This window comes from Anastrepha obliqua, chromosome 3, assembly GCF_027943255.1.
Source record: "Anastrepha obliqua isolate idAnaObli1 chromosome 3, idAnaObli1_1.0, whole genome shotgun sequence".
NCBI classification, from domain to species: domain Eukaryota; kingdom Metazoa; phylum Arthropoda; class Insecta; order Diptera; family Tephritidae; genus Anastrepha; species Anastrepha obliqua.
The window spans coordinates 16,233,804-16,305,892 of NC_072894.1; the positions used below are offsets into that span (position 1 = coordinate 16,233,804).

Sequence of the window (72,089 nt, forward strand, 5' to 3'; positions counted from 1 at the left end):
GTGGTCCGAGCAATGCCCAACTGCTGAGAACGGCGATTTTGGGATGTCCTTGGCAACGTCTCAACACTGTCCCGTACAAGAGCGTTGGTCGGTTTTGATTTGGCCTCTTTGGAATAGAAAGAGCATCACCAGTCGAAAACTTTTCGTACAAACGTTTAATGGTGTTCTTAGAAGGCGCACTTTTCACATTATTTAATTTTTTATACGCACGTTGAGTTTTTACAATTGACTTCTTTTGTTAAATGTAAATTTCAACAATTTGGGAGCGCTCGCGTGGCATGTACTGTTCCATGATAAAAATCTACTTGGACTGACGCTCCAACGCGGTATGTCATTAAGCGATCTGACGTCTCTGTCAAAAGATACAGGGTTGCCAGATGGGTCCATCGAATATTAACAACCCTGTAAATTCGTAGCGTTTTCATATTATCTTTCATTTTACCACGATTTGTTTGCTGTTTGGCAAAGGATAAGTATTCATTCGATAGAACGGTTTCTACTCTACAAAACTATGTTAGTTATATTTTCGAGTTATTTAATTTTTTATTAGTTTTGAGACTTAGAAATAGAATACCCGGGAGGCAAAAATCAACATTTTCCACACCTATGTACTCTTCTTTGATTCTCTGCTTTTCATTGAAGTCAAAAAGCTGCCGAAGCAATCCGGAACATTTGCGACATGTATGGAGAAGGAGCCATAGTCGAGTCTACAGTACGGAAATGCTTTGCAAAGTTTAAAAATGGCGACTTTGATGGACGTCACGTCCCGCAGTGAAAGCTCTTCTGAATCCGTTGAAGAACGTCTCAAATTAGTTTTGAAGGAGGACGGTCGCCAAACCAGTCATGAATTGGCGAAAAAATGAACTGCGATAATAAAACGATTTTCAATTACCTTCATTCAATGGGTTTTATTCAAAAAATGGGAGCAAGTATACCTCACGAGCTCAACAAGAAGAACACATAAAGTCGACTTCAAATTGCTTCTCAGCATCTCACCCATCATCGAGAAATACGCGGTCGATTTGTACCGATTCGTCACGGGAGATGAAAAATGGTGCCAATACATCAATATGAACCAAAGAATGGAGTGGGTGGCTCCAGAAGATATGCCAAAGCTGAGCATCCATCCGGCTATGTGTTTGGAGGGACTCGCAGAATGTTCGAAAAGAATGCCACGATCAACAACACTGCCCAGCTACACCGCGTGTATGAGGCTATCCGACTGGATTGATCTGATCGACATGGTGAAACCATACTCCTTCACAACAACGCCAAGCCCCATGTTGCACAAGTCGTCAAAGCCACAAGTGCCAAGAGCTCGAATGGGAAGTCCTTCAGCATCTACCGTATTCTCCGGACCTTGCTCCAACCGATAACCATCTTTTCCACTCCCTGTCAAGCCATATGAAGGTTGTTAGATTCAATAGCAAAGAGGTCTTTGAAGGCTAGCTCAACAAATTCTTTGATCCCAGACCAGGCGAGTTTTGTTGGAACGGCAACAAAAAATCGGACGAGAGGTAGGAAGAGGTCCCTGCTACGACTCCCGATTCCATCTTGAAACCGTCAGTGAAAACAGAGGTGAAAGCTTCGGTGCAGATTTTCCACTCGATCTAATCCAGCCTATTTGGAAAGATTGCCCTCAAACTACAGTTTGCGGATAGAGAGATCTGTACGAAGTTCGGGGAGAAATACGGTGTTAACCGCCCAAAAATATTGCCTCGTCCCTTTAGAGATTACCTCCAGAGGCCAGCATCCTTTAATCTGATTGCACTTTGAGCTGCGATAGAATTGACGTAAACTTCGATGGGAAGTAAGTGCAAAAGAAGATTCGGAGCAGCACTGGGGCACGTTCTGCATGCTACGGTAACGCCAATTCATGCAGTCCTATGCAACGTCCCCAAATTAGTGTTATTATAGCTGTTCCGAAGAGCTTCCCACCAAAACCATGCATCCATACATTAAAATTGCCGGCGAATTGGTCACGATCTGTGAATTAAGTCTCCATTTTTGCCGAACAAAGATTGCAGAAGTAAAAAGCTATACTGGAGTTTGGAGTCAAGTATCACTCCAAGATACCTTACTTCCGATGAATCTGAAGAACATGGTTGTTTAATTGAGAATTTTTAAATGCGGATATTTTTATTTTCTGGTAAATAGCACCAGCTCCGTTTTATTCGAGTTGACTCGGAGGCCGCAACTGGCAGGGACCCATATGTACTAAATGGTTTTTTTTTCGGGAACTAGCAAGTACAGCACTCAGACAACATTAAGTCCATTGAACTCGAGTTCCTTTTTTAATTTTCTTGAAATCTACCCGACCTCCGAAGAAATATGAGTAGATCTTGTGGAGCCAAAGAGCCAAGGTGGTCGCTTCTTAACACATCAATGCCAAAGACTGCAAACCTGATTCGAGTGAAGGCCGACCAGACGCACTGAAAATGATCCGCCGTCTCATTCTCCTCTCCACATGTCTGAGGTGCCTACCTTTTCCATGTGCTTCGCCCATAGAAAGTGGCCCATCATCAGTCCAACCAGCTGCCTACAGTCCCTTCTGCTTAATAACAGGAGGATCTGTGACAGTCGGTCGGACAAGACAAGTAGCATCAGTTTTGTTTATCTACAGACTCTCTCAGTCAAGCTCGCTTGTGGGTTAGAGTAACCCGTTTGTTAACCGTAGCTTTGCTAGCTGCAGAAGGGAGTGACAGAATAGTTAGAGCTCCGAAACCCATGTTAGCATCAGGATATTATGTCTAATTGATCTTAAACTGAGTGATCATTGCTTAGCGAAACCTGGAAAGCTCTAATGCACTAAGATGCCGCCGAATTGCAATAAGAACTCTTCCGCCACGAGTAAGACCCACTCTGTTAGCATCTTTGCGGAATACGTTAAGCAATAGCAGATCAAAATATTCACTGAGACTGCACTACAGAAACATATATCGTCCGACTTGGTGCGTACACCGCCCATGATTTGGAAGTAAGCCGTGCGATTCCTGTAAGTTGATATATCTGCCAAATATGTACCTATTTTGTTGTTGTCAAAAGCTCTTACGTAAACCAATTGGTAAATATCCGAAACACCACTTGTTTATATGCATTTATACATATCAAGTCATCTCCCTCTGTTCCGTCCCACCCTAATCATATACATATGCATTTTTCTAAGTTTCCTACAAATCGGTGCATTCCCATGACGCACTAAAATCGGCATGAAGGGCTTGTCGCTTCAGCTGGCAAATGCGGGAAAAAGCCATTTAAATGGTGAGAAAATATGCTGGCGTAATAACTAACCAAGTGTATGAGGCAAACGCTCGCGTACTTACAAGTATATTCAAATGTTCAAAAACGCAGGTCAGCTGGTCTAGAAGCCAAGCCATCACTCACTTGGCCATTCAACTGCTACCCAGCCATTCGGTGCCTTCCATTGTTGTTTCGGTATGTGATTTTCTAAGGTAAATGCAAGACAGACATAATAATTATAGGTAACAAAGAAGACGAAAGCAAAAGAGGTTTGAAGTATTGTTGAAGAAGGCGGGTAAGCGGGAATGATGATGTAGCGAAATTTTCACTGATCGTCACGCCGATAGAAGAAAGATACAAGTGAATGAATTTTATGGTGGTTGAAGGGTTGATGGCGCTGACCGGTGACCGCTGTTAACTGCTGCCTGCTGGCTGGTGGCTGGGAATGTTTGTTAGCTGCCAGAATTCAAAATTCAAAAAGCCATAATTCAGCTCAACGCAAACTTTTGTTATGCTTTTGATTTCTTTTACTTTTCGGACGCTTTTTCGAATTGCTATAGCATCGCCAACACCTGAGGAGCTATTGGTAAGAGTATAAAGAAGAAGAAGAAGAAGAAGTAATTACCCGTGGGCAAAAAATGGCGCAAACACCCACACAGATTCATGAGCCGTGGAGCGCATACAAATAGAGGCTTGCGTGCCAACACAAACTCGCCTAAAATTGTTATTCGTGATGTCAGTTTTATTACGTTTGCGTACATATAAATATATTTAGAGATCCCGAATACATACAATACGTAAATGTACCCTCAGGTCAACAGCGTTGTAATTTAAGACGCAGTCATCAAACTCATCAACCAAGCGGGCAAACGTGCAAGTGGGTGATGGCGCAGCAAAAGAATGATTCGGCACAACTACTCGTATATGTATGCAGAGGCAGGAGCCACGAAGAGCCAGTACAACAGCCAATTTACTAGTGACTAGTGCCACCGACATCGGCGCAACGACGAACGGTCGAATAGTTGAGCGACCGATATCGAAAACCACAATTCGAGAGCACAAGCGACAAAACAAAAACAAACAGTGGCCGTTTACAGCTGCGGAAGTTCGTACGAAAAGCTCGTCACATGAAATGTTCAACGATCGTGGGTCACGACTCTGCCATAACGACGTCGTCGCTGTCGAAGCCGTTGATGTTGACTAAATACACAAGCGACGGACAACGCCGCTGATTGCCACGCTGATGCACTATTCAAATTGTTCCACATTGACGCTGTGTTTCGCTGTGTTTGGAGTGGTCTGAAGTGACGTTGAGTGAAATTCAATGTCCCTGAATGCAATACTTAGTGGGTAGGCGCATACCTACAGTATCTGACGAACTGATTGACTGCGGCGCTGACTGGCTGTGTATGCCTATGCCACATAAGATATTTGCACAGCTGTGCCCCCAAAATAGTGAACAGTACTCTGCACTGTAGCGCGATGGCTACTCCCAAAAATAAAAGCTATCAACTACAAAGTGGGAGCTAAAAGAAATGAATGCATCAACGAACACAGACAGACACGCCAACGAACGATTGGCTTGGCCGCATGTCAGCGATAAATCCATCCGAAAACAAAAACAAAACGTGCAAATGCTCTGCTTCATTGCAGTTGCATTACACGTCTGCGCGATGGTGTATGGATGTAGTCCATATAAATATTTAGTTGTAATATCATCGCGTGGATTCTGCATACAAGTTGCCCCAGACTGTGTAGCATTCGATGACGGCAGCTTTACAATACTCGTACACTCAGAGTTCAGTGCAGCGTAAAATATGCTCCCGATTCATTAATCGAACGATCAACCAATCGTTTGAATGATCGCCGATCGCCCTCTGCCAAAAGTCTCTGTTTCATGGTGTCTATCGTAGTGAAAACGTTCGATTGTCTGTTCGAAGCGGCAACAATTTGACTATCCAATGTGGTCGAGCAACAATTTTCATTTGATCAATGAAGCTGATAATTTAGCGCACACCGGCAACGAGCGTTCAACGCGATCACAGCGCTTGCATGCCCGTGCAACTGTGTATGTGTGTGTGTGTCATTCTCTCAGGCACTCTTGAAGGTTCAATAGAACTGCTCCGTCTTCAAGTGACGAGTTGATTGACGTTTTGAGACTGGAATAGTGCGAACAAGCGTTCTAGTAGACGTGCGGTTCTTCGAATGCATACACATTCCTGCATACAAACATACATACATACATGCACACATACGTACATACATACATATACATATAACTGCCAATGACTTTGACTTTTGCGGCTAACTTTGGCGTAGTACACAAGCCCACGTGTTCCTCAAAGTGTAACTGAGTTTTTCTGTTTTCTAATCTGTCTTAAATGTCAGTAACTTTCCTAAGCGCCTCACTCGGGTCAGAAGATCAGTGTTTAACCTTCCTCAAGAAAGCTTTGGCTTCATTGAACACGTGCAGCTATGAAAAGACTTCACCTACTCTACATGCATGCATACATAAATGCATACGTAGAAGCATAGTTACAGCCGGGCTATGTATGAAAAACACTTCGAAGGCTCGCCGCCAGTCGGGTGTTAATTACCGTTGAATGCTGTCAACTTACTGACTTACTTAAAGCCAGCCTCATCTCCATATAGACACATACACATATAAACAACCCTCGTTAGGTGTTTGGCCAAACTTCTCCTCTAATTTGTGGCCTGTGCCTTGCAGTTGTTCTGCTAATGTACGGCTCTTCAATTTTAAATAGTCTTTTTTCACTACAGAGATGCACTAAAAGGTTTTCCATTGCCTGCCGAAGGAGATAGGTTTTACAAAAAACGTCTTTGGTAATAATCCGCTTTTGTGTACCAGATCCGAACCTGGACTAAACGAATGGCAGTCATACACAAAGCGGCACCAGATTTTTTCTTAATAACTTACTACAGAGAAGAGAGATTTGTAAATGCATATATACAGGGTGATTCGACTAGCATTTAGAATGTATTAGGTGCGCAACTAAGTTCCCGCTGTTGGTCAATAGATGCCGCCAGCAGTGTGTGCTAGTCGATTATAACATAATCTAAATGTCATAAACCAAGATTAGACATATGGTAAACAAACTGATTCGACACATTAGTGATTTTATTTTGGTATCATATACTTTTGGTGTTGTGAAAATGTCTGATTTTGTGCCGAATAATCGTCATTTGCGGGAAGTGTTGACTTTCCTCTTTGAATTGAAAAAAACGGCGGATGAAGAGCATCAACAGTTACAAAAAGTTTATGAAGATGCTGCTTTAAGTGAAACAACGTACCGAGATTGGTCCGTCGCTTCAAAGACGGTGATTTTAATGTTGACGACCGTCCGCGTGAAGGAAGGCCAAAAACCTTCGAAGACGCTAAATTGGAGGCATTGCTCAATGAGGATCCATGTCAAACGCAAAAAGAGCTTGCTTCAGTATTAGGAGCTACCCGCCAATCCATTTCGAAGCGATTGCATGTTTTGGGAAGGATTCAGAAACAAGGGACTTGGGTTCCTTATGAGTTAAAACCAAAGGATGTTGAAAGTCGTTTTTTCGCCTGTGAACAATTGCTCTAGCGGCAAAAAATGAAGGGTTTTCTTCATCGCATCGTGACGGATGATAAAAATCGACTCATTACAGCAATCCAAAGAAAAGAAAGTCATGGGGACTGCCCGGTCATGCTTCTACGTCGTCGCCTCGGCCGAATATTCACGCTGCGAAGGTTCTACTATGTATTTGGTGGGACCAAGTTAGTGTTATTTATTATGAGCTGTTAAAACCAAGCGAAACCATCACTGAGGATCGGTATCGAGTTCAATTGATGCGATTGAGCCGAGCACTGCACGAGAAGCTACCGCAATACGCGGAGAGGCATGAAAAAGTGATTCTACAGCATGACAATGCTCGGCCTCACGTTGCCAAATCCGTTAAAACCTACCTGGAAATACTGAAATGGGAAATCCTACCCCACCCGCTATATTCTTCAGATATTGTGCCGTCCGATTATCACCTGTTCCGATCAATGGCACATGGCCTAGCTGACCAGCAGCTCCATTCATTTGAAGACATCAAAAAATGGCTTGATCCGCGACGTTATACGAGACCTACCAGAAAGATGGGAAAAAGTAGTAGCCAGCGACGGGCAATACTTTCACAATTTTTTCAGATAAAGTTGTATTTTCATAAAAAAAACAGCGAGAACTTAGTTGCGCATCTAATATTTTAATTCTCTTGTATGCTTTAATGCATTTTCCTTATTGGCTGGCTTTGGCGTAGCATCAACCAAGTTTGTCCGAGTTTCTCGGCTCTTATCTCATCTATAGCAATTTCCATTTTTGTTCCTTCTTTAAGTGTCTCTGGATAGTTGAATGCCAAGGCAGATTCATATAAAATGAAGTCAGCTGCGCCACATTTGTTTTGTTTTTTGCGTTGTGGGGAATTCAGTGTCGAAGTGATCTGCTGTTTATTGTTGCCTTGTTTGTTTGTTTTCATTCCGATTGAAAATTTGGCATTCAAACCACCAAATTGTAAATACAAAATAAAACTAAGTTTTTTTGGGTTGCCCTAGCAACTTTACTTTGTTTGAATTCGACTTAATATTATGCACCCTTAACGGATATCCATGAAAAATAATCAAATGGAGTCAAATCGACTATTTTTAAGCCACGATTTTAATATTTATTTCACAACTTTAAAATACAAAAAATGGCACTTTTGTCTAGTGTTCGGTCGAGCTCCTCCTCCTACTTGTGGCGTGTGTCTTGATGTTGTTCCACAAATGGAGGAGTCTACAGTTTAAGCTGGCTCCCAACGCAAAATGGTTTTTTATGAGGAGTTTTTTCATGGCAGAAATACACTCGGAGGTTTGCCATTGCCTGCCGAGGGGCGACCGCTATGAGAAAAACGTTGTCTACTATTTGATGTTCGGAGATTCGAATCTACATACTCCGAATTCCGAATGGTAGTCACGCACTAACGCATTCGGCTACAGCGGCCGCATCTCTCCACTTTACTCAAGAAAAATGTGACCTCTTTTTGCAAATGCCTAAGCACAAACTAAATTTATGACACATCACGTTTGTGAGTCAGTTTAGCCGTCAAAATAAAAAAAAATCGATAGTTCAAATTTTAGACGTTAGATTGACCACCTTGTACTTGAGTATATATGTGCATGTACTTATATATGTACGAGTATGTAAAACTAAACGCTGCGCCAGACATGAAATACTTAAAAGCCAGCCGATCTTGTCGGCACTTTGAGCTCCGCTCGTTTGCTTACGTGTGGACTCGATTGCTTACGGCTTACTACGAGTATTTAGCGGCTATTTCGGTGCTTACTAAGCCTGTTTTTATAGCATGTCGGGAATTTGTTGCTTTGACTTCTTTAATATGGTAGTTAATTAGCGCTTCATGAGCTTGGTGCAGCACTTGTGGTATACTAAGAATGTTGCACTCAGAAGTGGTATGCCGAGGTGTTCTGAATAAATGTAAAATAAATTTTTTTTTTGAATTATGAATTTGTACTTTCATATAAAGCGTGTTTTTTGATATTCAAAGAAAAATGCTATGTTTTAATATAAATGATCGGATGTTTATTTCATTATAAAGAGAAAGATGTGCCGTTAATAGTGGAAAATAACATCGGGCAAATGATCACCACGCCCGCGCTTACAGGGCAATATCCTTTTTAGGAAAATTTTCCATAGCCGAATTATAAAGTGGCTACCCTATGTCCTCGATAGCCTCACGAATTCCAGCTTTGAGGTCTTGAATCGAACCTGGGCTGTTGGCGTAGACCTCCTCTTTCACGTGGTCCCAAAAGAAAAAGTCACAAGGTGTTAAATCACAAGATCTCGGTGGCCAATTGTGATCACCTCTTCGAGAGATAACACGTTCCGGAAAATTTTCCCGTAAAAGATCAATGGTTTCGTTGCTTGTGTGGCACGTAGCGCCGTCTTGTTGAAAATAAACGTTGTCCACATCAATACCACCCAATTCCGGCCATAAAAAATCGTTAATCATCTCTCGACAGCGCAATCCATTCACCTGTAACACCTGTTATTGGAATAGAAACTACAAAGTGGGGAATTTGGAACTATGATTACTTAGCATTCCTTGTATTTCCCATAGAATCATTTGGGGATGACCAAAGAAGTGCTTATTGTTCTCTTCTGCGTTATTTTTTCATTTGCTTTGGGGCTCGAGGCTCAATTGATGAATTATTATTACTACTATTTGACTACCATTCGGCAGGGCATGGGTTTAAAACCCAGTGAGGGCATGAAACAATATAATGACGAAGTTACATACCATGGTATGTTGCTTAGAGAAACAAGAATATTTCCACATTTTCACTAGAAACTGCTTCTTCAATCTTCTTCTACTAAATTGGCGCGATAACTGCTTACGCGATTTTGCCCGAGTTTAACAAAGCGCGGTCTTCCTCTTCCTCTGCTACCACCGGCTGATGCGAGTCGATGTTGCGTCCTCAGATTGTACGTACATCTAAAACACATAGCCACGTAGCTTGGGGTATCTTCTGGTGCTTCACACTGCCATGTTTCGCGCCCCGGCGAAGTCGATCAGCCTCTGTCCGTTACCGGATGTTTCGTTGTGCAGACCCCCTCCTTGTCCACCCTGGCTTTGAAGTCGCCAAGCACGATTTTTATGTCGTGACGAGGGCAGCGCTCATAGGAACGCTCCAGACGCTCATATAAGGAATCTTTGGTCGCATCGTTTTTCCATCTTCCGTGGGGCGTGGGCGCGAATGAGTAAGATGTTAAAAAATCGCGTTTTGATGCGGATTATTGCGAGACGCTCGTCCACCGGAGTGAACGACGGTACTTGGTGACGAGGTCTCTTTCTCCCACAACGAATCCGACACCGAATTTGCGCTTCTTTACATGGCAGCTGTAGTAGGCAGCTCTTCTTGCCTTGCCCCGTCCATCGCATCTCTTGAATGGCAGCCTTTATGCTCACGAGGACATTAACCAGCCGGACAGAGGCGCCTTAGCTATTAAGAGACCGGACATTCCAGATGCATCAAATCCCAGAACTTAGTTCGTTTGCAGTGGTCATCACTAGTATACGAAGTTCTCATCTGAGGTTTCCTTCGGGTTTTCGTTGGGGGTTTTTTTACGTGGCGGATCCCAAACCCAACGCACAACCAGCTATGCTCAGCCTTCTCACGTTAGCTTGCTCTCGAATGGGTGTACGCAAACTACCCAGAGGATGCTTGGATCAATCCCGGCAGTTATGAGCTGCTTGGACCATTTGTAGAAGAATCGTCCTGGCCACTCCCAAGTGAATGGCGTGGGCTTTTACATATGAAACCATCCTCCCTTCAAACACTACCCTCAGAAAAATAAAGTTTATGAGTCGGATAACAAATAAGGTAAGGAGGTTTATTAAAGTTCCAATAGAACTCTGTGCCAATAAAAAATTATACATTTTCGTAATTTATGTTCTTATACGAGGCATTATACGAGCTATGGCTCTTTAAATGTGTAAGGTGGGAATGAGCATTCTTGCGATGATCGCTTTGCTAAGCCTCTGTTAAGAGTAGGGACTTGCTGTGAATTTTATTAAAGGTAGTAACACGTGAATAAACATACGTAGTATATTCATATGTAAGTATTATATTATATTATATAAATACGTATGTAATTAAAAATACCTGATAGCAAGTAATTGTCCGTCAGGACATATTTTCCCCCCTCAAAAACATATATCACTCATCATATGGGAGCAGCAGTGCCTGTATAAAACGCGAACCCGGGAAATGCAATCGATTTTAGTTGTTTAACTGTGGTGAAAAAAACATTCCCGACAGCTGAATGTGCTTTTAACCACCAAACCTCTTCCGCGTATGAGAATAAACTTAAATATTTCCTTCTCGTTCCCATTTATTTGCTAACATCTGTAAGTGAATCCATACGAGTATGTATGTGTGCATGTACAAGTATTTGCTCAAAATCATCTGATCAAATATAGTTTTGGTCAATGTTTCTTTTTTGGGTGATAAGGTTTTTGACTGAAATTATATCAAAGAAGGCATTATATTGGGTAACGTAAATATGTATGTATATGCTCGTACGCAACATACCCCAGGTGCTTCTCAGATTTGCATATTCAAAACAAAAAATATCAATACGCGTTCGCTTGTGTGTGTTTGAATGTTGAGTAATTGTAGTTCCTTGAGAAATGCAGTCAAAAAGAACGAACGCTGCGCGGAGAAATTCTTCTAAGCAAAAAGGGATATTTGCATGTGTGAAGAGTAATGCAGAGAACATTAACATTCTCTGAGTACTCGTATAACAATAACAAAGGCAACGCATAGGTGATGACACCAAACGAAGCCATTCCCAACAATGCAAGCAAACATTTTCTTCTATTTCTGTAACTGTGCGAAATAATTTAAATTTGAGTTGTTGAACTATTCTTCCCAGCGCTGGAAGGAATCACGCTAGAATGATTGCTGACCGGTCGAGCAGTCAGTAGTCATCAGCTGCCAGTAAAGTCATGAGAAGACCCTGCATGAAATGTCTTGCACTTCGACGGCAAATATAGTATTTTTGTATTTGCATACTACACACATGCATATACATAAATGTGTCCATCACAAATACATACATACGAGTACATGTACTATATCCCTCAAGTATGTACGAGTATGTCCCTTTTAATTGCCACCAATTCTGCGGCTGTGTAAAAGTTAGCTGATTGTGAGTAAAAGTAAGAGCAATTCTGCGATCACCACTTTTGCAGCATTTCATGACCATTCAAACAATTGTATGCGTATATTACATGTGTGTATGTGTGTGTGCGTGTGCACATATTATCACTCGAGGTACATTACATTTGCGCAGCTGTGCGCTATTTACAAATTCAAACCCGCTGCTGGCCGTTCCACATTGTTTGTTTTGTGGGTATTTTTGATATGTCAGCCAGTAATTATCAGCAGCTCAGTTATTGCGTCAACTTCTGCTGAATTTTGAATCCGGAACTTGGCTTTTCAACAAAATACACGACACATTTGGGGCCAATGGCGATACTTTTCTTATATGCCCGCTGTGAGCGTCAAAATAATGTATTGAAGATTGATTGAAATTTACGGAAATTAAAAGAGCTTTTGATTGTCGTTCACTTGGAGCTGAGCTGGAATAATTTTTTGTTATTTGATATCAAAATTTCTCGTTCCAACAAGGGCTACTTTGAACTTTGCCTACTCAAGAATGATAGATTTACCAGATTTGGCCATTAAGCTGCAATTAGAGGTGCCGCACCATAACGCCATAGCCATAACAGTAGATGTATGTATCTATTGAATTTTGGTTTTCCCCGTGGAAAAGTCGTCATGGAGTCATATAGCGTTTGCTTTTTGAACAACCTATTTTTTTGAGAATGGTAACACAAATGACATGTCAAATGTGTTCATAATTTACTTAAAGGTTTGACATTTACGAAATGGGACGCTATACGCTTGAGTCTTCTTCTTTCCTGATTTTCACATCGGTGGATACGTCAATAAGCAAAATTGTCGGATGGGGCTCAGAAAATCCACACGTTACTGTAGAGAAGCAAATGCATCCACAACGAGTCACTGTTTGGTGGGGTTTTTGGTCTGGCGACATCATCGGGCCATTTTTTTTTTTTCGAAAATGAGCGTGGAGCCGCGGTTACAGTAAATGGCGAGCATTACCGTGACATGCTCAACGAGTTGTTTCCAAAAATTGAAGAGGATGGCATGGACGACATTTGGTTTCAACAGGACGGTGCAACTTGTCACAGTGCCAAAGTTACACTCGAACTTTTGGCTACCGTTTTTGAAAACTGAATAATCAGCCGAAATTCCGATATCAATTGGCCCGTTGGACTATTTTTTGTGGGGAGCCGTTAAGGACAAATGCTATGCGAACCATCCAGAGACGATTGATGCTTTAAAACACGAAGTCGAAGTTGCTATTCATGAAATTGGAGCCCAAACAATCGAAAATGTGCTTAAAAATTGGGTTGATCGAATGGCCTACTGTAAAGCCAAGCGTGGCAGTCAGGTTAAAAGATTATCTATTATTGAGTATTCTCTCCGAAAACCTGCTTGAAATTCAATAATTTTTTGTTCACATTCGCCCAACATTGATGCATGTTAAAAGAATACCAGTAAAGGTTTTGTATGTACAAAGTATCAAGCAGGGAGAGGCCCTTATAAGTTGAGTTGAGACACGTATCCCCTCTTTTGAATAGAGAAACATGGTTGAATAGCCAATAGATGGCCGACATATGTACTTACACTGTTTTATTTTTTGTTCGTGAATTTATTTGTTTCAGATGTCTAATGTGAAAAAATTAATTTTCCTTCTAACAGATACCCTATGATCGAAAAGTACCGGGAATGTTTAATTTAAACGAACCGCGCACGTGGGAACCGGTCCATATTTTTTCTTATGTTGGTAGGACTGTAAGACACATCTGTCACTATTTATCCATTTTGAAGCGTTTGAGAGATGCTGTACGTCGCAAACGGCCGGAAATGTGGGCAAACTATTCTTGCGTTTTGCATGATGACAACGCGCCATCGCACCGAGCCCAAATTGTGCTGGATTATTTGACCAAACACCAAGTAAATGCCACCGTGCAATCACCGTATTCACCTCATATGGCCACGTGCGACTTCTTTTTGTTTCCCAAGTTGAAGTTACCACTTCGTGGAAGGAGATTTGAACCGATGGAAGAGATCAACGAGAATGCGACGAAGGAGCTGAAGGCCATCCCTTCGTCAGCCTACAAGAGGTGCATGGAGGACTGGGTTAAACGTTGGCTCATGTGTGTTGCTTCAGACGGATCATATTTTGAAGAAGATAAAATAAATTTGCCTGAAATTTAACTCTGTTTTGTTTTATTTAATAGTTAGATCTTAAAAGCAGCTGTTTCTCTAAAAAAAAACGGTGGCTTTGACGAATTTGTAAATAAAGCGTCTACTACAAAGGCTGTAAGCGTCAATAACATGTACGAGCTGTGTTCAAAAAATTAAGTGAATTTTCATTTTTCCCAAAAAATATTTATTTATTTAGCCATTTCTATTTTATCTCCTTCAAAGTCGTCCCCCCTCAGATATAATACACTTTCCAATTCTCGAAGCACTTTTGGGTATGTCCTTCAGCTCTCTCAGCGATTCGGTTTTTATCTCCTGAATCGTCGTAAAACGCCGTCCTTTCATGGTCTCTTCAATCTTGGGAACAGGAAAAAGTCGCAAGGGGCCAAATTAAAATAAAGTTGTTTTTGGCCAAATAATCTCTCACAAGCAAAGATGAGTGAGCAGGTGCATTATCATGATGCAAAAGCCATGAATTTTTTTTCACAATTCTGGGCGTATTTTTCATATTACTTGAAGCAAACTGTGCATAACTTCAAATTAATACTCCTTATTTATCGTACAATTTTGTGGTAAGGACTCCTGATGCACGACGTTATGGTAATCGAAGAAAAAAATGAGCAAAACCTTGGCAATTCATCATTTGGTCTTGGCTCTCCTGGACTCTTCCATTGGGACGATTGGGCTTCGGTTTCGATGCCATAACCATAGACCCATTATTCATTTTTTTACGCAGAGTACTTTCACCGTATGCCACTGTCAACATTTCAAGTGTTTTTAAGCACTTAAAATAGCCGAGCTCGCGAAAAACTTGCCTCATTTGTGTGTGTACCAACATAAAAATAATAATAATCGAAACTCAACTGTACGCAGGCCGCGAAATTAGAAAATTCACCTTAATTTTTGAACACACCTCGTATTAGTATATATTGATATATTATTAGGTGCGCAACTAAGTTCTCCCTGTTTTTTTTTTTGATAAAAATATAACTTTATTCTGAAAAAATGCTTACAAATGAATCATTGAAAGTATTACCCGTCGCTGGTTACTACTTTTTCCCATCTTTCTGGTAGATCTCGTATACCGTCGCAGTAAAACGGTTCATCTTTTGAGGCTTTCCACGGATCACGCCATTTTTTGATGTCTTCATATAAATGGAACTGCTGCTCAGCTAGACCATGTGCCATCGATCGGAACAACTCATAATCGGACGGCACAACATCTGAAGAATATGGCGGGTGGGGTAGGATTTCCCATTTCAGTGTTTCCAGATGGGTTTTAACGGGTTTGGCAACGTAAGGCCAAGCGCTGTCATGGTGTAGAATCACTTTTTCATGCATCTCCACGTATTGCGCGCGCTTCTCGCGCAGTGCTCGGCTCAATCGCATCAATTGAACTCGATACTGATCCCCAGAGATGGTTTCGCTTGGTTTTAACAGTTCATAATAAATAACACCAACTTGGTCCCACCAAATACATATCATAACCTTCGCAGCGTGAATATTCGGCCGAGGCGACGACGTAGAAGCATGACCGGGCAGTCACCATGACTTTCTTTCCTTTCGATTGCTGTAATGAATCCATTTTTCATCACCCGTCACGATGCGATGAAGAAAACGCTTCCTTCCTTCCTTCCTTTTTTGCTGCTGGAGCAGTTGTTCACAGGCGAAAAAACGACGTTCAACATCCCTTGGTTTTAACTCATAAGGAACCCAAGTCCCTGTTTCTGAATCATTCCGAAAACATGCAATCGCTTCGAAATGGATTGGCGGGTAACTCCTAATATTGAAGTAAGCTCTTCTTGCGTTTGACACGGACCCTCATTGATCAATGCCTCCAATTCAGCGTCTTCGAAGGTTTTTGGCCTTCTTGCACGCGGACGGTCGTCAACATTAACATCACCGTCTGTGAAGCGACGGAACCAATCTCGGCACGTTGTTTCACTTAAAGCAGCATCCCCATAAACTTGTTGTAGCTCTCGATGCGCTTCAGCCGCCGTTTTTCGTTTTTTTCGAATGAAAGAGAGAAAAATCAACACTTCCCGCAAATGACGATTATGCGTCACAAAATCAAACATTTTCAGAACACCAAAAGTATATGGTAGCAAAATAATATCACTAATGTGTCGAAGCAGTTTCTTTACCATATGTCTAAGCTTGACTTATGACGTTTAGGTTATGTTATAATCGACTAGCACACACTGTTGGCGGCATCTATTGACAAACAGCGAGAACTCAGTTGCGCATCTAATAATATTCAATAGCTTGAAAATGAAATTTTTTTAGTCGACTTTTTTAATTGCATTTGTTTAAAGCCAACTTAAGCACCAGCTGGTGCTGTGGGTTTAACCCTTTCGAACCTCTTGGTACACCATATGTACCACTAAATGTTTATAAAGTGTGTCGGAAAAATACATTTCAGAAATACCGACAAGATAGTAGAGGTAGTAGGCAGAGTATTGATGAATCAATGACGAAATTTAAAGGAATATCGTCCTTAAAACAATATATGCCACTCAAGCCAGTAAAACGTGGTATAAAAATGTGGCTGCGATGCGACTCTGAAACCGGGTATACATATGATTTTAATATATATAATGGAAGGGAACAAAATAAGTGCGATGGTACTTTGGGAGAACGTGTGGTTAAAAGCTTAGTAAATACAATTAGAGAACGTCATGTGACGGTATGTTTCGATAGATTTTATACTTCTGTGAATCTACTTGAGACTCTAGAGCTCCCAGCTTTAGGAACATACATGCGAAACAGAAAAAATCTTCCAGTATTATATGAGAAATTAAAAAGAAGCGAGTCTTCATTCAGGGTCAACACATCTGGCCTTCTTTGCGTTAAGTGGCAAGATACAAAGGAAGTTATGGTGCTAAGCAACTGTCATACGTCAACAATGACAACAGTTAATAAAACGTTGAAAGATGGAAAAAAATATCAGTATCATGCACTGAATCTATAAAGTTGTACCGAGAAGCAATGGGAGGAGTAGATCGCGCCGACCAAATGGCAGGAATTTACGAATACGATAGGAATATGGTGGAAAAAGGTTTTCTACCGTCTACTAATGTTTTCTGCAGTAGGTTAGGTTAGGTTAGGTTAAATGGCTGCCCTAGCTAAAGAGCTCACTTAGACAAATGTAATTCGTCCGTTGTGGTGCCATACATGGGAGAGGGGAAAGGAGATGGGAAGGAAGAAGGAGCTTTGGGATTTGATACGATGATGACCATACATTTTACGACGGCGCCGACGGGGGCTGATTTGCGTTCGTAGTTGGCCGTAACAAGCTACTAATGAACTTCATCAACTTTATGACATCTACACCGGCTATATCCGCAGGCGTAGCGAAAAAGTAAGAGCCCAGATATCTAAGTCTTTGCCAGGCGAGAGCAGGGCAGCTGAGAAGAAGGTGTTGAGATGATTCCACCTCGTCCTCCAGACAGTTTCTGCAGAACGGACTTGAGGCAATCCCAAGTCTTACGGCGTGAACACCTAACGGACAGTGTCCTGTAAGGATGCCCACCAAATTTGAGAGCTGGGGTTTTGTTAGCCTTAGGAGTTCTCTTGAGCGTCCCCGATCTACCCGTGGCCAGAAGGATCTCGCGACCTTGCACGTTTGCGCAGTAGCCCAGCGCTCGCTGAGTTGACTCGAGGCCCATCTTTCCAGGAGCAGACCACAGCTTCTCAGGGGAACCCCAATGCTCTCATCACGCGACGAAACCGTCTCCAAAGTTCCCTGTCTAGCCAGCTCATCAGCCCAGCAGTTTCCCTCTATGCCGCTGTGCCCGGGTACCCAAATGAGCCTGATGATGAAGTATTCGGATGCAATCGAGAGAGAAGCCAGACATTCTCCGACCAATCTCGAGCGCACAAACAGCGAGCCCAAGGCCCTAATTGCCGATTGGCTATCGGAGTAGATGTTTACTTCCTTAACGGTAATTACCGAATTGAGCAACCAGTCCACCGCTTCCTTAATTGCGGATACCTCCGCTTGGAAAACACTACAGTGGTCCGGGAGCCTAAATTTAAGTTTGATGGGAGGCTCCTTGCAGAATACTCCCCCACCAACCCTTCCGTCCAACTTCGAGCCATCCGTGAACATGTTTGCCATGCCTTGCCGCCGAATGTTGCACCCCGCCCACTCATCCCTTGAGGGAATGTGGGTAGAAAAAGGTCCGCTCGGACCTAGCGTGGGTGTACAGTGGTCCAGCACCATAGGGATGAACTCAAAGTTTTTAAGAATACTAGAGTGTCCGTAACTTAAGTCTAGCCTATGGCCCGAACACCTTAACCTGATTGCGGCGCGTGCAGCGGTAGTTTTTCCTACAATGTCCACGGGCGCCACATTCAGCATAGCGTTAAGCGCTAGAGTAGGAGTGGTACGGAGAGCCCCACTGATTCCAATGAGGGCAGACCTTTGTACCTTCTCCAGCTTCTTAACTGATACCATCCTTTCTAGCGAGTTCCACCAGACAAGGACTCCGGATAGCAAGATTGGTTTTATAATCGTGTTATAAAGCCAAAAAGTGACTTTAGGCGAGAGGCCCCATCTTTTGCCGATAGCGCCCCTGCAACCATACAGGGCGACTGTTGTCTTTCTGATTCTCTCCTCAATGTTTGGCTTCCATGTAAGACCTCTGTCAAGGATGAGTCCCAGGTACTTCACCTTGTCAGAGAGCACCAACGGAGCGCCCGATATTGAGGGGAGAAGCACTCTTGGTACTTTGTATTTCCTCGTAAATAAGACGAGCTCCGTCTTCAGAGGATTAATCGATAGGCCGCATTTTTCTGCAGTAAATTCCTGGATAATTTCCTGCGACCTTAGAAGAGAAAGACTTCCTTCCATCGAATTTCTAATAACATTAACTGAGTCATTAGTAGCAGAAGGTAAGAAAACTGCAGCCAATCATCAGGTCGTTTATCTAAACGTCAGAGACAGCTGGGAAACGTATCTTTGCATTTGCCAGTGCCAATTCAAACTCGCAGACGTTGCTCCAAATGTGCGCTAGAAAAAAAGGAAACCACAACAAAACAAATTTGTCAGCAATGTAGTAATATCCGACTTCGCATGAATTGCTTTGCCATTCATCATACTGAAAATCAGTAGATTTCGTACATTTTTTATGAAGCTAAAATACTTTACGTTTATTTCGAATAAAAATCTGTTTGAATATGAATACTATTTTTGTATAACTTGAATTTTTCACCATTAAATGATATAAAAATTTAATTCTATACTTTAAATGCACACTTTTCAGTTATCAGAATTCCAATAAACTGGAGCTAGTTAAATTATTTTTTATTTAATAGGCTGAATGCCGGTTCGAAAGGGTTAAGGGGGGGGTAAGGGATAAAAATCGATTTTTTTTTGGCATGTTATTGTAGTAAAACATTTCAAAAATACCGCGTTAAAATTTTAAGTCAATCCGAGCAAAACTTTTTAAGTTATAGAGCATAAAGCCGAGCCGCCTCAAACATCTGCCGAGATAACTTAAAACTTTAAACGCGGTTTTCTTGAACCTTTTTTTTTAAAGTGCGTAGTCATTGGCATTTGAAAACTACTCAACCGATCCTTTTGAAATTTTGCACACATATTTTACATATAAAAAACCTCCCCCAACGTTTTTTTTCGCCATTTTTTTTTATATTAAGGTGGTTTTACACCTACAAAATGGCGGCATTTTTTCGTCAAAAATCACTTTTTACTTCAAACGACTACCAAATGGCTGAAAATGAAATGATTTCAGATGATTCTACGCTGAGATATGCTGACTACTGCAAAATGTATTTTTGAAAAGACGTTTACGTAAATGTGCTCTCATTCGCTCATTTTGCAATATTTTTACATGAAAATTTTATTAAATATTCTTGAAATGTTACTTTATAATATGCAACAACTTTTAATAAACTGACTTGAACCGTTTCGCTACAATAAATTCATGAAAAAAGTGTTTTTTTTCAGCGTTTATCCCTTACCCCCCCCCTTAACCAATTTGTACCCTGATGTATTTTGACTATGATTATGCGCCAATTAGTTAAAACGATAAAAAAATATGTCGGCATAATGCACTAAAATTTCCAATTTTCATACCGGTATTTCCGGGTTGCGAATAAATAAATATTTCCATTTTCTCTTAGTGATTTTGTAACAGTTAATGAACTGTTGCTGTTTTCCTTCAGGTTTATGCTACTTCCGCTAGCGACAATAAACTTGACTATTTGTATTCTTCTACGAGCGAAGTCTAATGGCGGCAGCAAACAACTGCTATTAGAAAAGCCACTCGTCATAAACGTCAGATGGCGCGTCAAAATGGTTGTTGTATGAGGTAAAGGTATGTTAAGTATTTTTCGCTAAACATTTTGTGGTACACTGAGAGAAAATATGAAAAATATTTTCCCTTCGAGAGCACAATTTGTTGTGGGAATTTGGCTATGTACTTCAAATGCTTAACATGCGCCACTGGGCACTCAGTAGGTGCCTAGCAAATGAAAAGTATCTTCTAATATCATTTATAAATAAGACGAATAGTAGGAGGCCCAGAAAACTACCTAGAGGTACCCCAGGGGGCAGAAGATTCACCCTCAATTGAAGCAAGACAAATCCTTCCACTAAGATAAGATTTTAACCATAAAAGTAAGTAAAAAGTGAAAGCCAAGAGAACCCAGTTTACACAAAAGAATTCCATGTGACAGAGTGTCAAAAGCCTTGACGAAATCAGTGTAGATGCAATCAATTTGAAGTCCACACGAGAATCATTCAATAGAATATTCACTGAAAGCAGCTTTATCCCGAATACAATTATTACAAGACTGCAATTTTGTATGATAGCAATGCGGCGACAACAACGAAGCTGATGTTTACTTTTCGAAAATAAAATAAAAAGGAGAAACTCGAATTTACCGGTAACAAACTATGCTGAATAGAGAGAAAAGGACACTAACATAGTGGGCGATGGTCAATGTAAAGGGTTTTCCAATAACAGGTATTATTGGGGAATGGATTGCACTATCGAGAGAGGATTAACTTTTTTTTATGGCCGGAATTGAATGGTAATGATCTGGACAACGTTTATTTTCAACAAGACGGCGCTACGTGCCACACAAGCAACGAAACCATTGATCTTTTGCGGGAAAAGTTTTCGGACCGTGTTAACTCTCGAAGAGGTGATGAGAGGTATGATTTAACACCTTGTAACTTTTTCCTTCGGGGCCACGTGAAAGAGAAGGTCTACGCCAACAGCCCAGGGTCGACTGAAGAGCTCAAAGATGGGATTTGTGAAGCTATCGAAGACATAGGGCAGCCACTTTGCAATTCGGTTATTGAAAATTTCATGAAAAGGATGTTGTCCTGTAAGCGTGGTCGTGGTGGGCATTTGCCTGAGGTTATTTTCCACTATTAATGACATAGCTTCCTCTTTATAATGAAATAAACATCCGACCATTTATATTAAAAACTAGCATTTTTCTTTGAATATCAAAATAACACCTCTGTTTGGAAATCCCATTAGTTTCGATTCCAGATTACAAGGGCGCCTATATATATTTTTTTTTTTTAAATTCCATATTGGATTGCTGTTCACACAATTGGCTTTGCCAAGCACCAAAATGTGATATAACTAATATATTTTTTGACTCATTAAAGATATCTAAGGGGAAATGCTCAGCTCAGATGGGCTGAAAAGTCCCGGTCAAAATTAGCTTTATTCATCAACGTAATTTCCATCAAGAACAACTCAATCATGCCAGCGTCGCTCTAGCACTTCAATATAACTTTTGTGGAACGATTTATCTTTTGCCTCAAAATAGGCCTCAGTTTCAGCGATTATCTCTTCATTCGAGCGAAATTTTCTACCAGCGAGCATTTTTTTAGGTCTGCGAACAGGCAGTAGTCGCTGGGAGCCATTTCCTCTGTGAATGCCCTGTCTTATGGAAGGCGGAATGTCAACCCTTGGCCAACCACTGTTCGAGAGTATCTCAGAAAAACTGTCAGACTTAGACATCAATATTAAACCGTACCAACCAACCAACCAAAGCGGATGACACCAGTATTGTGAAGTACTGAAACATATGCATGCATATGGAAGTTATGTATACGCGATTTCGAAAGTCCTTCTTCCATTCGCGCCTTTTCTCCTCATATACATATAGTATACACTGTATACATATGTGGTATGATTGTATGTGCCTGGGTTTCATTAATGGGTTACATGGGTTTCGTCGGGTAAAAAAAAAACCTATTTTCAATATTTTTTTTTCTATGTAAAAAATTATTTATTTAATTCAAACTTTTTTCTGTCTTATAGATACATATTTAAAGAATAATTTCTGAAATTAAAAAAAAAAAAATAAAATTAAAACTCCTCCATTGTGACGTCGTTTTCGTCGCGTCCGCGTTGTCAGCATAACTCCTGACAGGCTTATCAAAAATGAAAAAACAAAAATAAGTGCTTTAGTTAAGACCATAAACTCGTGCTTGAACGAAGGAAAGAAAAAAAATTAAAAATGGAATTTTGGCAGACATTTTTGCAAAAAAATTTAATTTCGGTCAAAATTGCTTGACATTTTGTTTTTTTTTAAATAGTTGTAATTGAAAAAAAATGAAATCCTACGTTCAAGCACGAGTAAATTGTATTTCGAACACCTGGGTAAAATTACATCAAAATCGGTTGAGTAGTTTTCGAGAACATTTGACAACCAACTTTGAAAACACAGTTCCGAGAAAAACGCGTTTAAAGTTTTGAGTAACAATAAAAGTGGCTTGGAGCGCACACATTCCAAAGGCTGTATCTCCGAATTTATTCTTCGGATCGACTTGAAAATTTTGGATAATATTCCTGAGAAGTTGTAGAAATTAATAAGCAAAAAAAAAAAAATAAATAGATTTTTTGAACTAACAAAATCCATGTAACCCCTTAACTACATTAGACCATACAAAAAAATTTTAAGCACCATTTTACAGCTCGTAGATTGGCTAAAACACAACGTTGCAGAGAATACAAAGGGTGGTGCCGCATGATTGCATTATATTTGGTTGGAAAGTCACAACCAGCGATTGTTCGTGAGCTCGAGCACTTTAAAGTAAATAAAGTTTTTGTTTATCGCACCATTACTCGTTACTATGATACTAGTAGCATCGCGAAATGTCATGGAGGTGGTCATCAAAAGACTGCAACGTCACGTGAAATGAAAAGTGAAGAGGCAACTTGAGCGGAATCCCCGTCAAAGTGCCAATCAAATGACGAAAGAACTGAAAATATCTCACCGTAGCATCCGCCACATACTGAAAAATTATCTCAAAGTCAAGACTTACAAGATCCAAAAGGCGCATGATTTCACACCAAAGCAGCAACAAGTCAGTCATTGAGAAAACAAAGGAGTTGCTGCGCCTAGCCGAAAGCGGTAAATTTCGTAAACTCCCAAAACGATACGGTTTATTTGACTGACTTTTCATACGAGAATTTGAGTAACAGTTTGAGCCGCTGTAACCGCAGATGGGCGCTCTCCAATCGTTTCATCGAGCCTGGCGTCAAGGTAAATGCGAAATATTATCGGGAAAGTGTTCTGGTTGCTTTGAAGCCATGAGCAGACAAACATTTCGGTGGCAGACAATGGACGTTCCAACAGGACTCGGCACCATCTCACAAAGCTCAAGTGAACCAAGAATGGCTAAAAAACAACGTTCCGAACTTTATAACGTCCACACAATGGCTCTCAAATTCACCAGACACGAATCCGATTCGGCTATGTTAAAGAGCAAAGTCCGAACTAAAAGAGTCACCAGTCTCGAGGCGCTGAAAAAAGCCATTGTCCGCGAGTAGGCCAAAATTCCTTAAAGTTACATTCGGGTAGCTTGCGATTCATTTCTGGGCCGTCTCAAGGCCATAGTTAAGGCAAAAGGTGGTTATATCGAGCAAAAGTAATTTGATTCTTAATTTTGTATTATTTTCACACATTTTTTACCCTGAATTGAATAAAAGGTATTTTCCAAACTAAATTGATGTCCTTTTTAATTGGTTACACTTCGAGTGCCTGTTTAAAAACCATTCATATGTAGGTATGTATGTATGTATGTATGCAGGTGTAGGCATATATTGATGCATATGGATGCACACAGTTTTTGTTATGCGTTGCTAATTGTCACTCTTGCCGCTTCTTCCTTCCACATTGCTTTCTCTGGATTTGTAGTTTTGTGCATATGTATGTGTGCTGCATATTGTTTAGTTGTACTGAATCTTGTATTGAATTGTTCCTGCTTTACCACTTTTATAGCTGTTGCCGGTTGCTTTTCTGCTATCTGCTTTTCTGCCTCCCTAAGCTACATAATTCTTGCCTGCGTTCTTGTTGTTATTCGATTGCATTAACTAATTCTCTTTCGCTCTCCACTGAGCACAATTTCGCTTCGTTGTACGGCTCTCGCTGTTATCGTATGCCGCTCTTCGTTATTTTCGTCATAACGAAATGAAATCGCCAGGCGGCATATGACATCACTGCACGAAAAAGGTTTCAGTTACGCGAAAAATGCCAGACGATATAGATGTACGTCGCTTGATTGAAGAAGTGAAGGCGCGTCCCATCATATGGCAAGTTCCATACGGAATGTACAAGGACCGGGCGGTCACACCTCCGAAATGGGCAGAAATCGCTGCAATACTAGGAGTGGATGGTAAGTTGGCGATAGAGTGTAAGATGTGCACATGTCTGTATATATGTATGTAGTAGGTACTTATAAGAATGTGTGAACGAAGCGAAAATGCAAAAACAAATTAATTGAATATTATTACAAAACGCGAATGTCCACTAACCATTTGGTCAAAACCTCGCGAATGAGATACTAAAACAGAAACATGAATGCGCCTTGACGCCAGATGGCGAGAACATGCGGGAAACAAGTTAAATGGCGAGAGAGAGATAACAATGTAGTTGGCGAGCACATGTATGTATGTATATACATACGAGTATATAAGCAGAGGTGCATGCGCATAGGCAAACGACCAGAAAGCGATAATCACCACATTTTCTTTACTAATCAATGATCGGAATATAATTTTGAGTGCACTTTTACCTACAGATAATGGATAGTTCCAGCATATATTTGTCACTCATTCGCTGCAAAGCAAAAACTCCAAAATTTCGAACTTCAGCACCAAAAGCCAGTTAAACTTCTATGTAACGAAGCGCTTCGCGATGATAAGAAATGTTATATAGAGAACTTCGTAACAGAAAATTTCTCTCTGTAAATAAGGCGTTTCGTCGTTACTTCGCAATTCGTTTTGAAGAAAGTTGAACAAATTCTCTAATGTATGTACATATGTACGTACATATCCAGACAGGGGTATTGCTTACTGAAGGTGACATCTTCCGCTTTGGAAAAATCGCGAAAAATGAAATAACTGTGGCAAACGCCACCTATAGTACTCAATTCGCCTTGTGTGGGAAGTCTAAAATACTTGTAATTTTTAAGTGAAAAATCTGTAGCGCGGAATTACTTAACCATTTCTGAATGAACGTTCTGTTAAAGGGTTAGGGCACTCATTTACAAGTATATTTTAAGAATTTTGTAAACATGTAAACAATATCTACGAATGATTTTTTTTTTCGATGAATGGACTTTTTTATAAGCGAAATTTAAAAAAAATCGTTAAATATTCTTCGAAAGTTATTAAGAAAAACTATTTATGTTAGCATATTGGAAAAAATACACGCAAAATTTAATTGTGAATGCAGAGTTCGAATTTCAAGTCAATCGGTCAAATTTATTCGAGTTATGAGTCCGACCGAGCTTTGCGAAATATGCGCTCAAAGTTTTCGCTACGGTACCCAATAGATGAGAGGGACTGCGTCGAAAATCAAATTAAAAGTACTTGCCACCTTAATTCTTTGAGTGTGTAATTTTTAAGATATTAAGAGATAAGTTAACACGTTCGCGGACACTAAAAATTTCAGGGAGCTGCAAAAAAAGACAGTCATTTATTTTTGAAACTAGCTTAATACCAAAAATCTGATTATACATACATATATTAGAAGATTAGTCAGAACATCGTATTTTAACTGTTATATAAAATAAATGAATATTTTTCAACTAGGATGACGGGAATGCTATAGCATTCATTCATAGAATACATGAAAAAAAAAGGTTTATTATAAATAGTTTCATTATCCAACCAAAGGATAGATTTTTTAGGTGAGGAATAATATGATATCATTTGATCACATCTGTCTATGCAAGACATATTTGCGTTATAATTAGCAATCTCGATTGGCTTTTTTTTCAAGATTTATTATGCACGTCAATTAATTTGGGGTGGTTTTCCGTTGTTATACAAAGCACATCTCGCTTACTTTACTAATATAGAAGTTGCCCTGTCTTCTCCATATACATATGTAAGTATATTCTCCTTTTTTCAATTTTTTTTTTTTTTGTATTACGACTTTCGGATTCATTTTGCGATTGGTACGTAAGGTTCCAGCAGTATGAGTTTTAAAACCAAGTAATCGATTGATCAGTCCAGCACTATTATAGTAGTTGTCCATAAATAATGAATGGCCCTTCGATAAATATGGTTCCATTAGTCTCATAACCACGGAATCCACTACAGATAAGGAAGACACCTCATGTGTTATATTGCCTTTATATATGTCTATATTGAGATCATAGCTATGTGTAAAAAGCTCATAGAATTTAACTCCGTACTTATTTTTCTTTGATTTTATAAATTGCAGAAAACTTAGTCTCACTCGATGCAGCATCATAGATTCATCTAACGATAAATTTTTTCCAGGTATGGCGTTTGAAATTAACTATTTACAAGCTTCAGAATTTCGGAAATCTTAGATAGCCTGTCATTATTTGGTACGGATTCACAATGTAAGCAACGCCATAGCTGTTCAAACCTGCGCCCGGTCATAGATGCCCCGGAAATTGGATGATACTTTAAGAGATTGTTAGACCAATTTGAACGAATTTTAGGTGTCTTTATTTGAGCTGGCAACAAACAAATGCCAAAAAATATCTCCACTTCTTGAAAATTTGTTTCTATAAAACTCTTTATCCGGCAATTTCTCGTATGTATGTGGACGCGATAGTGAGAGCTTATTTTTCCCATATTCATTTGTGCAACTAACAATTAAATGCATTATTTCCGTAGACCAAATTTCACCGAAAATCTCTTTTGGAGTTTTACAATTTTTTAGATCATCAGCTATACCCATTGTAGACCAATCAAAATGAAATTCTTGTATTTCTGCAGTATCTTCATTTCACAAGGTAGTTGTCTCATCTCCCATTTGAAATATTTACACCGTTAGAATCTTCTGAATCAGAAGATGATGATGTTGATAGATCCATATTGTTTGACGAAAATATATTTTGGGTACATTTTCTTGAGTTTTCGCTGAATTGTCCATATTTTATCACAAAAGTCTCCATAAATTTATTGATTTCATTTCCAATTATTTCCGTAATACACTTACCTATATCTTGATCTGAATCAGAATCATCAAATAATCTTAAAATTCGCGTAGGCTTCTTACGTGAATTCATTTTTCAAAAAAGTTATACGATAATTCAAAAAATTGATGTTTTCACTTTAATCTCAAATGTCTAACTGAAGCAAATAATGAAATGTCTAAGCATTTACTATGCACATTGTTGAAAGTAAGGGAAATTTTTAGAAAAAAATGTGCACTGATAGAGTCAACCCTCTCTGAGAATTCTACGAAATATAGATGCTTTAGCATTCACGTCTAGTATTACACTTCTAGTTTACTCAATGTGCCGGCTTAAGGAAAATTGTAAATACATGAAGAAAAAATAAAATAATATAAAAGTACTTAATGAATAAATTGGTCAATACTTTGAAATGTATATTAATTACAAAAACTTAAGGTTACATGAAATTAAATGAACAAAAATTGGCTTTAAAATTTGAATGCTGTAGCACTCACGTCATTTTGCATCACTATAAAAATGAATGCTATAGCATTCACGTCCGCGAGCGTGTTAAGAAACAAGGCCGAACCCATTAAACAATCAATGCTATAGACTTAACTTGTTTCTTTGCACCAACGAACAGATTTGGTTGAATATTTTAAATTTTTAAAGGATTCAGGGTAATGAAAAATTATAGATACAACAATAAATAATGAGTTTTGAAGCATACATTCTGTACAAAAAGTACCGGGAATTGTTCAATAAAACGCAAAATAATTGTTTAATCATCAAAATTTATTTTGTCGCCGTCCAAATAAGCTGCATTCGGAGCAATACTCATGCGCCAACGATTAGTTCAGTCATCAAATCACCTTTTAAACGCGTTTGAAGAGATCTTATTCAGTTCCTTCAGCGAATTTTCCTTGATGACCTCAATCGACTCAAAGCGGTGTGTGCGGAGTGGCAATTTAAGTTTTGCGAAAAGGAAAAGGTCACAGGGGGCTAAATCCGGTGAATACGGTGATTGTTTGATGATATTTGTCGAGTTTTTGATCAAAAAAGGGTTCACAATATGAGCCTTGTGAAGCGGTGCGTTATCATGCTGCAAGATCCATGAATTTTCTTTCCACAAATTGGGCCGCCTCCTATGCACATTCTCTCTCAAAAGGTCGCATAACGCCCAAATAATATTCTTTATTTACCGCAGAACCATTTGCAACGAATTCCGAGTGCACAACCCCATGATAATCAAAGCAAACGAGTAGCATGACTTTCACTTTTGACCGACTTTGACGTGGTTTTTTTTGGTTTCGGCGCCTTTCAGCCGCCTGTTAACTGGTTTGCATGTCAAACTCCTATACCTACGTCTCATCACCTGTTATGAAGCGCTGGATAAACGTTTGGTCCGAATTCACTTGCTCAAGCATGTCTTCAGCCACTTTCTTCCGCTGAATTTTTTGAAAGAAATTCAACTCTCTTGGAACGAGTCGTCGAGCAGCCACTCGTCTCATGCCGAATTGTTGGTGTAAAATGTTGCGAATTGATTTGTGAGACACGCTAAGGTCACGAGCTATCTCTCTCAAACTTCAATGATGGGTTTGCAGCAACATTTCCTTGACTTTGTCGACGTTTTCATCCGACGAGTCGACCAGATCGGAGCAAATCTTCCACGACTTCTCGGCCCTCTGCAAAAGCCTTATACCACTCGTATACCCGTGTTTTTGATAAAGCACACTCGCCATAGGCTTTTTGCAACATTTTCAACGATTCGGCACACGAAATCCCGTTCAAAACACCTAATTACAGACGAATTCTTTGTTCGATATTTTTATACATATTGAAAACTGACTAATAAAATTAAATGCTAAAAACAAGCTAATTGACAAATCACGCTGAAACTCTGCGACACTATAGAGGACGTTGTACCAACATTCCAGCAAAAAAAATTGAGACAAGTGTAACGCGCGCTTTTTAAATGAACAATTCCCAACATTTTTTTAACAAAATGTATGCGCCTCAAAATCGCTCTCAGTAATTTGCTCATCCACTTATTTATTAATTTTCTTCACCCTTCCTTCATAGTCAAGCGTTGCAAGCGTAAATGGAAGAATCTACGTGATGCTTATCGTGCCGAGGTGCGTCGCATCGACCGTCGTGAGGAGCGTCTAAAGGCTTCTGGCGTCTACGATAGCTCAGTGAACATTCAAAGCAAATGGGCATATTTTGAACCGATGAGTTTCATTAATGATACCCGCCGTCCCAGATATCCATCGCATACTCACAGAAGTGACGACGGTGAGGGCTCGAATGGCTCACACGATGAACCGCCCGGTTTTCATAGCATTTGCGACATCAAAATGGAACCACATCACACTAGCGACGAAGATGAATACGAAGAGGAGGAACAATTGCTGGAACAGTTCGTGAGTGCCGCCACACCGCAAGCTGTGCGCCGCCTTTCGAATTCAATATCTGTTGCCAATGCTGCCGAAGATGCGATCACATCTGCCGCCAGTTGCAAATGCTCGAATCGTGCTGATGATCAAGTGCATTTTTTGGAGAATTTGGAGCGTGAAGAGCAAAGTTTAATGCAGTCGACGCGCATGGATATGAGACGCGACAACAATACCAGCCATGTGGGTGATTCCGATTACAATTTTCTTGTTAGCTTTCTGCCACAGATGAAGCGGATGAGTGAATTGCAAAATTTGCAATTTCGTGCGAAGATGAGTGAGCTCTTGTTGAATATAATGACGCCAAATACTGGTGGATTTGTGCAATTAATGACTGTCGCCACGTCACCAAGTGTTACGCAATTTCAACAACAACAAACGCAGCAGCTGCAGTTGCATCAGCAACAGCAACAACAGTCACAATGTGTGCCAGTGCTGCAACAGCCGACGTTACAGCAAATGCAAGTACAGCAGACGCCTACACAACAACAGTTCATCACCGCCGATCTAATGGACGCCGAGCCATTGGAGAACAGCAGCATAAGCATTAGTAGTGAAGCGAGTGGGGATAACTCAACTAACTGGACATGAAAGCGACAGTGGTTTTCAAACTGTCCGCGCTTCTGCATATATTTTTGTTTGATTTTTTACGACATTCACACAAAGAGTGGATGCAAATCATTTCCCATCATGAGATTGGCAAATATTTTCGTTTAGTTGTTGTGCTACCATGGGAATTTGCAAATTGCATTACCTATGCCACGTGAATGGCGCTCACTATATTTGTGAAGTGTCTTCGTATTTATGTATCGCAAATTTTTAGGTTGGGCAGCTCCTCCAAACAACGAGTTTTTCAGTCATTTTTTGCGAAAAATTGAGAGTATTTATTATCCTTAAATAAATTACATATTCATATTCACGCTTAACTGAATATACAAAAAAATTTTTGAATTAAAAATAACAAAAACCACACAAATGACGGTGCTACAGCTGCTCAAACGGGACCCCTCAATTTGCGCCGGGGAATGTACAGCCCCTTGTAATAAACTGAAATCAACCAGACACTAATTTTTCATTAAAATAAGTGATTTTGCTTTGCACTTACCTATTTTTAACGAACAAAAAATTTAATTTGAAGCGAAAAAGACAAAAATTACACTTTTTTTATAAACAAATTGATCAAAACAATATTTTTGGTAATAATTAATAGAAAATTTGAGGTACTTACAAAGGCCAATATGTTAAAGAATTTCGCTGCAAAATTTTAAGTTGCTATCTTGATTACTTTTTGAGTTATATTCGACAGCGCGGAAAAAAAAAAATTCAAGAAAAAACGCGTTTGAAGTTTTCGCTCTTATTCATCTTTCGGTTGACGCTCATCACTTCACTGACTATATAGGGACCTTTTAGGCTTTCTATTAAACTTAAAACTTTGAAAAATATTCCTTAGATTCTATATGAATTTTTAAAGCAAAAAAAACATGGAAAATTTGAAAGTGCTGGAGGAGCTGCCCCCCTTAAGTTGAGGATTAGAGAGAGTAAATTTATAAGTATTTTTTGCGTTCCAAAATAAAAGTCTCGTTCAACAATATAACATTTGCACAGCTATTTATTAATTAAAACTAAATTAAGCTTACCCGATCGGTTCTGTGCTTTAAGTCTGTCCATTTACTTATGGGTTATAACAGAAGCCCGAAAAAAGCAAATTTTTCTGAGAAAACCTTTAAATTTATTGATCTAAAAATTTGTACATCTTTCAGCTGTATTTTAAGACTTATATTAGTATTAGTAAAAATATTTATTTTTTTGGAAAGGAGCTACTGCTGATCTCCGGGAGCTCCTCTCAACAAGACGTTTTGCGGTGACCGCTATATCTCTGAACTGGATCCTCTGAAATTAAAAAACCAAAGTAATGTTAACTCTAGTAATTTATCAAAAGAATAAGCAGAAATGGCGGTTTCTCAGAAAAAAAAATTATTTTGACCAAAATTGCGGTCTTAAATAGTTTATAATAAAAAAATGTATCGGTGAGAAAAAATCTTTGATTAATTTCTAAAAATATAAAAACATGGAATAACTTTGAAAAAAAAACCTGATTTGTATAAGTAAGGTATTTTTATTTGGTTTGGATATTTAAGACTATTTTTTGAATACAATATCAATCAAGTGGCCACCTTTATTAGCGATCACAAACTGCGATCTTTTTTCTGCGTTTGTCATCACCTTGTCAAGCATTTCGGGTTTTATAGCGTCGATTTCAGTTGTTTCGGTGTAAAGCGATCCATGGTTGAAATTGTACTGAATTGACGTATCGAAAACATTTATGTTGAAGTCGATCGGTTGGTAAATGACAAAGTTAATCAACGTTTACATACCGACATAAAAGATGGCGCACCCGGTATATTTAAGAAGCTCGTGTTAAATTTGAGACTAATCGGTTAAGCCGTTTTCGAGCAATGTTGGTCACCGACTTTGAAAACACTATTTTGAGAAAAACGCGTTTAAAGTTCCAGGTAAGCACTGCCGCTCCGGCCTTGTACTTCCAAGCACTCTGAAACGCCTTTTCAAATTTGCGGGTAACTTCGAAAATATTTACCGGAACGATATTAAATGATTTGTGTGCATTCTTAAAAATATGTACATACATTAAGAAAAAAAATCGATTTTTTGAAAATTCTAATTGTATATAACCCCTTTTCAAGCGACTCTCGCATGTACATATTTCGACAATACTTTTTCCATCCTTGAATACTCACAAGCTTCCAAAGTACGCGCTTTCCATGCCATTTGATTTATTACATTTATATAGGCATAAATAGTTTACAAAGTGACTTGTCTGACGCATCTTTACTCTATTTAGCTAAAATCTCACCCTTCTGCTTTTTCAATCATAATTTATTCAATAAAACTACTGCAACTAGCAACCGCGAGAATATTAACTGACTACGAGCAAAATAAACTCAATAACGAACGCAGCTACGAATGAATATATGTATTCACAGAATTTGTTGTAAAATAACTCTCTATTCAATAAAAGCGAACCTTCAAAAAATATAAACAAAAATCAACAAAATAAGAAAGTATAGATTGAAAATTGCTTATACAGAAGCAGAATTTTTTAAATACACGATACACGATACAATTTTTTAAAAATACGAGTATTTGCAATTACTGAGCTTCTAATATATAGAAAACATTTGAGTGTTGCTTTTACCGAGTTATTGCGTTTGTCGAGAGAGGGTTTTGCCGAGTCTGCACTGTACATTGAATAGTGTGTATTCATATTTATATTATACGTGTATGTAAATTGAAACAACCTACATACATACATACATACATATGTACGAAGCTTTTGTAGATCACTAACTAGCAAAAACGTTCGATCAGAGGAATTGCAGAAATTGCAGAGCAACTCGGAAGGATACGGTATGTACTCAAATGTGCATATGTATATATGTAACTACGTACTATATATGTACATATGTATATGTATGTAACTTCAAAAATCGTTCTAACAGTGCAACATGTACATACATACATAAATACGTACATATGTACAGATATAAATTTGTATTGAAATGTATGAATATACATACATACACACATATATTTAAATGTATTTTATTTAATTGGTTAGATAGCGGTACAATTATTGTACTTGTTGATAATACACTTTGAATGCTTTCATAACGATCGGATTTCGCTCAGAAAATACACTCTAACCGAACCTGCGCTCAGCACCCGATTTCATATATGTATGTATGTATGTGCATATGTATAATTAAGTACGAAGAGCAACGGAATGTTTACACAAGAGTAAGTATACTGCCATCGTGATTTGTTTAAACCGACTGATTGCGAGTGCACCAAACTTAGCTCTCTCGCTTAGGTGGCTCCATAGCACATCTCTTGAACGCAACTGAATAAGTTTTGGGGTTCAATTGTTTAACTGTTTTGGACATACGTACATATGTATGTTTACCTGTAGAGTTGAAATTTTCAACCGCGCTTACTGAGCGAACAGTTTCGCATTGCATATTCTGTGCCTCTCGATCATAGCCAGCCGAGCAACTGGTTTGTATGTTCGCCTACTTAGTATCCGACACAAGTTGGGCGAATTGAGTTGTTGATCGGTTGAAACGCTGTTTGTGTCTGAATAAACGTGGTTTTCCAGAGCTTTGGTGTATGACTCATTGTATATGAGAGTTGTAGTTGTTGCTATTTACACTTGGAAATACATACATAAGTACCACCTAAGCTGCTCAGCTTTTTTTCGCGTATGTCTTTCACAATGGAATCACTATATTGTGGGTTGAAACATCGCGATTATAAGACACGCAATATACTATCAATGGCACAACGCATTAAGGTGATAAAAACTTACAAACATATACCGAACTATCAGCGTTTGGCAAGTCATTTCGGTTGCAGCGCAAAGCAGATAAAGAACATTATTGCAAATAAGGATGAACTTTTGCAGTATTATGACAGCGTGTGTGCCAATAAATTAACAGATGAAGTTGCTAATCGACGTCAAGAGAAAATCGACTTCCTTGGAAAGGCAGTCTACGAATTTCTACTGCGCGCTCTCTATCTTCGCAAGCCGATCGGCACATCGATCATACGACAGAAAGCATTTGAAGTGAAAGAGGCGATAGCCATCGAAAACTTCTCGCCAAACAATGCCTGGTTGCAAGATTTCAAAGCGACTTATAATCGATTGGATTTAACGGCAATGATGGGAAGCTTACCAAGAGATATGGACAAGCGACGTTCGTTGAAGTGCATCGATATTATTGAATATGTAAGCAAGCAGGAGCGAGAAGAGAGACTAAAAAATGTGGCCGAAGATGAGAATTGTAATAGTGTGTGGAATACTGAGTATTACAGTGGTAGTAGTATGTCTGGAAGCGAGAAAGCATCACAGAATTGCATGTATACGAGTACAACGGAATCTGCAAATAACATCGAAGCTTACGAAGTGTGCAATGAAGCATATGATGAAGAGGTTGATATGGGGTTAGAGGAGATAAGGGAATTTGATAAAGTGGAAAACATAAACAAAACAAGAACAAATGCTGTACCAATTGTAGTTAACCTCGATTCGGACGAGGAAGAGAGTGCTGAATGCGCTCTTTTTGCATCTGAAGTAGTAAAAACTTGCTCTAACGTTAGCAGCACCGCTTTAAAGTCAACATCACTACCCCCACTTCCGGACATACACAGCTATCCGGAGGCGCTACGTCATCTGAGGGCGTTGGAAGATTTTGCAATGATAGAGGAGAACTATCGGGCGATCGGTTTGATTACTCAACTGGAGCAAATATTTCAGAGTCCACCCAAATTGAAGCGTATAGCTCATTGAGTTGGTTTAGTTGTACTTTGTTTCTAATGTAAGCATTTAAATTTATTCATGTAAATATTTATTCTGTAAATGTAAATATTATTCAACTATTTGCACTAAATAAAATATAATATGTACATATGTATGTAAGTATATAATTGACGTTTACACCCGACATGAAGTTGGAGCTAGAAGTGCAAATTGAACGCCTTTTCGTCATTTCATTTTATGTTGATGTTGACACGGCGAAAGAAAAACAAAACAGTTGCTTTTCCGCTATTACCTTTATCAGATTCGCATTAGTTTTTTATGAGGAGCTTTTTTTAGCGGTCGCCCCCCAGCAGGCAATAGCGAACCTGGCGAGTGTATTTCCGCCATGAAAAAGTTCCTAATTACACTATACAACACAAAAATAAAAGGTTCAGGCAGTGGACTCCGACAGAGAGGGCAAGAAAAATTATGCGGATATCAGCGTCTTGAAAGTTTACTTCTTAATATTTTAAGGCCACTTTTTAGCCACTGTTTGCTATTCTATGGCAACGCGTTCACTCGCTATGAATTTCGAACAACTTTTGCTGCTTGCCGTAGTACAAATTTAATTAGTTTATAATCGTATTTTAACAATTTTGTAAAATATAATTAAAGTAAAGAGGTGCTGACTGTTTTAGGTAATTTGAAGCCTTCGTGAAAGTAAAATAATTCAGATCAGTTTTTATCTTCATAGGGAAATGGTGTTGTGTGTTTAACAAATTTAAAAACTTTAAATTCATATAACTCGAAAACTATAAGTTTCCGGCAGCTATTTGGAGAGGGGAGGACTCCAGCTTTTCAACGACAGCACTTTTACGCCTCAAAGTTTCCTTCCTCTTCCAAAAATCTGTCACAAAAATATTTGTCATAAAATTCTACTATAGACTCGAACTTCACCAAAGTTCGAAATTCAACTCGAAATTCAAAAGGTGTAAGAGTTAATTTCGTTGGTCTGCTAATTTCCGAGTTGGTCTTCAAAAATATTCCAAATTAGAGTGTGTTCGCCATACTCAATAATTCCACCAATATTGCCACCCTTTTACTTTTTGATGGCCTGTTGCTAATACTCTGCTGATTAACTGACACTTTTTGCAGAAGTTCTTTCGCGCTGAATAACTGGTTACAGTGGTTATGGTTACGGCGAAAAACCAAAAATCAATTGGTCTTTACTGGATCAGCAGATTTAAGGTTAAATTAGAGGTGCCATAACCATAACCAAAGAAATCTCATTTGTATTAACAAGTGCCGTGCTTCTTTGTTACTGTCTTATTTTTTTGCTGACATTCTCATTGAATTTTTGACAATAAAACTACCAAATTGTAAAAACAAATCCCAAGTAAATTGTGTTATTGCTCTAGCGAAGTCACCTTCTATAAATTTACCTTGGCATCATTGCTTCATAGATTATGCTATGTGTGTGTGTGTGAAAGCATCGCAGCTTTTCCCCGTGTACATTTGAAACAGAAGAGAAAAATTGAGCACGCGTGTCTATGAAATGGTAAGCTCTGTTCTAAAGAATACTGCTTGTTGGCAGCAAGACCGTTATAACTCCAAAAACAAACACAGGAAAATTTATTATAATGGTTCTTAAATTATCACAAAACATTCTTAGAAAAATAATAAAAATGAATTCGCCACTACATGCATACAGACATATTACATGCAAGAAGGAAGACAGTGCATCTTTTTGTTTAAATTAAGAAGCTTTATCAATGAATGAATCAATGAATCAAGAAATTGAAATTAGTCTTAATAATTTGTGTTAATTTGTTGGAAAAAACTCGTTTTCGCGCACGACTGCTCAAGGTGGATTTATTAATAAAATAATAATAATAATAAATTCGTCTTGCGACTGCTCGTGACTTACTTCTCTACTACTCTCTATCCTCGTTTGCCGAGGCTGCCTTACGGGTGGGGTTGCCATCCTTAACATATGTACATATGTGAGTATATTAAATGCTTAGAATATTTTTTATTATTTTTTTATGGTAATTTATTATAAAATATAGTTCATATTCTAACAAAATTTTGTATCTTAATTTTTTATGTTAATTTATTATAAAATATATTCATATTCTAAATCGTATAAATTGGTCCCAAACTAAAAAAGAAAACGTCGACAAAGCCGACAAAATTTTATAAAAAATTAAAAAAAAAACTTAATAAAAAATTTTTAAATTTTTCGCGTTATCAAAAACAAAAAAAAAACAGAAAGAAGATGAAACTTAAATGCGAAATTAGGTAAGTGCACTGGTTCTAAAACAAAAACACAAAAAAAATACTCTGAAAACGCATGATAAATACTCATATGTCTACCATGAAATTAATAGTGAGCCCAGCCTCAAGATTTATTTCTCACTTAAAAAAATCGAGTTGACATAGATGCAACGACAGAAGCTTACGTCTTCCAGCGTATATATGTATACTCGACGAGAAAGGTTGCTCCAATCGTTCTTGATAAGATTTACATAAGTACGAGGATGAGGATCGTGATGACCACTCTAATACCTGAATTTATTTCTCGCGAAACCAATTTCGGGTGGCACTTGACGTAGGTATGGCAACATTATCTTGCTGAAATATGACGTTATTGTCCGGCAAGCCCTCCATAAAATTAATCAAGACTTTAAATTAACGTTGCTTTCTGCGTTCATACGTCCTGAACTGAAACCAGCCCAAACCACCGAAGAAAGATTTCTGAAGTTTCACTTAGTAGAAAAAGAGTCGGGTCTCTTTAAATTATGCCAATAGTCATTACAACCGTCAGGCCCGTCTGTATGTTTGTCTTATAGTCTGTGTGGCTCCGTCAACGTTGGTTTTGACTTCATTATTTTCCAAGCTAGTCCATTACTACCGGTTAAGATTTGTTGCTGGTAAATTTAAACCATTTACAATTGTTTATGTCGTTGCATTTTCTTACAGACCAGCCTGAATTATATCAAGCTGGTTATTCTTGTTTGACTGGTTTGTGTTATACTTTTCCTTAACGGGTGACGGTGGTCTAGAGCTCGAAAACTTGATGATCCCGTGATTTTTTGGCTTAATTTTCATTTGTACTTAATTGGTAAGTCATAAAATCTCAGAAGCTAATGTTATGATGATTAAATACATATATTCTTCATTTCTTATTGCTACAGCTGATTTATTTTATGTTACAGTTATTCTTCAATATCTTTTTGTCGTATCAGATACTTCGTCTCTTTTGACGAAGGCTTGCCAGTTCTTCATATACAACCGACGCTACCTTCAGCTCAATGGCATCCGCATCACTTTCCGACAAGCCCGCTGACATTATTTTGTGCGCCAAACTTTCGAAAAGTAGTAAAGTAGACTTTCTCGCTGCTATTGCATCAGAAGCTGGATTCACATGGTCCTCAGTTTTCTTGGTTGAACTTGCCTTATAAGATAGTGCGGAAAGGTTCGACGTGCAGTCTTCATCTTTAGGTGTTAGAGGGTCGGCTGGAGAAGGCACAGTGGTCCAAGGAGCTTCAACGCCATTGTTCATTGCCTCATTGTCATCGTCATCGTCATCTTCACTAGTGTAATATCTGTGAAAATCAAATTAAATTTATTGAATTGTTTGGAACTGTGACACTTTTGAAAAATGTCGTTAGTGAAAGAGGAATTTAAAGCAGCTATTTTTTAGGAACCTCCAGTGAAACTTCTGCGCAGAATGGAAATTCAAGAGTCTGTTTATAGCTATGCATATAAAAATCATCAAATCAAATTGCTCATCATAACACATAAGCTCAATTTATTAATGACAATTTAATTAATTAAAATAAACTAACTTGGATTAAAAAATACTGCGAAAGGGTTTCTGCCTCATTTTCAAATGGTTCCCACGGTTTGCATGGGAAGAGTTACTTTTCTAAAAAAGTAAGGATAGTACTCTTATGTGGCTACACCTCTTCGCCCTCCGCCAACTACCCCAAAATCGGGAAGCAAATACATAAACATTTCGCATTTAGATTTTCACCTTAAGGGGGGCTTCTTATCAGTCGGCTTCAAAAAATCGATTTTTTTTACTACAATCGATAGATATATTATAGGAGATATGCTCTCTATTTAAAGCGGAATTCAAAGTGATTTCGGAGTTATAGGCCTGTGTACCGTCCCTCGTGTGAGTATATTGTCTACCTTCTGAATACTTTGAAACACGTTTTCTCAAAACCGTGTTTTTGAAAATGGCGTGTAAGATTAAAAAAAAACGACCAAAGTTATCATTTCAAACCGATAATCTATATAAAGATAATTAAAATGCGCAACTAATTAACTAACAAAGTACAAAGAAAAATCATTTTTTAATGTTATTTAACACCTTTTTTGAAAAAAAAGCGAAAAAAGCACTTTTTTTCAATAATTAATTGTGTATTCATTTTTTCATATTTTTATACAAGAGTAGTGTATTATATGCGGGAAAGCCTTCTGAATAAGACAATATTTTTCTTTTGTGTTTCAGGTGAAAACTACGACCGCAATCTTACACGCCGTTGTACTAGCGCGCAACGAGAAGCTGTGCGAGGTCTCTCCTATGTCCGCCATTTCGTTTTTTTATTTACATTTGTTAAAAAATTGTTTATTACTCTCCAATCATGCCTTCAAATAAATGCAAAAGATTATTGCTGTGTGTCGCTTTCTTCGCCTCGAAAAAAATTGAGAAAAAACACCTTTTTTTGAAGCCACTCATAAGAGGCACCCCTTAAAGTCAGAAACATTTTTTTAGCTGCTATGATCGGAGTGTTATTGAAATTTGTCCGTTGTTTTCAATAAATTACACAATTTTTGGCAAAATGAAATCAAGCGTATTAATTGACACTATTAAATATACGAAAAATTTCAGTTCGTCTTCTGGGTGAAATTCTCCAAAAGCTTTTCTAGACAAATTCATTTGAATTGATTTTCTTATTTTAGTTTTATCTTAAAAAAAAGCTTTTCATTAATAAACAATTACTCATCTGAAAACGAATCCATTTTAACTGTTATTACATGTCGTTCGTTTCCACTATGAACACTCGCTAGTGTAGGAATATAGGAATTATTTACAGTGTATTTTCATCACCCTGTGTAATTTACAAGTATTTCTCATACCATTCTCTTTATACTTATTCGAATGTATCCGAACACTTTTGCAATAACGGTCGTCTGAATAATACAGCTAGCTTACACAAAACGCACGCAATCCATATTCGGCCTCATCTTTATCTTCGTCTTCGACTTCGCTTCCATTCTGTCTGCAACCTAATCTGAGAAACTTCAACTAATCAAGATAATGCACTTCTTGTGTTAAAATATTTTTTAAGCAAAGTTCTTTATGCAGAGTTCGCTAAAATAAGAACTGAGAAAGTCCAGTAGTATCGACTCACGATTGAGAGAATACTGAAGGTTACATACTTTTATACCGCGGTACCGTTACGCGGTTCTCATTGAATTTTACATAAGCAGTTGTTGAACTGCCGTAATTTTAAAAATTTGTTTACAAAATAACTCTTTCTGTTCTCTTCTATTTTTACACTAACCAAACTAATCTCTTAATTTTGGTTTAATATATATAAATTCCCTTACTCTACTTTTTCAGTTCATCTAAAATTAAGTTACGGCAAATTCTCCCAAAATTCCACTTGAGTCTATGTTATGTTTTATCATTCTTGGAATTGACTACTTTTGCCTAATTTTGAACTGAAGCTGTATGGCTGCCAAATTTTCGGTACTGTGTCTCGCTGGCACGAAAACATTCAACAGTAAATATGCTTACTCGAATTTATTAACCATAATGAACCTTACTGTTTGAGTGGAGCGATTAGGACGACCTTAAATAGGAACGTAAGGATGGACTAAAATCGTTATACGGCGAGCAAGCACTATTTTTCAGCACCATAAAATACTAGTGCAATAAATTTTCTCATGGTCGCTGGTAGCTCAACGACAAATTCAGGCAAGGTCATCCAAAATCAATTGTTGTGCCAGAAAATATCGATGCTGTGCGCGAAATAATTGAGCAAAATCGTCATGTGACATACCATGAGATAGAGGCATCCTTGGGCGTTAGTATGAGTATCAGTAAGATTTTGCATGATCAACTCGCATTAAAAAATGTATTCGAGTGAGATACCCCACAATTTAAAAAACGCCCTGGCAGCGCGACTGAACCAAGTGCATCGAAAATTGGTTCAAACAAATGCAAAGTTAATCATTATGGAGAATATTTTCAAACAAAATGAAAACTATTTTCAGCCACTAATGTTCATTTTCCCATTGTTAAACCAGAAAAATAAGTAGTAACCCTCATATATATGTACATACTTATTTCTAACACTTACGATCGACCATCCTTAACACCCTCCAGAAAAGACATTTCTTGGGCAAACTTAAACTTTTTATTTGAAATCGGTTTCGTGCCACAAGTTTTCATGCCTTCCCACCGTTTTTTTCTTCTATACGTGTCGCGCAGCGATTTCCAACGTTTCTTGCACCATATATCTGAGGACATAAAAATGTAGACATATTTACGTGAGGATATGCACGTATGTATGTATGTATGTGTTCACATTGTTCGTGTACCTTACCTTTCGTATTTAGATCTGCTGCAATTTTCTTCCAAATTGTATCCTTCCACTTGATATTTCGATATTCCGGTGAGGTTAAGTCATACAAGCACGCAAACCTTTTCACCTCTTTGATAAGTTTTATATTGAAATCGGGGTCCATTATACAGCTGTTTTTAGAATTTAATAATTTTTCGTTTAAACTTCGTTCAAAGCGTGCATAAAGATGAGGAACGATGTGTATTATTGTAATTGAGCGACTAATGTATTTCTATTTTGCGCTTGCATCGTTAACTGTACTTGTATTCATAGGCGTTAAGACGTGTGAGCGTCGGCGATTTTACGCTCTTACGTTGTTGCGCTCATTCGCTGTTGTTTTTATTCTCTTTAAATGGTTTATGTGCAGGCACTGACTTGAGTGCATGTGTATGGAGGCATGTTCTCAGTATATGTATGTACATTCATATATACGGCACACTCTCAACAAATGTGCCTGAAATCAAGTAGCTCTGAAGCAAAAAAATTGAGCATTAGAATTAGAATAAGCCTAACCCTCAAATTTTTATTTTAAGTTATTTTTCTAATATAAAATTAAGTGAATGAATGATGATGCTGTGTAAGGATATTTAAGGTAAAACAGACAAAAATACGTCATTAAAGGGTAATAACCAAGTATGTAGGATGTTAGAAAAATATGTATGTATATCTTGGTGTTTTTGTTTCTTGGGGTCTTATAAACAATAGCCAATTGGTCCGGTAGCGAAAAAAATCATTTAACCCGACTTGGACGCACCACCTCGGAGTTGCTCGTAAAATTTTAGTGCGCGAGTTACCAACCTAACACCCTTGCCACTAGTTCCCTGAAACAGGACTCAACAACACACAAACACATATACATACATTGATTCTTTGTAAAACACACGCAAACCCATTTAAATGTAAGAAACTGAAAACACTTAAATAAAAAATCACTTCTGTTTTTGCATTCGAATTGAACAGACGTTTTATGTGCAGTGGTAGAACCCACACACATACACCATCCAGCTCCCGATGGCAACTCGCGCGCGGAAAAAGCTTTGCAACTACACCTAATTCTCCTTTTACATGATAGATACGTTCCCAAAAAATACGTGTACAAAGAAATTGTCTAAAAAGAGAATAAGGTGAAAAAATATTAAAAAATTATTCTTAGTGTTCGCTTAAAAATTTATTTCAAGCTTACATATTTTCATCAATTAATATATAGTATAAGAAATAAATTATTAAAGAGCGGTAGATTTTGCTCTACCGAGACTCGGAAACTTTTTGTGATACTAATTTAAACGGTTCGTACATGCGTCGAAAAATCTCACTCTATTTTCTCTATTAGATTCAAGAAAAATTCATAAAATTTGAGAATCGTGTTTAAAAAAATAATTGGTTAAAATATATTGATTTTTTTCTTCTTAGAATTACGTGACTGAAAATATGTAACAGTTTTGTCATTGAATATTTTCATGGCAGAAATACACTCGGAGGTTTGCCATTGCCTGCCGAGGGGCGACCGCTATTAGAAAAATGTTTTTCTTAATTTTTGTTGTTTTGGTGTTTCACCGAGATTCGAACCAACGTTCTCTCTGTGAATTCCGAATGGTAATCACGCACCAACCCATTCGGCTACGGCGGAATATTGAATACAACATTTAATTTCCATGAATAATTTACTATTCACCTTTTTGGCTAAAAAAAAGGAAAACAGAATATATAGGGTTTTTCAGTAAGAGTGCTTCAACTTTTGAACTTTTTTGAATAAAATACAAACGGTTTGACTTTTTTAACTATTTTTTTTTTTTTATTATCGAGTTTGAACATATACATTTAAGTATGAAATTCGATTTCTTTTGCATGACCACCGCGTGCACGTTTTACGAAGTCCAATCGTTTAACCCAATTTTCGCCCACTCTTTTGCATAAACACGTTCGGCCAGTGGCTTTGTAAGCTTGGACCTGAGCAATTTTTTAAATTTTTTTTTTTAAATGCTCATAACTTAGTTAAAAATGAACCGATTTTAATGATTTTGGGTTCAAAATGATTGCCATTACTTACACAAGCGACTTCGAGTACAAACATAAGCAAAAAAGTAGTTGAAATTTTTTTATTTTGCAAAAAACAAAAAGTGGGAAACAGGTTTTTTACTCAAAAACTCATTATTCAAAAATAACTCATTTTAGCTACTGGGCATTCAGCTCAATTGAAATTTGAGATGTCCTTTTGATTTGGAAAAAGTTAAAAAAAAAAAACAAAAAATACACTTTTTGAAATATTGAATTTGGAAAAAATTTCGCACTTTTCAATTCAACTGGGCTAGGTTGAATTGAAATAGAAAGCATCATCTATAACACAGAAAACTCAGGGTTGTATGTAAAAATGCATGGTAATAATCTGAAACCTGAATATACACAGCACTTGTCAGGCCAATCATCACTTACGCCTCTGTGGTCTGGTGGCGATGGAGCATGGTTAAATCCACACTCTGGGAACTATACAGGCTGCAAAGAAGTGTATGTTTGTGCATTACTTGCTATGCTTGATTTGCTCCCCTTGGATCTTAAGACACAACAGGAAGCAATAAATGCAATTTGTAGACTCCATAAATATGGTTTCTGACACGAAGACGGAACTTCGAGACACAGAGAAATCTTTAAGGTACTATTTGAGCAGTATCCTTTGTTTTTGGCACCCATAGTTTCATTTGGAAAGAAATTTGATGTCAGGTGTCAGGCAATGGAGCAATGCAGAATACATTCAGGAAGGTTTGACGGATGGATCCAAGAATGAAATAGAGTCTGAAGCCGGATGGTACTTAAACGATAGTAATAAGTATCATTACGCCATCGGAGGAATGGCAACTGTTTTTCAAACGGAAATTTTTGCCATCCTGAAAGTAGCCGAATGGATAATCGAAAGGAGAGAAGAGCGGGAATTAGATTGGGCTTTTCAGTGACAGTCAGGACGAACTGAGGGCCCTGGAGAATGCGAAGCAAACCTCAAAGATTGTTCAAGAATGTAAGAAGAAGCTTAATTCTGTCGCAAGACAAAACGGGCTTGTATTTATATGGGTTCCAGGGCACACCGGTGTTCAAGGAAACGAAATTGCCGATGAATTGGATCAGCGGTTCCACCACAAGGGCCAAAACCAACAATCGGAATCAGTTCCGCAGGAATCATGATTTGGATCTGCGATTATGTATACAATTTATATAAAGAGCGATGGTCCGGTCTTGGACGCTGCAGAACTGCAAAGTATTTTGTGACAACTCCGAACAGAAAACTGTCAAACTTTCTACTAAAACTTGGAATGAAAGACGTTCGGTTGATGGTCGGTATTATTACAGGACACAACCCATGAGCTCAGCACCTGACCACCATTGGAATCATTGAGGACCCAGTGTGCTTGTCTTGCTTGGAGGAGGCGGATAGCACTGAGCTCTTTCTCTGTGAGTGTCTTGCCTTTGCTAGAGCAAGGCTACGAGTTTGGGTTCCGATGTCGTGAGAATGAGTAACATTCGTTCTCTAAAACTGGAGGATATTTACAAATTTACCAAAGAATCTGGAAAATTCTCATAGGACTAACTATTTTTCCTATCTCTTTCGCTGATACTTTTCTTCTTCCCTCCTTGACTACCTACCCTCTTTCAAGAGCTCTAAATACAAAGGGCTTTTTAGCCTGAGTGTTTTAGGAGCCACCAAATCTCTTGGTGCGCCTTGGCTCTACCTATTTAAATTTAAATTTTCAATTCCAATGGTAACAATCTAGAACTATTTTAAAACCCCAGATTTCGGGAGAGAAATTTTGTATAGGTAATCTCGCTTTTTAATTACGGATTGGGAGTTAAATGTGAAAAAGAAGATAATCTACTTATATGTGAGTGAGAAATGTAAAAATGACAAGGAAAGATCTAACGTTACTTGCATTTTTTGAGCAAAACAAGAAAAAACAATTGAAACGCAAAACTTCAAAGCAAAAACAAGGCACCCTTATCATTGAAAGAATAATTAGCAAATAGTTACAAAGTATCACGTTCTGGGGTTTATGTACCCAAAAAACTTGCAAAGTAGGGGAAAGTGAGAGAGCAAAATGAAATTTCGTTTTGTGGGGAAGTAGCAAGTTTTTACTGAATAAATGTTTACTTGTACGAATTTGCAATGAGATAAACAGCTGATCGCAAAGTAAAAATAAACACGAATTAAAATTTGCGAATTGCAATTGGTAATGGCATATTCTGCATCAGAAAGCGGTGATGAAATGCAACAAATTATTGTGAACACAAATGAAATCATGTGATTCCGAAGCTCGTTATTTTGCATTTTATTTGTTTTAATTTAATACAAGGTAGTTCAAGTGAAACCTTTTTTAGTTTTTGTGATTTTTCCTGCCAACAATTTAATCAGCTGTTCGTCAGTCTTAAAAATTGTTACTGGTTTCGCGCTTATGTACTTTTTTTGATATTTTTCTCTTTGAGAGAGATTTCTGGAAAATGAAGTTACTGTGAAGTTACTGGATATTTTTTACATGAACAGATCTATTAATAGCATAAACGGCAGTGTTGTTGTTTAATTAAATTTCGAGGAGTATAGACTTCAACAGAAATTAAATAGAAACTCTACCCACCAAAATTCACTCGGCAGTCATTTTAGAAAAAAGAGATAAATACAGAATATAAAGGTGGCGCCATCCGCAAGCAGCTACTTTGTTTTGGCAAATTTGACAGAAGAAGTGACGCCAGTACGTCAAGTACAGAAAATAAACACACCTTTCTGTGCAAAGTTACTTTAATGTAAGTCAATGTGTGAATATTTTAGTTTTTAAATTAAACCAAATAGTAAAAATAAAGTGATGCATGTTAAATTGTGAAAGTCCGCATAAATAAAAAAAAGCCCGAATACTACATAGAATACGAAGGCTCCAAGTGCATTTTTTCCTTTCTTTCCACTTGCTTCCGGTTATTCTTCCTTCTCTTCCACCGAACACCAAGTATCGGATTTTAAATGGATTTGATTAAACTTCACTCGGAAGCGAATTGCATAACCTGCCTGAATATTAATATAGAATTGCATAAAAGGAACTTAATAGACGCGCTACACCGCATTCGCTTCACAGTATTCAAAATAGTTTTACAGTTATCTAGCATCAAATACATTCAAAGGAAATTCAAAATTATTTATTTACATGTTCCAAGGCATGAAGTTTTAACTTACTTAATATTCCGTGATTTTTTGGCTTCATTTTATTTTGTACTTAGTTGGCAAGTCATAAAATCTCAGAAGCCAATGTTATGATGATCAAATACATATATTCTTCATTTCTTATTGCTACAGCTGATTTATTTTATGTTACAGTTATTCTTCAATATGTTTTGGTCGTATCAGATACTTTGCCTCTGTTGACGGAGTTTTGCCAGTTCTTCATATACAACCGACGCTACCTTCAGTTCAATGGCATCCGCATCACTTTCCGACAAGCCCGCTGACATTATTTTGTGCGCCAAACTTTCGAAAAGTAGTAAAGTAGACTTTCTCGCTGCTAATGGATCAGAAGCTGGATTCACATGGTTCTCAGTTTTCTTGGTTGAACTTGCTTTATAAGATGGTGCGGAAAGGTTAGACGTGGAGTCTTCATGTTTAGGTGTTAGAGAGTCGGCTGGAGAAGGCAAAGCCGTCCAAGAAGCTTCAACCCCACTGTGCCCTGTCTCATTGGCATCGTAGTCATCGTCGTCACTGGGGCAATATCTGGAATTAAATGTCTCATTATAAAGATTATACTTATAAGGGGATTGAAATATGGTCATAATTGGAATGATATTAGATACTGCAAATGATCAAGATGCAGTGCAAAATCGATCATCATTGAGAATATTTTCAAACAAAATTAAAACTGTTTTCAAAAACCAATGTTCATTTGTGCATTGTTAAGCCAGAAACATAAATAGTAACCCTCGTATATATGTACATACTTATTTCTAACACTTACGATCGACCATCCGTAACACCCTCCAGAAAAGACATTTCTTGGGCAAACTTAAACTTTTTATTTGAAATCGGTTTCGTACTACAAGTCTCCATCCCCTCCAACCGCCTTTTTTTCCTATACGTGTCCCGCAGCGTTTTCCAACGTTTCTTGCACCATATATCTGAGAACATAAAAATATAGACATATTTACGTGTGGACGTAGCTGTGTATGTGTGCATATTGTTCGTGTACCTTACCTTTCGTATTCAAATCTGCTGCAATTTTCTTCCAAATTGTATCCTTCCACTTAGTATTTCGATATTCCGGTGAGGTTAAGTCATACAAGCACGCAAACCTTTTCACCTCTTTGATTAGTTTTATATTGAGATCGGGGTCCATTGTGCAGCTACTTTTAGAATTGAATTATTTTCGTTAGAACTTTTAAAAGCGTGCATAAAGATGAGGAACGATGTGTATTATTGTAATCGAGCGACTAATGTATTTCTATTTTGCGCTTGCATCGCTAACTGTACTATGAACTGTAGGCGGCGGTAAAGCGTTTATTTTTTGACACCGTCTGAGCGTCGGCGATTTCACGCTCTTCCGTTCTTGCGCTCTTCCGTTGTTGTTTCATTTCTCTTCAATACGCTCTTCATGTGTACGCACTAACTTCAGTGCGTGTGTGTGGGGGTATGTTTTCAGTATACGTATGTATGTATATTCATAAGTACGGTAGACTCTCAATATATGTGCCCATTTACACGAGGAGACATCTGGAAGGGAAACATTTTGTTCGGGGGTGAAGGACGGCCGCGGAAGAGAGAAGGGAATTTGTCTCCTGTACTGGCGACACGCTTTGCTCTTCTTATTCGTATTTCCAATCTTAAAGCAATTTTTGACAGTTGCTTCATTCGTTTTCTTCTTTTGTGGAAGAAAGTTCTAAGTTATGTGTTGGCTTTCAATCAACGGAAGATAACAACGATGACAAACATCCGAACGCTGCTTGGGAATTGCACGATTATTTTTGCTAGTAAAGTAGGTATAATTTAAAATAGTTATGGGACATGTTTATGTTGATTTCTAATTTTTCCCTGCATTTCTAGATACTCAAGTTAATTTTAAGTTAATTATTTACATATGAAGTATTTTTAATTTAATTTTTTTTATTCAAGTATAAGAATTTATAAATATATTTCAATAAAAAAAAACAACAAATTATTTATTATTTAACCAGTTTGCATTTTTCATTCATATATTTAAGAAACTGTTGTCGAACGCTCTCTGCTTTACATGTAAGCGCGTGCTAGAATACATCCGAACCAGACGATGCTAAAGTATTAAATGTCAAAATGTCGCGGAAACATTTTTGCCCGTGTGTACGCGAATGAAACATCAAAAGAGAATTTCCAGTGTCTCCCTTCCAGATGTCTCCTCGTGTAAATCGGGACTATGCGGCTGAGATCAAGTTGGTCAGAAGCTGAAAACAAACAGCATTAGAATTAGGATGCACACAGGTTTGTATATATGCATGCATGCATGTCTTTTCAATCAAAAACCTAAATCTAACATTTTTAGTTGAAGTTACTCATTAAATAAAAATACACTTTCAAAGACTTCCTTGGTTATTAGTTCGGTTAACAGTATGGAAGTTTTTGAAACATTCTCTCTCCATGCAAAGGGCTACATTGCATAACTCGCAAATCCATCGAATTCTTTGGTGACCCTCCCTGCACCTCAGCTGATTCGATATCGTTTTGGGAAAATGGTTATATGAGGAACCAGCTATTGATGCCGTTGTCGATCGTTTTGAAGATATGTCCCGGATATTATAATTGCGTAAATAAAATCACGTTGGTATTGCAACAAGCCGCATTGACTCTTACTTGCCATTTTATAAAGCTTCCATGCGTTTACTACGCACGAGTTTATCATTGTGGTGAAAAGAGGCCACCACCATTTCTTTCCTCTAAACTTTATATTGTAAGTATTCAAAGCTTGGTCGTGGAGGTCAACTCCTCCCATTCCTGAGTTGTATTCCGCTATCAACTTCGGCTGATGGGCATTCACCTTGCGCCTCTCTTGTCTTGACCATCGTTTGACGGTATGTAAAGGTTCAATTCTATCAAAGTTTGTTCCTACTGTCACAACGCTATTGTCATTCCACTTCACAAAAAGTATTCCTGAGTCAGAACACCTACAAAATTTGATACAAAACAACTATTCAAATAAATCATTATGATAAACTTACATAAAATCAAACTCTCCCCGTTGCTTCTTTTGTAGTTCTTTGTTCGTTTTCAGAGGACATTTTTTGGTCCGCCGTTCACGAACAGTCCCAGTAGCCTTAAATCCTTATTCTTTCAAAATTCTAAGAAGGTCATATGACGTAAAGAAGTTGTCGAAAAATACGATTCCAAGGTTGGAATATCATCACGCAATATATTATCCTCGTCAATGTCCTCCTCATCTGTGTCACAGTGGGTATTTGGCGGTATAATAGCGAAGTCGAAGTGACTACGGTCGCTTGATTCAATGTAGTCGGTGGCCGCAGAAAGGTTGTGAAACCTCTTTCTGTAAAATTTTTTTACATCCATTACCAAATCTACATGAAATATGCACACAAAATATATATTAATGTTCCCACTGTACCCATGCGAGTACACTAGAATTTAAACCTACCGAAATGCACTTTTCCACAACTTTTTTCGTATTTTTGTTATAAAGTATACACATTATATGTATTATGAATATTTCAACACTGAACTTTTTCCGTGATAACTTAGATTTTGTCAAACAGAGAGCTCATTGCAAACTAAACCATGAAAAGAAGAAAAAAAAGCAAGCGTGCACGCAAAGACAAGTGAATAACGGATAACGGCATTCAAAACAAAGAAGGAGAAACATGTGTATTCCTTTTCGACATTGCTCTGTATTATAAAGTGGCGAGTACATTTAAAAATTTGTAAGCGTTGGCTTTTGACGTCGTTTCGAAAAAGATGCTTTTTCTGTACTCAAGCGAGTACAATGGGATCAAATGGGTTAAGTATAAAGATAAAGAGTTTTGGTTTTTTCAGAATTGCGTGAATTATTTTATCTGAGTGTTAATTTTTTAGCGTTTATTTGGGTCGTTCACAAGCCCATGAGCTCCTCTTTTCAATAGAGCTTTCATCTAATGCAGCATCAAAAAATAGAAGGGCATTCTTTATACTATAAGACAATTTCAATGCATTTTCATTTAAAAAATAAGTGGCTTTTGCACTGATGTATGAGCCCTTATCCTCAGAAAAAAAAAAAGTTGTGGTTTCCTCCAGGGCTAAAATGTTTCGGTAAAGTGTTGAAGTTTTCGTGAGCTGAACAGGTTTGAAAATAGCTTGAACCGACAGCTTAAACAAAATCGCTACTTGTTTGTACGTATATATGTATCTAACATAAGTTTTTCCTTAAAGCTCCATATGTAATTAGTCATGGATTAGTCAATTTGACTGACTTTCAACATCCGGAGTAACTTTCGTTGAAACTGCGTCTGCGCCAACTACTGCTGCTGCTTCAGCTGAAATAAAATGATTCACATATAGACATTTACATACATATGTATGTACATATGTCTTCGCGTAGTTCACAAATCATCAAATTGGCACACCTAGTAATTTTTCACAAAAACATGAATCTAAAACCATTTTTCTCACTCGTTAATTTCTTTCTTTTTCTTAATTGGAAAAACATTTTATATTAAATTTTCATAACAAAAACTATTTTAAATTTACAGAAAAAAATGTTCATCGACTCCTTATAAAAAATAAAGGGTTTTCAAATAGCAGGTGTGATTTTGAATATCCCGCTATTTCACTTTTGAAGCTGTCATTTTTTGATATTTGACAAGTAGAAACTACGCCGTTAATAAAAATGGAACGATACTCGCTTAAACAACGCATTGAAATTATTAAAATGATGAAAATTTGGCAGAGACGGTTCGTAAAACTCGAACATTTTTGGGCCATCGTGAAGCACCTTGTCGGACCGCAATACAGAAATTGGTGGAAAAATTGGAGCTGTTGGGACAAGTTAGTGATGTTAAGAATAAAACCAGTGCACGTCAAGAACAGCCAAAAATACTGTTGTTGTCGCCTAAAGTGTTGAAGAAAACACAGGCTTGTCCATTCCACGTCGTTCTTTGGAATTAGGCATTCCACAAACGTCATTACACCGTACGAGTATTTTGCATAAAGATTTGGGTCTTAAGGCTTATAAAGTCCAGTTAACACAAGAACTCAAGCCGGCCGATCATCAACAACGTCGTGTCTTTGCTGATTGGGTCGTTGAAATGCATGAAAATGATCCGGAATTTCATCGAAAAATCATTTTGAGTGATGAGGTCCATTTCCACCTCGGTGGCTTCGTCGACAAGCAAAATTGTCGGATCTGGCGCTCAGAAAATCCAAGAGTTATTTTTGAAAAGCCTCTATACTCAATGTGTGACTAATTGGTGTAGTTTATGGTCCGGCGGAGTCATTGGACCTTACTTTTTCGAAAATGCAGCTGGAGCAATAGTTACAGTGAATGGATTGCGCTATCGAGAGATCATTAATGATTTTTCATGGCCGGAATTTGGATGGTATTGATCTGGACAACGTTTATTTGCAATAAGACGGCGTTACGTGCCACACAAGCAACGAAACCATTGATCTTTTGCCAAAATAACACCTCTTATTGGAAAACCCTTTACATATTAACCAATAAGACAAAATTTTCCAATAAGCTTGTTTAAATTTATTATTTTAGCTACCTAATGCAATGCGCTCAAGATCAGAACTCATTATTCGTTCTAATGTACAGATGTACCTGTAAAGCTAAATACATATGTATGTATGATACTTTGCCTCCACCCTCAAGCACCGCATGCTGCAAAAGATAACAATTGCATATTGTGATATAAATACAAACAAATTTACATACATACATATCTACAGTCAAACTCCGATACATAATATCGAACATTTAACTACTGCATACTAATAGCCCACCCTAACCGATATACACACACCAAATGCTAGCCGAACGAAGAAACCGCATCTATCGCAAGGCGGATTCACCGTTCGTATGCGGACCACTGTTGGTAATTTTACACGCACTTTCTCTGCTCCCGGTTTCTCAGAGCGCGCTGAGCACTATTTGCACGGATCGATTTTATTTCGATTTTCTTCCGAAACGACCTGATGATTAAGAGGATGACAAATGATATTACTCTATTTCGATCTATATATACATACATATGTACGTACATATATCTTGTAGCAATTTACATGCATCAAAATCAAAATTTCGTATGCGCTGAACTAACAACAAATTGATAAGAGTAAGTAAAAGTGAAATTCACCGGACAAGAACGATTAATGCGCCTTAAAAATAAACCAAATTCTTGCACATAAGGGTAAATATGAATACATAAATACAAACGTACGTACATACACACAAACATATAATAACCAAAATACAAAAATTTAGTGATGCGGTTATGTGAGCAAATGCTCTCACAATACACTGCGTATCTTCAAAGGCAATGTGAGTGCGCTGTGAGAAACGTTCGCTCTCATCAACCTGCTTTCATTCTCTAAAGCGCGCGGCTGTCGTCAATTCAATGTTGCTGCTGTTGTTATTGTTCTTGCTCGCAAAGCATGTTTTCGTTGTGCCCGTGATCCGAGTCTGCCCAAACGGTTGACTAGCTGACTGGTTGACGGTTGGGAAAACATGGCTACGAAGCACCGTTGGAGAGCCTCCGATTCTTTACACGACGTCGTATTCGTGATTATGTCTCTCATTTCTACATGTTGTTCAGTATTATTTCGCGGGCGTTCATATCGGTGCGGTAGGGAAGTCAGTTGGCGTGTGTGATATACTACTCAACTGAATTTAGTACTGCTTTGTAGCTTTCATTGTGTTGATATCAAATAAGTGTTGGCGGCAGATAATTTTTTAGAAATTTTCTAATCTACAATAAAATTTAATTCTGTTATTTTATCCATTAATATAAAATTAAAAACAAATAGAAGAATACAAACTTTTGCGCCAACGAAAGCACAACTTACGTACATCATTATACTTATAGCAGTTGCAAACAAAAACAATGTAAAGAAGTCAGTTGCAGCAGCAACAGTTGCTTTCATTTCATGGTATTGCTTTTTGTATTTTTTGTTTTGCTTTGCGTGAATCATTCGCAACCAATCACCTGACCGTCAAGCGGCCAAAATAGCCCCCCCAACAAATGAACAACAACAAATCGACAGTGTTATTGTGAGTGAAGCAACTCTCGTATTCACAAAACCGCGGCAGTCAATAACAGCGAAGGTAATATAGAAAAACCGGTTAACGGCGAGCCCGCACAATGCGCTTGCTCACGCGGTTTGTTTTTGTTAAGGCATACGCGTTTTTCGAACACCACTACGAAAAACTGGTTACGTCTTGGGCTAACAAATAGTGGACCGGTTCGGCGAGTTCCTGGTGGCTGGTTTCTGCTCTAACAACTGCGTTGTTGAGTGTTCTGGTTTCATTTACATACACACATACATATATACATACACCATATCGGGGAACGTTTGAACGGTTTGTTTTACGCTAAAACAGGCTTTGGCATTTATCATTACAGTTTCAGCCGTCGAACATGGCTAAGGTGAGTGTGTCGAATAAATTTTGCTTTTCAAATTTTTAATGCATGAAATTCAACTAATTTTCACTTAAATTTCTTTTCGGTTGAAATTTAGACACTGAAAAATACAGCTTCGTTTAAGGAAAAATTAATACCGGAGATTGGCAGGAAAAAGGTGAGTGTACTAAAAAATTTACAAATGTTTTGCGAAAGAAAATTGGTAGATGTTGTTATGATTTTTAGATGTAGGTAGTGCCTCTACCTGCTGCAGTAATAAGATTTTCTGAGCTTTGGGCTTCGATTTGTCTGAAATTTTGAACGGGTTTGAAGTTAATTACTTCCTGTTCGGTTTGTAAGCCTTGGGTATCATTGCAAGTGCAATAAGGGGTTAGGGTTGGTTAGAGACCCGAAAAAATTGTGATCAATAATTTTTTTGCTAGTCAATTGCTTTATTTTACGAAAATAAAACCATATCATTAATACGTCATGTTTCAAATTAGGTTAGGTTAGGTTAGCCTGGTTGGCATTATGCCACGCATAGACCTTTTAGACCCTAGCGATACCAGATGCCGACCGACCTCTATGAATTCTGAAAGTAGACATCATGTAGGATGTCAGCGCTTTTGGCGAATCTAAGCAGAGCTGGGAGATCCGCTTTTGAGACGTCCTCCAGACCCTCAAACAGTGGGACATGTTTCGAATTGACTTTAACTAAATTTCAAAAAATTAAAAATTGTAAAAGTTATTGCTGTTTGTGTGGAGCCCGTTTCTCCAGAAGTGCCTTGCGGTGATCATCACAAATCCTTGAAGACTCATCTAAAATCAATCAGACAAGAGAAATTAGTTTTATTAATAGATAATCTTGTGCCTGATCGAAGCTTTTTTCAAAATTAACAATATGGCGGCCTCAGGAAATATTTTTCAGATTTTCGAGAAAAAAACCGACAATTAATCGTTTTAAAAAATCGAAATTTTTGAAAACAATAAATTAATTTCAACAGCAGTATAAATTTTATTGAAATCTACCAAGCCGTTTTAAGTCACCAGTTCAAAAAACATAGTTTTGAGAAAAATGCATTTAAAGTTTTGCTATCGAACCAGAGCGCCCGAGCGCCCTTTGTTAATTGTTGAATAACTCGAAAAGTATTTGTCGAATGCACTTCAAATTTTCACCGAATATTTTTAAAATATTATAAAGGGTGTTTAAGTTTCAAGAGCCGGTGTTGATTTTGAATAAAATACAATTTTTTTATTATTATTGTCATTTTTCTTTATTATGATAATATTGGTATGGCTCAATTACGCATGGAACAAAATATTGGCCATGTGGCCGCCGCGGCCTCGGCGGCACACCTCTATCCGATGATCCAAATTTTCGATGACGCTGAGGCAAAATTGAGGTTCCAAGCCATTAATGTGCCGAATTATCTCATCCTTTAGCTCTTGAATTGTTGCTGGCTTATCGACGTACACCTTTTCTTTCAAATAACTCCAAAGAAAGAAGTCCAACAGTGTCAAATCACATGATCTTGGCGGCCAATTGACATCGCCGCGACGTGAGATTATTCGGCCATAAAATTTTTCGCGCAAAAGAGCCATTGTTTCGTTAGCTGTGTGACAAGTGGCATCGTCCTATTGAAACCACATATCGTCCACATCCATATCTTCCAATTCGGCTCGTAAAAAGTTCGTTATCATCTCACGATAGCAAACACTATTCACAGTAACTGCCTGACCGGGCTCATCAACGACGAGCGTGAGAGGTGCAATTGTTGGGCACGATGACGAGTTGAGGTGGACGGCTCTTCAACCACACTATCGCGAACAGCAGCAATATTTTCTGCAGTACGAGCTGTACGAGCATGCACTGGTGTTTTCATATCTCGTACAGACCCGGTTTGCTCAAACTTGTGCACAATTTTTCCGATTGTACGCACATTTGGACGTTTAAATTGACCGAAAAAATCACGAAGTGCGCGATATGCATTTTGGTTTGAATGCCCGTTTTTATAATACGCCTGAATAACTTTAACGCGTTGCTCGATTGTGTATCTTTCCATGGTTCAAATTGAGTTAGTGTGAAATTGAAAAATGTCAAATGAAATGCAAAACAAAACTTGACGTTTAGGTGTGGTTCACATTCAACATCGGCCCTTGAAATTTAACCACCCTTTACTTTAAGAAAACACAAAAAAAAATCCAACTTCTTAAAAATTCCGACTGCCCTAATCCCATAAATCAAGATATAAGCTACCTTTGCTATCTTCATACTTATTTTAATAAATTAATTGTTAAATGTCCGTCTTTATTTTCAAAAATAGATTTATATATGTGTATACATATGTATGTATGTATGTATGCATGTATGTATGTGGCCATAAACAATTTGAAAATAAATTTCAAAACATTGTAAAAAATTCCGCTTAAATTTTGTGGAATGATGGCAACACAGTGACGTTCCTGTTAGGCAGACTCGACTGCAGTAGGTACCCACCTGCCTCGATTGGAAAGTTTACAAATTCTGGTTCACTTCGAAATCTATTTCTTTCAAGAAAGCACAATTTTTACTTCGTGCAAAATTTCAAATTCGATGGCTGTGGGTACAAGCAATTAGCGCTTAAGCCCAAAATTTTGTTTTCCACAATTGACAGGCTCGATTTGTATATTATGCAGAATATGTTTTTAATAATAGCTTTTCAAAAAAGATTAATAGTGGGACACATAGTTGTGTTAGTAACATTTGTACGTCGAATTTGGCGCTTATTGCTAGTGAGCATAGAATTCATGATTGCTTCCAATGCCAAACATTTTTCTATTTTTTCTAGCGTAATTTTTCTATTTTTTTTCAAAAAAAAAATTTATTTCTTTCCTTGTTCATTCCTCTCGGGGGCATATGGCCTCGACAAGACTTGTCTTGCGTTGGTTTCGTTAATCTATTTGATTTCTGACAGGGTAGGTAATTAGCATGTCGCTACGAAAAAATATAGGGTGGGTCATGTAAAATTTGATTTTTGAATCGGCTATAAAAAAAAAAAAACTAATCAATATTTTTTCAAACTGTTGTTTTTTAATTTGAAGATTGAACATTTCATGAATGGCAACTTCGATTTCGTGTTTTAAAGCATCAATCGTCTCTAGATGGTTCGCATAGCATTTGTCCTTAACGGCTCCCCACAAAAAATAGTCCAACGGGCTTAAATCACAGCTCCGAGGCGGCCAATTGATATCGGAATTTCGGCTGATTATTCGGTTTTCAAAAACGGTAGCCAAAAGTTCGAGTGTAACTTTGCCAATGTGACAAGTTGCACCGTCCTGTTGAAACCAAGTGTCGTCCATGTCATCCTCTTCAATTTTTGGAAACAACTCGTTGAGCATGTCACGGTAACGCTCGCCATTTACTGTAACCGCGGAAGAAGAAGAAGACTCACCACTTTGGAAATAGGTCTTCAATATTTCTCAATTTTGTTCAAGCGTATAGCGCCCCATTTCGTAAATGTCAAACCTTAAAGTAAATTATGAACACATTTGACACGTCATTTGTGTTACCATTCTCAAAAAAATAGGTGGTTCAAAAAGCAAACGCTATATGGCCCACCCGTTAGTTGTGTTTTAATTTTAAGAAAATGTTGTTTTTGAAGTGAAACTTCTTTTGCCTCGAAGGATGAAACGCTGTGAGGAGTAAAACCATAGCGTTTCATCGACATGTGACGCTACGCCAGCGCCATCTGTTAAAAGCGTGGCGTGGATGAAACGCTGTGAGGAGTAAAACTAGCGTTTCATCGACATGTGACGCTATGCCAGCGCCATCTGTTAAAAGACTGGCGTGGCGTGTCGTCGTGAATGTAATGCGGTCGCCATTAGTAACGCGAGACGCGTCATAGAGTGTGTGTGTAGTTTTGAGCAAATCTTACAAACATATTTTGTTTTGTTGATTGATTTCTGTTAAATATGGCATCAAATCAAAAACGGAAACCGAAAACAGGTGCTGAACGGCAACGTGAGTATTTGGAGCGTAAAAAATTAAGAGCTACTGTTGAACACCGTGACAGTGAATCCTCCGGTTGTACGATAAGTGATAATTTGTCATCTGTGCATCAGGATATCGATGAAGAACATTTCTCCGTAAATCGATCAGTCGATGGGCGGTCATTTCATCAGTATCATGGACCTAATTATGTTGTGTGTGAAGCTATAGTTCATACAAACGATCCACTGCCATCAACATCGACTTATAGAGATTTCGTTTCTCCGATAGCACAATGTTCAAATGCGCCTGCAATAACGAGAACGAAAAAAAGCAATGCTCAAGTTTGCCGAGAATATCGTGCAGGAAAAAAAGCAGCGCGTGAAAATCCAGACAGTGATTTACATGAACTGAATACTGTGGACACGGCGGAGTGTACATCATCGGAAAATAATGCTCAACGTGTTGTAAGTGAATCCAGTTTAATAACTTGTCTCTCTTTATATTCATGTAAATAAGAAAATAGACGATATAATATATTTTATTCATAAAATATTGTTACCATATACTATGGCAGGGTCTGAGTTGCTAGGACAACATGATCATCAAATTCCGATGATTTTAAGTGGCGACTTTAATGTCAATTTTGCAGAAGAGCGATCAAAGACTCTAATAAGTTTCCTCAAAGAAAAATTAAATTTAAATATGGTTAATGATTGTGAAGTACCAACAACAAGATGCGGAACTACCATTGATGCAGTATTTCATCGATACCTTGATAGATTAGAATGTAGATCATTTTTTACGTATTTCAGTTACCATAAAGCCCTTGTTTCATTTTTGGAAAACGAATCCAATAATGATAATGACAATGCCGAGAACCAAATGTTATTGAGTACAATAAATTCATTTCTTTTTATATTAAAATAAATAAATAATTCTGTTTAATAAAATTCCATTCCATGCTTTCCATGACTTCTGCATGCATTATATTGAAATAATAGTTAAATTATTGATTTGTTGATAAAAGAAGTGTCACTTCAATCGTGCGGGTTCCGTGAACTACCACACACTTTCTTTTTTTTAATTTAATTTTAATTTTATAAATTTTTTTTGGATGTTTATAAATGATTGACATAAATTGTTTAGCTAAGCATTTTATTTGTTTCTGTGTCAATACTCTCCGCAAAATTGACTGTTGTTGGAATATTGAAAGATTCTACTCAACTTTGCAGTACGACACCCCCTCCCCCCCTCGTCGAATTATTCAAGTATTCAAGCTTGAGGTTGGTCAATTAGATCTTCTTAACTGAATACGTTTCAAGATTTGAATCGTTGCAGTACTGATAAAAAAAACTGAAATATTTATTATAAAAATGTTTGTGTTTATAAGAAAAAAAAAAACAACATGACTGACCTTTTATTTGACAACAAAACTAATAAAACCCAAGATTAAGAGAATACAACATTGCGCCTTCCCAAGTACAAAAAATAAACAAACAAAAAGAAGAGGAAGAAAAATCGAAAGTGAGAGGAAAACCAACAAATAAAATTTATAGATAATAGATAATAACACATTGGCAGAAAAGTCCCGGGCCTAGCACATAGATGGCACTAGTTTTATAGCATTCACCTCTTTTTCAGTTAGTACTAACCTTGTCCTACCGGTGCTGTCCTACGGCTGCGAGTGCTGGACATGACAAGCAAAGACGAAAGTAGCTTAAGAGTTTTCGAACGAAAAGTACTCCGAAGGGTGTTTGGCCCCATACGTTGCATCGATGGAACGTACCGAATACGCTACAACGATGAGTTGCTAAACTTATGCCAGGGAGAAGACGTCGTGAAATACATTAAATCCCAAAGGCTTCGATGGTTAGGGCACACTGTGCGCATGGAAAACAGCCGCCCCCAAAAATCTTTTTTATCAACGAATTGTCTAATGACCCGAGCCCGAGGACGTCCAAGGTTAACCTGGCTTGATCAAGCCATAGCCGAGCTACGAGTTAGAGAGAGAGAGAATCGCTACTTGATGATGATGATGATGACTAACCCAAAAAATACAACTGTTACAATTTCATGATATTCGATTTTTTAGTTCGTGAATTATTGTGCTAGGAGTGACTCTACTTTTATTATTTTCAAAACAATGGATTAAAAAGAGTTTCGTGTGTTAGTCTTACGCTGCTTCTTAATGGGGAAAAATATTGTTCAAGTCAAGCAATGGCTTGAAAAGTGTTATGGGGATTCCGCTCCTTCCGAAACGACAATAAATTTCTTTTTTGCTGACTTCAAACGCAGTCGTAGGGACACCGATGATGTACTACTCGGTGGACGTCCAAATGAGGCGGTAACACCAGAAAATATCAAAAAAATCCTCAAAATCGTTTTGAATGATCGAAGAGTGAAGTTGCGTGAGTTAGCTGACATCGCAAAGATGTCAAAAGAAGGTTGGCATTGTATTGCATGAGCCTTTGACTATAAGAAAGCTCTCTTCAAAGTACGTGCCGCGTTTTTTCACTGTTTTGTTTCATCAACACAACGCACCGTGTCTCAAGTCAATCAAACCAATGGCAAAACTACATGAATTGAACTTCGAATTGCTCCCGCATCCACCGTATTCGCCGAATTTGGCTATTCACAGCCCTAAATAAATTGCTCAGCGGTAAGAAATTTCGCTCGAATGAAGAGGTTATCGCTGAAACTGAGGCCTATTTTGAGGCAAAAGATAAATCGTTCTACAAAAGTGGTATTGAAATGTTAGAGTGACGCTGGAATGTTTGCGTAGTTCTTAATGGAAATTACGTTGATGAATTAAGCTAATTTTGAACAAAAAATAAAACGGGTTTTCTTTGTTAGGCCCGGGACTTTTCAGGTCATGTGTTAGATGCAGATAATATGCGACACTCAATTATTAAATTTGCCAAAAACAAAGTAGGTAATAATACAAATAAACCAGTTAATTTTCGTAAATAAACTTCAGTTTTTTTAATTTTTTTCGGTATTTCACGGGAATCTACTCCGAATCTTGGTATCGGCATGAAGGTGATGTTACTATTCTTGGAGCATTGAAGAGAAAATTTTTCTTCATATGGCTCTTCTATTTTATGACCTTTCTTAGACTAGTTTGATGTGGCAGAGATTTTTAGTTTACCGAGCAAAATGACTCAGAAAAATCTTCTTATGCTATGCAATTTTTTTTTCGGTTTGTCTTTTTGTAGAAATTTCAGCGCTGCTATTAGCGCTTGGACAAATGCCCGTAGAAAATAAATGAAACAAGAAAAAATAGCACATGAGGTTAGTTGGACAAAACCTGAAACCGAAATATTAATTTCACTTTTGGAACGCTATCCTCTACTTTATAATTGCACACACAAAGATTTTTCAAAAATTTACATTAAAGAAAAAACCTATGAAGAAATTGTGACACAACTTAAAAACGTGAAGCAAGAAATAACAGTGCAATCGTTGAAAAAAAAAATTAAAACGCTGCGCTCACAACTTTGGGCAGAGGCACGCAAAATTAAATTACTAAGCAAAAGTGGTGCCGCGGGCGAGGTGTACCAGCCAAAGCTTTGGTGCTACAACCAATTGCAGTTTTTACTTCAATCGAATGACGATGAGATTGAGGAAGTGAGCGACGAAAAAGTGTGTAGAAGTAAAACATTTTTAAAAACTTAATTTGCATAAGTTTTTTTGATGTCGTTCAAAAAAGAAATTGTCAAGCGCTAGCTTCGAAAGTGGCTTCAAACTGTATGTATGCATTATACGAGGGGGGTTCAATAAGAACCCGTGTTACAAATAAAGACAGCATTTAAAAAAAAAATAATTTTTTTCAACATAGTCCCCTTTTAAAAAGATACACTTCTCCCAACGCTCCGGCCATTTTTTTACCCCTCCAAAAATAGGATTTGTCGAACTCTCCAAAATACGCCTCTGTCTCGGCGAAGACTTTCTCGTTTCAATTAAATTTTTTCCCCATTTCTTTATGTTAGGAAACAAGAAAAAGTCGCAGGGACCCAGTTAGGGGGAACACCAGAGGTGCGGCAGCAATTCATAACGCAATTCATACAGTTTGGCGGCGACAACTCCAAATGAATAAGCTGGTGCGTAATGGTGGTAAAAAAGCACCTTCTTTTTCGTCAAATGCGGTCGTGTCTCCTTCAATTTTTTATGAAAGCGGTCCAATAACTCACTGTAGTATTGTCCAGTGATCGTTCTTGCTTTTTCTAAAAACTCCATCAGGATGACGCCGTTCGCATCCCAAGCAATCGTCGCCATGACCTTTCCGGCCGATAGGACTATCTTCGCCTTCTTTGGTGAAGATTCACTGGGAGAAATCCATTGTTTTGATTGTTGCTTAGTTTCTGGTGTGTAATGATGAGTCCAGGTTTCGCAACGGTGACAACTCGATGCAAAAATTCCTTCGGATCTCGCTTAAATTGCTCCCAACACTGCTTCGACGTTAACAGCCACATTCGCGTATTGTTCATCACGAGCAATCGCGGAACCCATCGGGCCATTTGCCATTCCGGTCGACACACCTATGACCTCTGTTACTCGCGCACTTTCGTTCGTCGATCAGCGAGAATCATGTCGTGGACTTTCTGAATAATTTCCTCGGTAACCACGTCTGCCGAGCTTCCTGCTCGCTCCTCATCAAAAACGGATGTACGCCCGCGCTCAAATTCATTGAACCAATAACTAACTGTGGTCATAGATGGCGAAGCGTCCCCATAGACAGCATCCAACTTTGCTCTTATCTCCTCGCACTTTTTCTCATCCAAAAACAAAAAGCAAATTACCGAACGACTCTGCGCTTTTTTCATCTTAGCGAAAATCACGAAACACGACTTACTCGAATACCTGCCAAATCCAAACTAACCTATCAATCAGTCTGAAATTTGTTTAGCCGTCGTTTGATAGATGACAGCATACGATGCTAACACCAACTTCCCTCAGGAACGCCCTTTATCATCAAACGCGGGTACTTATTGAACCGCCATCGGGTGTACATGAATAATCACTACACACATGAAAGAATCTGTCGAAGATTTTAGGTCCATTCCATAATAGACGCTAGGAGAGATATGTGAATGATAATCAAAGAGTAATCAAAGTGTAACTTTTTTGTTTCTGGCTGCATAGAGTAGAGATATATTATTAGCTAGTACGCCGTCCCAAAACTCATTGGCGCTTCAAAAATGAAAGGTTAGGCCATTGATTCCTTTTTAAATTATTCCATTAAAATGTAACACTTGCAGTCCTTTCACGCGCAAAACATTGGTTGAAATTAAATATTAAACTTATTTTTGAAACAATAGAGTTACAATATGACGAAGAAAACAAAAAAAGGATGAAACAGTTAAACACCGAAGTGCGTTTTTAAAACGCAGCGAGTTATTAATATTTTTCAACTTGTGTGCTTCTTTCCAAGACGAATACTGAAAACAATTAAATTTTTGAAGTGAAACTTCTTTTGCCTCGAAGGATGAAACGCTGTGAGGAGTAAAACCATAGCGTTTCATCGACATGTGACGCTACGCCAGCGCCATCTGTTAAAAGCGTGGCGTGGATGAAACGCTGTGAGGAGTAATACTAGCGTTTCATCGACATGTGACGCTATGCCAGCGCCATCTGTTAAAAGACTGGCGTGGCGTGTCGTCGTGAATGTAATGCGGTCGCCATTAGTAACGCGAGACGCGTCATAGAGTGTGTGTGTAGTTTTGAGCAAATCTTACAAACATATTTTGTTTTGTTGATTGATTTCTGTTAAATATGGCATCAAATCAAAAACGGAAACCGAAAACAGGTGCTGAACGGCAACGTGAGTATTTGGAGCGTAAAAAATTAAGAGCTACTATTGAACACCGTGACAGTGAATCCTCCGGTTGTACGATAAGTGATAATTTGTCATCTGTGCATCAGGATATCGATGAAGAACATTTCTCCGTAAATCGATCAGTCGATGGGCGGTCATTTCATCAGTATCATGGACCTAATTATGTTGTGTGTGAAGCTATAGTTCATACAAACGATCCACTGCCATCAACATCGACTCATAGAGATTTCGTTTCTCCGATAGCACAATGTTCAAATGCGCCTGCAATAACGAGAACGAAAAAAAGCAATGCTCAAGTTTGCCGAGAATATCGTGCAGGAAAAAAAGCAGCGCGTGAAAATCCAGACAGTGATTTACATGAACTGAATACTGTGGACATGGCGGAGTGTACATCATGGGAAAATAATGCTCAACGTGTTGTAAGTGAATCCAGTTTAATAACTTGTCTCTCTTTATATTCATGTAAATAAGAAAATAGACGATATAATATATTTTATTCATAAAATATTGTTACCATATACTATGGCAGGGTCTGAGTTGCTAGGACAACATGATCATCAAATTCCGATGATTTTAAGTGGCGACTTTAATGTCAATTTTGCAGAAGAGCGATCAAAGACTCTAATAAGTTTCCTCAAAGAAAAATTAAATTTAAATATGGTTAATGATTGTGAAGTACCAACAACAAGATGCGGAACTACCATTGATGCAGTATTTCATCGATACCTTGATAGATTAGAATGTAGATCATTTTTTACGTATTTCAGTTACCATAAAGCCCTTGTTTCATTTTTGGAAAACGAATCCAATAATGATAATGACAATGCCGAGAACCAAATGTAATTGAGTACAATAAATTCATTTCTTTTTATATTAAAATAAATAAATAATTCTGTTTAATAAAATTCCATTCCATGCTTTCCATGACTTCTGCATGCATTATATTGAAATAATAGTTAAATTATTGATTTGTTGATAAAAGAAGTTTCACTTCAATCGTGCGGGTTCCGTGAACTACCACACACTTTTTTTATTAAAAAAACTACTGGATTTAACAAAAACCATTGTTTGTTTATGACTTATTATTTTATGTTCGTTTCGGCCCAAACTGGCCGAAGCTCAGTTCGTTGCGGACTTAAAAATCGATGTTCGTTCGTTAACACTTATAATCCACTTAGCATCATTGCTCGATAAGCAATAGAATTTTCCTGATTTCGATGATACGGCAAGACAAATCATAAAAGTTCAGAGCAACGAGATGCAAACGGAGATTCAACAATGTGCATTTGATACGGTCCGGTTAAAATGTGGCTCCTCTAAAATGTGGATTCCACCCAAATAGTTTTTTTCAGATTTCTTAAAAAACTAAAAAAGCGCCAACTCGTCTATTTGTGAGGGAATTAGTCGTTGAAAATGTACTACAAAAAGATTCCTCGTGAAATTTTCTATATGCATACATACATACATACACGCATACATTTGCAAATTAATTTTTATTGGCTTCTGTGATGCCATTGAAAGACAGAAACATGAAAGTTTCCGATTTTTGGAGAAAGCGATCGGTGTTTTATTTGGTATAGACTTTTACTTCCTTTGTACATATGCAAATCAGGGGATCACTAGGTATCAGGAGATCAATAGTTGTTGTAGAACATTTTAATTCTTTAGCTAGAGCTCTTCTAAACTCATTTATTTTAGACTTATGGTAATTTAACTATAAACGAAGGGATTAAAATTGTGCCAATATTTCCTAGTTTTCTCATTTGCTCTCGCTAAAATCTAACAAAACACAAACGAACACTGCTCAAACAGCAGCTATGGGAGCAGTAGCAGAGCAACAGAAGCGAGAGTAATAGCGGTAGCGGGAGTACACATGAAGAATTTCGCAAGTAGCGAAACCGGCCTATTGCCAGTTTTTTACTACTGCTCCGACTACAAAGATATTTCAAAATTTGTTTTGGCTATTACTCTGAGTTACTGGCAGCAACGAAATGTAGCTTGGGCGGAGCAAAACAGTTTATCGTGCATTTTGCGCTACCTGCTCCACTAGTCATCTGTTCGAGCTCAAAGCAGTAGCGGGAGCAGAGCAGTGTTTTCGTTGATATTGCTGCAGCGAAATAGTTAACGCAAACTCTGTATTTATATGAAGAAAAAGTTTTTTCCAATAGCCTTCACCCCTCGGCAGGCAATGGCAAACCTCCGAGTGTATTTCTGTCATGAAAAAGTTCCTCATAAAAATATTTGGCGTTCGGAGTCAGCTTGAAACTGTAGGTCCCTCCATTTGTGGAACAACAGCAACACCACAAATAGGAGGAGTAGTTGGTGCAAACACCCAAAAAGGGCGTACGCGACAATTGTATATATATATACTTATATACATATATGTGTAAGTACATAAACTAAGTAAGACGCCTGTAAGTTTTTCGTTGTTTTCGAAAGCGGTTGCTGTTAGAATAAAATGTTTCTATAGTTTGCCAATGTTTGTTTTTTGTAATGAACTAGAAGAGAGAGAAATTCTAGAACACCTTCTCATGATGGATAGAATAATGAGATGGCGCCTATCGTGGTCCCGTTATTTTGCTCTCAGCGAATTTGACAACGAGTTACGTGATTTGGCCAGAATACCGTTTTCGTAACTTGATTTAGCATTTTTTTTTTGTTATTTAGTCTCGGAGTTTTAGTTCTTTCTTTTTTTTTAACATCTGGAGGCATTGCCCGCGATTGCAGGTTTATTTGTTGTTCTTCCATGATGGAAAGAATAATGAGATGGCGCCTATCGTGGTCCCGTTACTTTGCTCTCAGCGAATTTGACAACGAGTCACATGATTTTAACTCCAGTATGGCCAGATTACCATTTTCGTAACTTGATTTAGCTTTTTTTTTGTTATTTAGTCTCGGAGTTTTTGTTCTTTCTTCATGACATTTTTCTAGCCTGTTCTAATTAAAATGTAATGTTTATAATTTTGTAAAATATACATTTTTTAATAAATATTTAAATAATTCACTCAGTTTTATTTAGCTTTAGCTTTTTATTTTCGCATTGCCCGCGATTGCACGTGTTGTTGGTGTTCTTCTGTTTCGGCAGTCAAATCTCTCTCTCGCTACTGCAGTGTTGCCTAGCTTTGAATATAAAAACGCATTAAAATGCCCAAATAAAACACCAAATTTTTATTGAATCACTTAAAGAACTTTGTATGCGTGACAAATTGTCTTTAAAATATGCGTTTTTTTTTAATAAATGTGTGATGCTTATGTACAATTTGATTTATGAGTTTTTTTTGTTTAGCGAGACTATTTTGTTAAGGGAACAACTTATTTGCTGTATTTGACGTTATGTAACTAGATAAGGTATTCTTTTTGTAAAAACGTCAGTATGGTTTCTTTAGTATTTTCTGATATTTTGTGGCTTATTTTTACAATGAATACACCTCTTGATGCCCTATGTTCCACTAAGGATTGATGGCCGGAAGGAACGATTACACCTCTAAAGGTTTTAATCCGCATTCAGTAAATTCCTTTAAAATGTGTAAAAAGGTTTTGAATCTTAAGAATAGTTGAGAGAGGGACATTTAATATTCCTGCATAACCTTAAAAGGAGCAAAAAATTAAATTCAAACTATCAAAATATAAAATTTTATAAGAACCAACTAATTTTCTTTAGCATTAAAATCATCTTAGAGTGGCCTTTTTTAACGTTCCTTTGTATAATAATACAGTTTTTTTTAACTTAAAGTTTCGGTAGCCTTAAATTAAAAAAAAAGAAACAAACACAAAACTTCAAAATTTTCGCATTTTCGGTATAAAAAAGCACTAAATTTATAGCGAAGAGCAAATGGTTGGCAATACTGCACAACTCGAAAAAACGTGACGTCACGTACTCTCTGATGGGCGCAATCTTCTTTCTATCATTCTTGACACCTTCTATGTTCTTGCCCTGCGTTAGCTGGACCCCGAATGAAATGTTTAGGAACTCTACAATATGAGAGGTTAGAATGTCTCTGGGAGTTAGAGCTTCAAAGCTTAGTTAGATTCGGAAAAGACGCAGGCTAATTACATGAAGCTGACTACAAGAAAACGTAAAGGTCAAGCTCCATCTGGTACCACTAAGAACCAATATGATGGGTTTCAGCCAGCCAGGGCAACCTAGCTTAACTTATAGTTTGTTCATTTTATGTCTGCAGTTGGAAGCCAACGCTCGAATTTCGAATACCATCTAAAAAATTACGTATCATGATTTTTCGCCCACTCTCTCACTCTCTGATACTGTATTTTTCAAATTTTCAACCGTGACATAAACTAAAAGTCAGCTAAAATTTTTGAAACCACATTTTTTCGAATTCGAAACACATCCAAATAGAACATCTTATCTTCAGTCCAACCCTTATTCGCCAAACCAGTTTTGAGATGATACATTTACCATTTTTCAAAATTCTACTACAAACACTGATATTGAAACGTTCGTCTAATGGTACTGCATCATTTCAGGGTGGCAAGGATTACATTAACATCGATCAAACTGTACTGGAGCCGAGTCCGCAACGTATTCGCAACATTTTGACGCTGGAGGAGCGTGTTGCCGCCATAGAGGCTTACGATTGTCGCCCGATGTACACGAAGGTTGCGAAAATGTTCAACTGCAGCTGGGAACAGATCAAAAATATAATTGCTAATCGCGATGCTATTATGGAATTTTACATGGCTACCAGAAGTGCGGAAACGCAAAATGATCCCAATCGGCTAGAGGTGCGCTCGCGCAAAATACGCTTTTTGGGCGAATGTTTGTACGAGTACATACAACGTGCGCAGTTCCACACCAAGGCAAATGTGACGGAGGAGTTGCTGCGGATGAAGGCGATTGAGTTTCGTGATATCATACAAATCGATAATTTTATGCCCAATAAGGCATGGATCAATCACTTCAAAGCCACATACAATTTTTCGTTGTCGAATCGTCAAATCACGATCACACGCAGACCGCCTACCTCACTCGATCTAAAGGACATTATGACATATTGCACGAAAAACAAAGCGAAAACGGAGACGGCGAATCAGGTTTCGCCGGTGGAAGAGAGCAGAGAATCCGATTTGTACCGCACGACCACACGCATTGCCATTTCCGGCGAGAATGAGGCAGCGTTGCAGGAGATGAAGCAGCGCCGCTTGCGTAAAATCAGCTTTCTAACGAAAGCGCTGTTCGAGTATTGGCAACGCGCCAGACATCACCACAAAATGCGCATGAACGAGAACTCTTTGCGAAAAGTGTCTTTCGAGCTGAAGGAGATGTTGAAGATCGACAATTTCTATCCCGATAAGGAGTGGTTAAATCACTATATGACAGTCACATATCCCGCAATGTGCAAAGAGTCACACGATTCACGACCGCCGCCACTCTCGCTGGACCTAAAGGACATACTTAGCTACTGCAGCAGACAGGAGAATAAGAAGCAAGCGCCCAGCACCATAACGCTAGCGCCGAAAGAGACGTCCAAGCAGTGGGCAGGAGATGCAACGCTTAATACCACAACTACAACTGCGCCACTGGTGCAAATACACACCTTCAACTTGCGACGCAGTGATGAGTCAACTACGCCGCGCACTCAAATACTAATTCCAAGCCCCAAGCAACCGCCGTCTACTTTAGTGGCCAAAATTAAAGAAGAAATTGTGGAATTAGATGAAGATGACGAAGAGGATCAAGATGTGAAACCGAGTTTAAATGAATTGCTGCCAACTCCCACTTCACCTGCTGTGCCAGCTGTCAAATCGCAATCGAAAATGCCATTAACAACTGTAGCTGTGGCGGCGGGGCAAGAGGCACAACGTGAAACTAACATCACTGACAGTGGATCCCAAATACCAGCATTAAGGGTAGTGAGTTTAAGTGAATTAGTACCACCACTAGCACCGCTACCAGCTGCAGCGCTGGCCACTGCAAGCGATCCACAAACAAAAACAACAAATCCTAGTAAAAAACGCCAACACAGCGACCAACCAATCAACACCCATCAACCTTTGAAGATACAAAAGATCGAATCGATTGGTGTGCATGTTGAGCAAACAGTGCACAGTCCTGGCCATTGGTCGGAGCATAGTGATCGAGAGGAGGAGGAACTGCCAAGGCATGTGACTAATTATAAGGATGCTCTAAAATTGTTGAAGCCTTTAGAGGAATTCGCAATGCTGGAAGAGAACTATCGTGTGATCGGACTAATATCACAGCTCGAAAAGATATTCAAGCAACCACCGCCGAAAGAGGATAACTGAAATTTTATTCAAATGTGCCTAAGAAAAATTTGTATGATTCCTATGAAAGTAGCCTTAAGGCAGCGTTAACTTGTTTTAAAGTTAGTGCATGCACAAGAACAACAACAATTTCACACACATGCTTGAGTTTGTTAATACTACTAAAAGTACATATATATATAATATAAGTATGTGCATACAAGTAACGTATATGTATGTGTGTATGTAAATCTGGATGCGTGTACACACATACATATGCACATATGGCTGTAATCGATTATTGTGTTCTCACTTTATATTTGAATTTAATTTGCATAAGTATATAAAACTTTGTACATAACATCTACCCACACACATTAATACCTATGTGCCTTCTTTATTGCTTTTATGTTGTTGTATATACGCACATACATACTTATAAATACATATAATATTAGAGTTTTGCGGAAAAAATGTGGAATGTAATTCATTAGAGTTGTAATTTTTTTTGTTTTTTGTGTTCTTCATAGTTTATATTTTTATTTTTATTAATTTTAGTTTTAGTTAATATTTCATTATAAAATATTTGAAAAAAAAGTTTTAATTAATTTCGTTATTTTTTATTGTATGAGCAAATTTCTAAAACGCAGTAATTTGAAGGAATGGAACAACTCTCCCTCGCAAGGGCCCCCATTGATTTTGAAGAGTCCTCGTCAATGATCGCTCGCACTTGATGAATGAATTCTGCAGATCGAACAATGTCAGAAGGTTTCTCGTGATTTTGCGTTTTGCAACAGATTCTGCATCGCCACCTGACTCTTCCAGTTCACGGCGAACCTTATGAACGAAAGAAAGGCTGCAGCTAAGAAAATTAGAGATTTCTAAATCGGTGTGATTTGTACATATAGTGACGAAAACTGGATGTCTCTTCAGTTCTTGAGTTAAGTTTTAGTAGTAAAAAAATCATGGTTTCGGCAAATTATAGCCAAATACAAAGTGGAGGCCAAAATAAAATAGACTGGCGCCATCTTTTTAATGAGTTGGTGAGTTGAAGTTACATCTCCAGCAGACTTCCAGTGAAAGCTTGGTGACATTCGGTGCAGTGAAAGCGAAGTTATTGCGTCCAAAGTGTCAGTATGTTTCTGTCATCGGTAAAAAAATTAGTTTCGAACAAAGAGTTAATATCAAATTTTGTTTTAAAATCGGTAAAACGTTTACCGAAACATTTGAATTAATGAAAAAAGCTTATGTCGATGATTATCTATCTCGTGCCAGAGTTCATGAGTGGTTTACACGTTTAAGAGATGGTTGTGAGGACATAAATGACAATGAACATACGGGCCGCCCAAAATCAGTAATAACCGAAAACTCCATCGTAATTGTTCGTAAATTTCTCAAAAATGAACTGAAACCATCGTTGAAATCCATGTGAGTCTCGTTGAATATCTTCAAAACATCAACTGATCGCATTTTAACTGATCATTTGGGCTTAC

At 38.0% G+C, this 72,089-nt stretch overlaps 5 protein-coding genes across 5 annotated transcripts; 3 read left to right on the plus strand and 2 right to left on the minus strand.

Annotated features, from left to right (window-relative positions):
- The first annotated feature begins 24,658 nt into the window (after window positions 1-24,658).
- LOC129241299 (uncharacterized) lies at window positions 24,659-31,597 on the plus strand. The gene is made up of 2 exons (XM_054877549.1): window positions 24,659-24,803; window positions 29,652-31,597. The coding sequence occupies exons 1-2, from the start codon at window positions 24,659-24,661 to the stop codon at window positions 30,611-30,613; spliced, it is 1,107 nt and encodes a 368-aa protein (XP_054733524.1). The 3' UTR covers window positions 30,614-31,597.
- A 2,716-nt stretch (window positions 31,598-34,313) lies between these two features.
- On the plus strand, window positions 34,314-35,387 carry LOC129240664 (uncharacterized). The gene has a single exon (XM_054876593.1). The coding sequence runs from the start codon at window positions 34,314-34,316 to the stop codon at window positions 35,385-35,387; it is 1,074 nt and encodes a 357-aa protein (XP_054732568.1).
- Window positions 35,388-38,494: 3,107 nt separating this feature from the next.
- LOC129240104 (uncharacterized) lies at window positions 38,495-42,335 on the minus strand. The gene is made up of 3 exons (XM_054875615.1): window positions 41,963-42,335; window positions 41,717-41,876; window positions 38,495-38,944 (listed from the first exon to the last, which is right to left on the minus strand). Exons 1-3 carry the CDS (start codon window positions 42,102-42,104, stop codon window positions 38,581-38,583), a joined length of 666 nt encoding a protein of 221 aa, XP_054731590.1. The 5' UTR covers window positions 42,105-42,335; the 3' UTR covers window positions 38,495-38,580.
- Window positions 42,336-46,928: 4,593 nt separating this feature from the next.
- Window positions 46,929-48,470, minus strand: LOC129240105 (uncharacterized). The gene is made up of 4 exons (XM_054875616.1): window positions 48,189-48,470; window positions 47,953-48,112; window positions 47,181-47,711; window positions 46,929-47,106 (listed from the first exon to the last, which is right to left on the minus strand). The coding sequence occupies exons 1-3, from the start codon at window positions 48,328-48,330 to the stop codon at window positions 47,348-47,350; spliced, it is 666 nt and encodes a 221-aa protein (XP_054731591.1). The 5' UTR covers window positions 48,331-48,470; the 3' UTR covers window positions 46,929-47,106; window positions 47,181-47,347.
- Window positions 48,471-53,957: 5,487 nt separating this feature from the next.
- Window positions 53,958-71,062, plus strand: LOC129240106 (uncharacterized). The gene is made up of 3 exons (XM_054875618.1): window positions 53,958-54,595; window positions 54,687-54,746; window positions 68,860-71,062. The coding sequence occupies exons 1-3, from the start codon at window positions 54,587-54,589 to the stop codon at window positions 70,636-70,638; spliced, it is 1,848 nt and encodes a 615-aa protein (XP_054731593.1). The 5' UTR covers window positions 53,958-54,586; the 3' UTR covers window positions 70,639-71,062.
- Window positions 71,063-72,089: the final 1,027 nt, after the last annotated feature.

Coding starts and splice junctions, on each gene's coding strand:
- LOC129240106 (XM_054875618.1), top strand. Junction 54,747..68,859: donor CGGAGATTGGCAGGAAAAAG/GTGAGTGTACTA, acceptor GCATCATTTCAG/GGTGGCAAGGATTACATTAA.
- LOC129240105 (XM_054875616.1), bottom strand. CDS start 48,330: ATGGACCCCGATCTCAATATAAAACTAATCAAAGAGGTGAAAAGGTTT. Junction 48,113..48,188: donor AGCAGATTTGAATACGAAAG/GTAAGGTACACG, acceptor TTATGTTCTCAG/ATATATGGTGCAAGAAACGT. Junction 47,712..47,952: donor GGTGTTACGGATGGTCGATC/GTAAGTGTTAGA, acceptor ATTTAATTCCAG/ATATTGCCCCAGTGACGACG.
- LOC129241299 (XM_054877549.1), top strand. CDS start 24,659: ATGCCAGACGATATAGATGTACGTCGCTTGATTGAAGAAGTGAAGGCG. Junction 24,804..29,651: donor TGCAATACTAGGAGTGGATG/GTAAGTTGGCGA, acceptor CTTCCTTCATAG/TCAAGCGTTGCAAGCGTAAA.
- LOC129240104 (XM_054875615.1), bottom strand. CDS start 42,104: ATGGACCCCGATTTCAATATAAAACTTATCAAAGAGGTGAAAAGGTTT. Junction 41,877..41,962: donor AGCAGATCTAAATACGAAAG/GTAAGGTACACG, acceptor TTATGTCCTCAG/ATATATGGTGCAAGAAACGT. Junction 38,945..41,716: donor GGTGTTAAGGATGGTCGATC/GTAAGTGTTAGA, acceptor TGATTTTCACAG/ATATTACACTAGTGAAGATG.
- LOC129240664 (XM_054876593.1), top strand. CDS start 34,314: ATGGAATCACTATATTGTGGGTTGAAACATCGCGATTATAAGACACGC.